The 60948-nt window shown below is 46.1% G+C and overlaps 1 protein-coding gene across 1 annotated transcript; it reads left to right on the top strand.

The window, feature by feature from the left end:
- LOC102172428 (apolipoprotein L3) lies at positions 35105-60528 on the top strand. Its single transcript, XM_013976767.2, has 4 exons — positions 35105-35218; positions 49450-49558; positions 54866-54992; positions 57489-60528. Exons 2-4 carry the CDS (start codon positions 49528-49530, stop codon positions 58297-58299), a joined length of 969 nt encoding a protein of 322 aa, XP_013832221.1. The 5' UTR covers positions 35105-35218; positions 49450-49527; the 3' UTR covers positions 58300-60528.

Consider the following 60948-nt stretch of genomic DNA (forward strand, 5'->3'; position numbering starts at 1 on the left):
CAGCAGCATCTTGCCCACCCACATGGGCACCCATGGGCTTCCATCCACTCAAAAGAAGGAAGACCCCTTGCAGGGGAGGTGAATCCCACAGGCTGGCTTCTCTGCTCCTGTAGAGGCAAGGATGCTCTAGAAGATGTTCAGAGAAGTGGTCAGAAGCGGGGCCCACATATAACAGTAAAAAAAAAATAATAATAATAATAAAAGGTAATGTTACCATAAATATATTTCATCGGGCCTTGTTGAGTCTGTGAAAGGCCATGAGTTCATAATAATAATCAAATGAGAGGACTTTGGATAAAGTGTGGCCAAAAAGGGAGACATAAAGTTTAAAAACTGCACTCGTGGTAATGCAGGAGATGAAAAATGCAAGAGACGTGGGTTCAGTTCCCAAGTCGGGAAGATCCCCTGGAGAAGGAAATGGCAACCCACTCCAGTATTCTTGCCTAGGAAATCCCATGGAGAGGAGCCTGGTGGGCTACAGTTCATGGGGCTACAAAGAGTTGGACAGGACTGAGCTGGTATCTTTCTTTCTTTTCTTTTCATGGTGTAAAGAAGCATGAGTATAATAGGAAATATTTTGTTATGAAATAAATTTAATAAGAAGAGCAGTCTTGAAGTCTGTGGGGATATTCCCTTCTATTTATTTACACGGATGTTTATTAAAGAAGCCCTGACATCCCAAAGCTGGCCTGGTATCACAACAGGGTGATGTTCTTTTCCTCTTGGATGTAAAGGCTCTCACAGAACTCCAGCTTCACACAGGGTCACCCTGAGAGCAGGAGTGAAGGAGACAGCAAACACCCATCACTGTGCCCCCACCAAGAAAACACCCCCTCCCTGGGCTGAAAAGCAGGACTGCTCCTTCTTTACCAATTGCACCTTTATCCTCACTCTGGTCCCCAATTCCACAGATGGGGTTGCTGAGACACACTGGTAGAACTGACCCCAGTTCTCGGCAGCACCCAGCCTAGAGTTGCCCCATATCGTTAGAGCCTCCCCCACATCTGCTCCCCTAAGCCCCATCCTAGAATCTTTCTATCATCTCCTCTCTGTGACGCCCGGGATTGTCCCTCAGGAAGAGTAACCATCACCCTGTGCCACTAGCTTGTGTGCCTGGTGGCAGAGGCTAGAGGCACTGCCCTTGTGGATGGGAGAGTATTCACAGAGGTAGGCCTTCCTCCAAGCAGGTGGGAGAAGAGAACTGGCTGCTCCCCTGCCTCCTTCTCTGCCTCAAAGCTGCAGGACCCCAGGAGCCGGGGCAGCCAATTGAAATCATGAAACAAGAGAAGGAAAATTCAAGCCAGAAAGAAGAGGCAGGCTCCAGCAGAAGGGCCAGCTCCTGGATGATGCCAAAGAACTGTAAATGTATCATGACCCTTGACTTATCCTTCTGTCCTTCCCTCCCTTTCGTGAACTGGTCCTGACCCTTGTCTTGGGCCTCAGCTGGGTGTGGATGTTGGATGGTGCTCCCTTCTGCTGGATTTCTATTGTGAGTGCCTTCCTCTGTTAGCCTCCAGATCACTTCCTGGAAAGGCTGTTTCTGGGAAAAGGGAGTACTGTGGGGAAGCCTGTCCCCACCCAACTGCTTGGCCAGATACAGAGCCCTTATCTTCCCATGGGCAGACAGAGATTCTACCAAACATCTCCCTCCACATGGTACAGCTCATACTCTATGGGCAGGGATGGGAGGGGTAAAGGCAGTGTCAAATTCAAAGTCCTTAGCCCATCGCCAGGCCCTCCCGATGCTCCTACTCCTGTCTTCTGCACCCTCCTGACTCCATGGGGCCTGGTCGAGGGGCCTGGAGGACGCCCAGCTGCCTGGACTCTGATTTCTCCCAGCGTCCAGGCCTTCGCTCAGGCTGCCCCTCTCCCTGCAAGGCCTTTCCCCACCTGCCTCACCAGGTGAAATGTTACCTGTAATTAGAGTTTCCCCTCCTCTCCCTGCTGTCTCCCCCAGTTCCTGTCCAGTCTCCCCTGGAATCTTGCACTTTCCTGGTTGCAGGTCTGTTTGTGTGGAGTTTCTGCAGCTTCCAGCACTGGGCAGGGGCCCTGTCTCTTCTCTGCTGCTCCTCCAGCTCCATGGCCTCCGGGGCTCCCTCCACCCTCCCGGGCACAGCCTGGCTAGAATATGAGGTGTGGGACCCGTTACTGGGACATGAAGCAACCAGCTTTGTGAAAACACAGCACCACACCTGCGGTGGAGTACTTAGATTTGTTTTCCTTGTCTGTCTTGATAAAAGTTCTTTCTGATAGACAGTGTCATCACAGTTCTGAGTGTTTCCATCTGTGGGCATCCTGCACTTTCCAGAGATCACCCTCTGCCAGTAAACTGCAATATGAGACCTACATTGTCTATGCTCTATATCATCTTGGTTTAGGAAAGTTTCTGTAGGAACATAGACACACCTGCCTCCACATCCAGGCTCTGCCCCTGCTTCACCTGTGCCTCGGGCCATGGCCTCACCTCCCTGAGCTTTCATTTCCCTTCTTCTGTAATGAAGATCACCCTTTTCTCAGATAGTGGTCCTGAGGATGGGGAGATGGGCGGGGTCCTACCCACCCCCTGCTTACCCAGGAGGCTTCCTCTGGCTAAGTGTGAACAAGATCCAGCTGTTCTCAGCTCTGCAGATGCAGCTGCCTTCTGTGTGTCCCTGCAATAAACCACGCACACCTTCTGGTCCCAGATATATTCGGAGAATCAAAAGGGAAGTAAACCCTCACTTGTGAGTGGCTCAAGTTACCAACACTCTACCCATCAGGCCCCTCCCAGACCTATTTCCACCCTCCTGCTGCCCCCATAGAGAAACCACCCCAGCCCCGACCTCCCATGTCCTTCTGATGCAGCCCACCCTGCCTCGGCTCCTTGAAGGAGACCTGCCACCAACACACTGAGAGTCCCTTGGCCAACTACTCCCCCACCCCATGGCCGTCTTTCCACCCACTCAGCCCTCCCCGCCCACCCACTCACCAGTCTGCTTGCTTTATTCACTCTCATGCCACCAGCACATGGCATGTTCCAGAACACACCAGCTCCTCACCACATCCTGGTCATATTGCTGCTGCCAAGGGTCACATCCACGTGGCTTCTAGTGTTTGTTCATGCAGGTCCTTCTGCCGGGACACCAGCTGCATTGAACGTGGAGAAATCATCCTCACCCTGTAAAGCCAAAGTCTGGCATCACCTCCTCTGAGAAGCCCTCCAGGACCTCCCCTGCAGAGTCCCATGTACCTGCTCTGCTCCTTTGGTACCTGGGACAGGGGCCCAAGGCCACCCCTCAGCCACTCTCTTCATGCCTGCCCCCACTCTTTCGATCAATTCGCTCAGACTGAGCCCTGCTGACAAGGATGACACCAGTGCCTTCAGGTCCAGCAACTTGCCTGAGGAGGCCCAGCCTTGGTGGTCAAGGCCATTTGGATGGATGCTAAGTTTGTGGGAAGGGCTGAGAACACGCTACTCTTTTCTACCCTGGCTTATTTCTACTTGACCATAGATCTATTTCTCTCCAAATGGAGGACTTTTACAAGAAGGTTAGTGACCTTGCAACTCAGAAAAGTTACAACAGAAAACCAGTGTTATTTCCTGTTTGGTTCCTGATCAAAAAGCCAAAGTGTATGGAAGGCTGAGAGTGTACAGACTGTGTGCAGGCTCTGCCCACACCATTCTTGTTTTAATCACATCAGCTCTAGGAAGCATCAGCTCCATTTTTCAGATAAAGAAACAAGGAAAGGTCTCACAGCCTAAGAGTCGTGCAGCTAGACTCCTGGTGGACCTAAGTGGTGCCACCATAAGTCCTGGTGGACTGCTGGTGCCCAAGCAGAAGGGGCAGCAGAGAGCCTGGACCTTCCATGGAGGCCCGCCCACTCTTCCATCAGGGCTGTTTCATCCTAAATGCCCCGGTCATCATGGTCACCTCCTGTCAGCTTTTGAGGGAGAGACAGAGGAGTGATGGGTGTTATCCCACAAGGACCACTCACTACATTTCGGTCTTACAATCACTCTGGAAATTAGGCCAGGAATCTGATTTGATTTTGCTGATAAGGCAGCCAAGGGGAGAGGTGAGGCGGGAGCTTTCTTCCTGCAACTCAGTGGAAGAGCCAAGATTCAAACCAAGGTTGTCATTTGCCTACTGTAAAGTCCACTCTTTGTTTAAAGTTGCTTTTTGTTTTTCATCCTTTTCTCTTTCCAGTAAACTCTCTCCTACTGATTCTTCTCTCTTCCACTAGCTAGAGTTTATCTTTTTTACTTCCCTGTCTAGGGAAGTTTTACTTTCCATAAAAGCACTGCCAGATGCAGACCTCAGCTAATCCACATGCTGTGTCCAGTTGTCATGAAATTCCTCTGTGAGAAGGCAGAATGGATGCTGGACATTCGTGGACTCAATAACACAAGCTCATGGGAGAGCAACCATGGGAGCTGCAGACTCAAATCAAAGTGAGGATTCAGCAAGACCTCAATCCAGGGACATGAGCTGAGACCACCCATTTGGAGACCCTAAAGAGTCAGTGACTATAAACTTGGGCTCCACTTGACCCCAGCATCCCAGGAGAAGTCCCTCAGGATGGCTACAGAGACCCGCTTGCCTGTCATTGTCCCCTTTTATAGGATCAGTGGGAGTGGGTAGGAAGCTTCAGGTTGAGCATGTGACTACAGAGGCTTTAGAGTCATCCAAGCAGAGGGGATACCTGAGGTCATCTGTTACCTGAGGTCATGCTGACAGCACAGATGACCTCAGGGGAACTGGTCTTGGCCACTCGCTGCCAGGCTGCCTTTGTCACCATAGCAAGGATGTGGAAGCAAGAAAAATAATATAAGAATAATGTGGTTTATATGTAAAGTGGAATATCATTCACTTTAAAAAGGAAGATTTTTTTCTTTTATTTTAAAAGGAAGACTGTGGCTTTGTAGTAGAGCCTGAAGTCAGGCAAGTTGATTCCTCCAGTTCCATTCTTCTTTCTCAAGATTGCTTTGGCTACTTGAGGTTTTTTTGTATTTCCATACAAATCTTGAAATTATTTGTTCTAGTTCTGTGAAAAATACTGCTGGTAGCTTGATAGGGATTGCATTGAATCTGTAGATTGCTTTGGGTAGTATACTCATTTGCACTATATTGATTCTTCCAATCCATGAACATGGTATATTTCTCCATCTATTAGTGTCCTCTTTGATTTCTTTCATGAGTGTTTTATAGTTTTCGATATATAGGTCTTTAGTTTCTTTAGGTAGGTATATTCCTAAGTATTTTATTCTTTTTGTTGCAATGGTGAATGGAATTGTTTCCTTAATTTCTTTTTCTACTTTCTCATTATTAGCATATAGGAATGCAAGAGATTTCTGAGTGTTGACTTTATATCCTGCAACTTTACTATATTCATTGATTAACTTGCCTGACTTCAGGCTCTACTAGAAAGCCACAGTCATTAAGACAGTATGGTACTGGCACAGAGACAGAAATATAGATCAATGGAACAAAATAGAAAGCCCAGAGATAAATCCACACACCTATGGACACCTTATCTTTGACAAATGAGGCAAGAATATACAATGGAGTAAAGACAATCTCTTTAACAAGTGGTGCTGGGAAAACTGGTCAACCACTTGTAAAAGAATGAAACTAGATCACTTTCTAACACCACACACAAAAATAAACTCAAAATGGATTAAAGATCTAAAGGTAAGACCAAAAACTATAAAACTCCTAGAAGAGAACATAGGCAAAACACTCTCTGACATAAATCATAGCAGGATCCTCTATGATCCACCTCCCAGAATATTGGAAATAAAAACAAAAATAAACAAATGGGATCTAATTAAAATTAAAAGCTTCTGCACAACAAAGGAAACTATAAGTAAGGTGAAAAGACAGCCTTCTGAATGGGAGAAAACAATAGCAGATGAAGCAACTGACAAACAGCTAATCTCAAAAATATACAAGCAACTTATGCAGCTCAAGTCCAGAAAAATAAACGACCCAATCAAAAAATGGGCCAAAGAACTAAATAGGCATTTCTCCAAAGAAGACATATGGATGGCTAACAAACACATGAAAAGATGCTCAACATCACTCATTATCAGAGAAATGCAAATCAAGACCACAATGAGGTACCATTTCACACCAGTCAGAATGGCTGCAATCCAAAAGTTTACAAGCAATAAATGCTGGAGAGGATGTGGAGAAAAGGGAACCCTCTTACACTGTTGGTGGGAATGCAAACTAGTACAGCCACTATGGAAAACAGTGTGGAGATTCCTTAAAAAATTGCGAATAGAGCTGCCTTATGACCCAGCAATCCCACTGCTGGGCATACACACCAAGGAAACCAGAATTGAAAGAGACACATGTACCCCAATGTTCATCGCAGCACTGTTAATAATAGCCAGGACATGGAAACAACCTAGATGTCCATCAGCAGATGAATGGATAAGAAAGCTGTGGTACATATACACAATGGAGTATTACTCAGCCGTTAAAAAGAATACATTTGAATCAGTTCTAATGAGGTGGATGAAACTGGAGCCGATTATACAGAGTGAAGTAAGCCAGAAAGAAAAACACCAATACAGTATACTGACACATATATATGGAATTTAGAAAGATGGTAATGATGACCCTGTTTGCGAGGCAGCAAAAAAGACACAGATGTGTAGAGTGGACTTTTGGACTCTGAGGGAGAGGGAGAGGGTGGGATGATTTGGGAGAATGGCACTGAAACATGTATACTATCATGTAAGAAATGAAGTGCCAGTCTATGTTTGATACAGGATACAGGATGCTTGGGGCTGGTGCATGGGAATGATCCAGAGAGATGATATGGGGTGGGAGGTGGGAGGGGGATTCAGGATTGGGAGCTTGTATACACCCGTGATGGATTCATGTCGATGTATGGCAAAACCAATACAGTATTGTAAAGTAAAATAAAGTAAAAATAAAATTTAAAAAAAAAAAAAAAAAGAAAATTCTGACACATGCTCTAGCCTGGATGTGCCTTGAAGACATTATGCTCAGTGAAATAAACCAGTCACAAATGACTTACTGTATTTTCTGTTTTAATTAGGTAGGCAGTGTAGTCAGATTGATACAGACAGAAAGTAGGATGGTTGCCAGGGGTAGTGGGAGGGGGGAGTGGGGCGTTATGGTCTAATGAAGTTTCAGGTTTTTAGGATGAAAGAATATGGAGATGGATGGTGGTGATGGCTGCACAACGTTTGAATGTATTTGATACCACTCACCTGTACACTTGAAAATGGTTAAGTCGTAAATTTTACGTGGTATATATTTTGCCACAGGAAGTAAACAAGAAAGAAAAAAAATCTCATTACAAGGGACAAATACTATATGTTTCCACTCACATGAGGTCCTGAGAGGAGCAAGTTCACGAAGACCAGGGGTAGAGTGGTACTTGCCAGGGATGGAGGGTAGAGAGGATGAGGTATTAGTATATAATTGGGACAGAGTTTCATTTTTGATGTAAAACATTCTGTGGATGGTGATGCTAGTTGTACAGCTATGTAGGTGTCCTTAATACCACTGAATTGAACACTTAAGAAATGGCTAAAATGGTAAGTCTGATGACTTTTTAAATTAATTAAAAATTGTTAAAAAGCTGAAACTTTGTGGAAAAACATAGCAGCACCTGAACCCTTTCTAGTCTGCAAAACACTTTCACACACATCATTGTGGAAGCTACCACAACCTTGTGATGAAAATAGTTATTATTCCCGTATCACCCAGGAAAACTAAGGTTCAGACTTGCCCTCCAAATGGGGAAATTGGGCTGGTCTTTCTGCCTCTTGTTGGGTCTATTTTCTGGACTATGTCATTTCCTTAGAGGAGAAGAAATCCTTAAACCCTCCAGTAGTCTAAAAATGTAATTTTCTTCCATAAATGATCCCTATTAGCTTGAGATGAGTCATAAACATCAAATACTGCTTGGTCTATGAAGTGAGTCCAGAGACCCTAATCCCAAGTGGGCATAGGGAGTCTGGCTGGCCCCACAGGGCCTCACTGTGACTGGTGCCAAGTGCTAACTCACTCCTGCAACACTCCACCTCAGGGAGAAAGCTGCCTGAACTCTTCCATCACAGGGTCTCTGAGCCCCTTTCTGCTGTGTGCATGTCTCCCTGTCTTCTGTGAGTGACGAGAGGATTTGCCATCATGCAGCCCTCCTGGAATTCATCTCCTCTACCTTTATGCTGTGACTTGGTGTCCTTGCTCATGGAAAGAGTGAGTAGCCTGCAGAGTCACTGATAGGATGAGTGAGAGAAGGCAGGGACTGGGCTTGGCGAACAGTTGGTGCTCAGTCAACAGGAACAGCTGTTTTCTGGGCTCACCATGTCGACATCACCTCCTTTCCTCTTTCAAAGCCCCAGCAAGTTGTCTGCCATTCTCGTCATTCCTGTGCATGGTTGAGAAAGCAAACGTAGAGGATTCATTCATTTCCCAAGGTCACAAAGCTGGCCTCACCTCCTTTTCTTTTACCCACTGATCCTTGCCTCCAAAATTCAGCTCTTGAATCAGAGACTTAAAAAAAAAACCAAACAAACAGTAAGTATAGACTCATAGACAAAACCACACAGTTGCAAAAATACTACAGAGAGGTCCCGTGTGTCTTGCACCCACTTTTCCTACAGTGGTGATAACTTATGTAGCTACAGTCACTATCAGAATACAACTAACTAGACTACAGACCTCCTTGAATTTCACCAATTGCTGCATGCTCTTGTTGTTATGTTTTGGGGCATCTTATCATATGTGCAGATTCCCCATTTAACCAACATGACAATTGACATACAGAGTGTTCTGTCACTAGAAACTCTCTGTGCTGGGCCTTTCAGGTCACCCTTCCTGGGTCTTCCCTAACTCTTGGCAAAACCACTGGTCTGTTCTCCATCCCTAAAATTTTGGCATTTTAAGAATACTTTATAAGTGGACTTAGGCAGTGTGTAACACTTTAAGACTGACCTTTTAAAACATTCACTCAACAAAACTGTCCTTGTGACCCATCCAACTGGCTGCGAGTATCAGTAGTTCATTGCTTTTTGTGGGTAGGTGATCCTAGACCCATAAGAAAGGATCTTGGAGGCCTCTCCCAACTCATCCACTCTGCCGGGATCCCCTCGAGAGTCCCTGAATGTGCTTCACCTTCAGGAACCAGCTGCTCCAAGCATGACCCCTGTCACTTGTCACTTTGCTTTCTGCAGGAAGAGATTTGGTCATGGCTTCCTCCTCTCTACCCTGTCCTCTCTCCATCTGACCCTCCTGAAAGGTTGTTGCTGAGCCATGAAAGACACTGGGATTCTTGGCCTCCAGAGGAGAGGAATTCAAGCTGAGGCCAGTGGCAAGGCTTGATCACTCAGAGCTTTTGTGTAATAAAGATTAATTAAAGTATAAAAGAGATAGAGAAAGCTTCCAACATAGACATCAGAAGGGGGCAGAAGTAGTACCCTCCTGCTAGTCTTTAGTAGAAAGTTATATACCTACTAGCAGGCTGCTAATTAGAGAAAGGAAATGTCTCAAAACTCAGAGACTGGCACCAGACCCCTCACCTACAACACGCATTTTGAGATAACATTGGTACAAGGTGAGTTTTCCTGGACCATAAAACAATTAACATGAATCTTGAAGAAAGGCAGTTTTCCAAGCAAAGACATAGTCTCATTAACATAGCTTAAGAGAACATTTGCATGAGTAAAACATACTGGTTTGTAATGTCATTTCTGAGTCTTAGGCAAACCAGAACTGGAGCCGATTTGAAGAAAGACAGAATCTAGGGTAAATACATAGTTCATTAACATAGTTTAAGAGAAACATTTCCATGAGAAAAATGCACTGGTTAGTTCAAGGTTTGAGAAAAGTTAAGTTCAGGTAGAACCAGGCATCGTCATGGCAACACAGAATTTTAAAAGAAACCTCCTTTTAAATTTGTGCAGAGAAGGGAAAAAATCTGACCCTTGTAGTTTAAAGAACGTCTGACACTTGCAGCCTATTTCCTCCATTTGGAGACCCCTAGCCTTCCTGGCTGTTACCCTCTCACTCCCTGTCCCTTCTCAGGATGTGCTCTTCTGAATCTCTTCCCCTATCATCTCCACAGCTTTCTAAAATGTAACATTAAAAAAAATTGAGATATAAGTCCCATAACATACAATCACAATTGAAAAGTAGTTTTTAGTATATTCACTATGTGTATAAATATCACCACTACATAATTCCAGAACCTTTCCATCACCCCAGAAAGCATGCCCATACTTATTACAAGTTAATCCTAGTTCCTCCTGCCACCTTGCCTTGGGAAGGCTGAGGGATGGGAGTTTGTAGGGACTGGTTCTTAATCTTGTTTGATATTGTGGCTAGGCTGGGCCAGTCTGGAAACTGAGTCTTGGAAGACTGAAGAGGTCACTGATTCACAGGCCACAGTGTTGGAATCTCCAGGAGATGGGAGGGCTCAGACATGGGACCTGGGAGAAGTCAATGTCACAGCCACTGATGATCCAAGCAATGGTCAATTCACAGGGTCTGAACAGAGAGACAGAGTTCTGAAAGGATGAGAAGACTCTAAGCCTAGAGGAGGGATGAAGCCTAGGCAAGGTCTTGTATTGGTTGGGATGGGGATGCTGAGCTGCTGTGACGAAGGGCTCACAAAATATATTGGTATTATCAACAAACAATGTAGATTTTTTTCATTTCAAATATGAAAATCCAAGTTGCTAGGTATTTGGGAGGTAGGTGGAAGGTAGGTTGACTGTTATTGCTCTGCCATCATTCCCAGGGGGTTGTACATGGAAGCTGGTTCTCATCACACATTCCAGCCCAAAGGAAGGACAAAAGGGGACACGGAGCACAGGAATTTTCCTTCATCAATGTGTCCTAGAAGATCCACACATCATTCCCCTCGCCTTTGATTAGTCAGAATTTAGCAGTGAGGTTACATGGAGCTACAGGAGAGTCTGGGCTGCCACGAACCCACCTAAAATTCAGTGTCTTCTCTGTAAAAAATAAGGACACTAAAAATGGTTAAAATGGCCAATTTTATGTTATGTATATTTTACTACATTAAGAAAAAGTTTTAAGCTTTTTTATTTTTTTAAAAAGGGGGGAAGGATGAAAATTTGGGGACAATTATTAGACTCTTCTACAACCACCAATGAAGAAAAAGCATGGCATTTTTGTGGGAAAAAAACTACAAGATATTACCTGGTCACTGTTCAAAAATTATTCAAAAAGCACAGAATAAGTGTCACCTTTTTTGCTGATCTCTCTAGATTAATCTCTATTTAATATTTTAAAAACCTTCTGGGAAACAAAATTTTTTTATTTGCCCAGCAGTCAGATAGTAAAGCTCAGTGGCCTGCCGCCACCTCGTCCTCTGTCTCTAAACGCCCATTGTCGCCATATACAGGGGAGACGCTGTGACGCAGCGTCAGATGTGACCTCTCCCAATCTCTTACAATTCTTTAATCTCAGTGGAGCCCCTCTGAGCACCTCACCATCGCCCCAAGGGGACCACAGCCAGAAAATGATCATAGACATTTCTGGATTTTGTATTCACAACCACAATCTGAAAGTAAGATTTGGAATTACTTGGAAGAATAAGCATCAGGGTGGAATTAAGAATGAGGAGGTGTCTAATGCCAGCAGTCAGAGACCAGTGGGAAAGTCAACAGCTCAGTGGAGGCAAGTGAAGAGGTGAGCACTTGCTGGGACCAGGGTGGACGGTCCACCTCAGGGGCCAGCAGCGAGGAGGGATGAGCATGGGGAACGAGAGAGGCTGGACAAGGAGGGGTATTAGCATGCTTTAGGCTCCAAAGACACATGTGGATGGCCGGAGAGGGAGCAAGGACCCCTCTCTTCCAAAAGGGAGTCTGCAATCAGTGGCCCTTGGCTTTCATGCTCATGTGTGGTGGGCGGTCAGGCAGCCCTGGGGACTGCTCCCTCCCCCTTGGTGGGCAGACATGGGCACCCTCCAGCACTGCTCCTGCACAAGGTGAACAGCCAATCCACAGGACCTTAAGGGGGAGAACTGATATTTGTGGGTCCTATAGTGGGTTAATTGGTGGCCCCCTGAAAAGTATGTCCATGACGTAATCTTTGCAACTGTGTATGGGACCTTATGTGGAAAAGGGTCTTTGAAAATCCTTTAAGTGAAACATCTTGTAATGAGATCATTGCAGCTTATCTGGATGGATCCTAAATCAACTAGCATCCCCGTAAGATACACACAGAGACAACAGAGAGTAGGGGGAGAAGGCAATGAAAAGACAGAAGCAGGATGCAGGGATGCAACCACAAGTCAGGGAACGCTGCAGCCACCACCAGCTGGGAGAGGCAGGGAAGGCCCCCCAGGACTCCTACTGAAGTGGGGCCTGCTGACAGGAGGCAGCACTCCAGACTCCAGCACTGGCTCCCCCCACCTCTCCCATCACCTCCTGCTGCTCCCTGCCGAGGGCCTGAATGTGCACCTGCTTGGAGGCTGGACGGGTCAGCTGCTGGAAGCCTGGCAAGCGTTCTGTCTAGAAGCTTGCAGCTCGCTTGAGCAACCATGAGATGTTAGTGGTGTCCCCAGAAAGAAAAGGGGCCTTATGTGGAAAAGGGTCTTTGAAAATCCTTTAAGTGAAACATCTTGTAATGAGATCATTGCAGCTTATCTGGGTATGTGTGTTGAGGGTACACAGTCTGTTCGGCAATTTGTAGGAGGCAGAGGGGATGGAGGAGGTCAGACCCTTTCTCCTGTGCGTTGGCCATCTTGAGGTTGCCCCTGGGTGCTGTGCTGAGGCTGATGGGGAAAGGGTTCTTTCTGAGATACAAGGAATCCAGGTTTATCACCACCCTGTCTCTCAGGGCCTGTTCAGTGCCAGGCTCTGAGGGGACACTGGGACCTGAGAGGGGAAGGACAGGTGACCAAGTGGGGAGACCCAGGGCTTTGTCTTCCTGTGCTCTCTGGGGCCTCAGTTCAGGACTGTGGGAGATGAGTGGTCCTGCGCAGGGGAGGCCGGCCCGGATGGAGGAAGTAAGAAGGGCTTTCTGCACTGTCTGTGTTATGATCTTGGTTTTGCAATATTAAGATTAAAAAAAAGCCAAACTGTAGGCATGTCAATATAACAGGAGGGGCATGACCTTAGATCTTTGTGTTTAGGCAGGCAGAGACCAAACCTAGAAACTTTGGGATTTTAAAATTCGCATTCCTAGGACTTTCCTGGAAGTCCCATGGTTAAGACTCTACACTTCCACTGAGGATATTGTGGGTTTCATCCCTGGTCAGGGAACTGAGATCCCACATGCCAGGAGGCCCAGCTGAAACAAAAAATAAAGAAAAAAACTAAAAAAAAGAATAAAATGTACAATTTGATCAGTTTAAAAAATATATAATAAAATCACATTCCCCACCTATATACTCATATCTTAAGGTCTGGACTTGGCCTCCACTCTGCCCACAGAGAGCTATGTGACCCTGGGCAAGTCACCTCCCAGGGAATTGTTTGTTCTGATTTCTTGTTTTTAAAAGCTGATTTCAGTCCTCCCGTGTGGGTTTGTAGCCTCCTCAACACACATAGGAGTTTGTAGCTCCTATGTGTGTTGAGGATGTTCACCCGTATCTACTGTAAATATTGCAAACACTATCTCCAGGTCTCTTGTATTCTGATCTGGTTTATGGTGTCCTTTGCAATTTTCAGTTTTTAAGAGGTTCAGTGGTTTCCGGGATTTGTGTCCTGGTGGGAAAAGTTTCCTCAACTCAGCAGTATTTTTCCAGTATGTTTTCATTTTGTCCAGTACGTTTGTAGCTAGCTTTTTTTTTTTTTTTTTCCTTTCAGGTTTACATTTAGGTCACTTCGGGATTCAGGATTGATTATAATTTTTTTGTTTCTTCTTCCTAATTTTCTTCTACATCCTGCCTTCCCCCTCCCTCCTTTGCTTCTCCTCTCTTGCTCTCCCTACCTACCTACCTGTCTCTTTCTTCTCCTTAAAGCAGGGCATGTTTAACAGGCACCTACTGCAGTCAGAAAGGAGCACACTCTTCTCTAGTGAGGCTTCGCATCTGGCCATACAGTTGGGCGGGGAAAAGTTTCTCCAGGCTCCTCTCTTCCCCCTACCAACAGCCTTTCCAGGAAGCGATCAATCAGAGGCTAACAGAGGAGGACACTCCAGATAGTAATCCAGCAGCAGAAGCACTGTCCAGCATCCACAGGCAGCTGAGGCCCCAACAAGGGTCAGGACCAGGACAAGAATGGGAGGGAAGGACGGAAGGATGAGGTCAAGGGTGCAGCCACATTTACAAGTGTTTGGCAGGATCCAAGTGCAGTCTCTTCTGCTGATACCCTCCTCCTCTCTCTGCCTTGGCACTCAGTCCTCGTGTTTCATGATTTCAGTTGGCCACCTGGCTCCCGGGCTCATAAAGCTTCCAGGCAGAGAAGGAGGCAGGGGACCAGCCAACTCTCCTCTCCCACGTGCTTCAGGGCCTGCCTGTATGAATTCTCTTCCACCCACATGTCAGTGCCTCCAGTCTCTGCCACCAGACACATTTCCTAGCAAACAAGCCGAGGGTTAGGTTACTCTTCCTGAGGGAGAACCCTGGGCATCACAAGGAAGCTGTAGAAAGGAAGATTCTAGGATGGGGCTCAGGTGAGGCGATTTGTGGGAGGCTCTAAGGAAACAGGGCCACTCTAGGTTGAGTGCTGCAGAGAATGGCTGCAGTGGGGGCGCGGCGGGAGTCAATGAGAGTTTCAGTAGCTCCGTGTATGGAGACCAGAGTGAGGGTAAACGTGTGATTGGTAAAGAAGGAGCTGTGTTGCTTTTCAGCCAAGGGAGGAGGTGTGGTGTTGGTGGGGCACAGTGATGGGTCTCTGCTGTCTCCTTTGCTCCTGCTCTCAGGGTGACCCTGTGTGAGGCTGGAGTTCTTTGAGAGCCTTTACATTCAACAGGAGTAGAGCAGCACCCTGCTGTGACGACAAGCCAGTCTTGGGGTGTCAGGTATTTTTCTTGTTTTATTTCTCAAAACTTTATAAATGCTCACGTGAATAAACAGAAGGGAAAATAGCCATAGAATGCAAGACTCCTCTTCTTATTAAATTCAATTAAGAATTAAATACTTCCCATTATACTAATTCTTATTTGCAACTACTATGTTATATCTAACTTTGGTGGTGTATAATATATATAACTTTTATTTTCTATTGAGTACCGTTGATTAACAGTATTGTTGGCTTCAGGTGTACAGTGATTCAGTTATACACATATACATATCTATTCTTTTTCAAATTCTACTCCCGTTTAGGCTACTGGAGAACACTGAGCAGAGTCGTGTGTGCTATGCAGTAGGTCCGTGATGGCTATCTAGTCTACATTTAGCAGTGTGTACACGTGAATCCTTTTTGGATATATTTTTTCTAAAACATTCTGATTTTAATATTATTATGGACTAATGTCCTTTAACAGACTCAGCCTGGTCCAATTAATAATATTTATTTTCCATTATGATTCTGTGTGGGTGCCCCTGGTAACCACTGCTCTGAGCATCTTCAAGAGCATCCTTGCCTTTGCAGGAGCAGAGATGCCAGCCTATGGAGTTCACCTCCCCTTGCAAGGGGTCTTCCTTCCTCTGAGTGGACGGAAGCCCATGGGTGCACATGTGGGTGGGCAAGATGCTGCTGGACAGTGTGTCTCTTTAAGGTCACAGTTCACTCTGATTATTCTGGTTTCTGTGTGTTATCACCCCTATGTTTGTAGAGAACTTGGTTTCATCAACATGAACATGTCTCCTAAACTGACAGTTGTCACAGCAGCAGTTAGCCGTCTTATTTGCACTTCATCTGGTTGCTCCCACCATTTTAAGGCGGTGGCACCAGACACAACCCCATTCTTGTGGATTACTAACTACTATAAAGTTATTTCTGCTGTCTTAAACTTTAAAAAATCCGAGTGCTAAGTGCGTATTGTTAAAATAAATCAATTTCTACAGAGAATTCTGCTCATTTCTTTCCAAGGAACAGCTTCTTTCTTTAGATAATTAATGTCTTTAGATGATATTCTTATCTTGGGGGACAGAATAGTGTGAGAGTGTTTGCTCTGGAGATAGGAGCCTGGACTCGAATTCTGGCTGTGGCACTAGCTGGGCACTTTGAGTAATTACTTAACTTCTCTGAGCTTCAGTTTCCTTTCTTAAAGGGTCATTGTGAGAACTAAAAGTAAGTGAAAGCCTACCAAGCACTTGGAATGTTGCTTGGTGCAAAAAGGGGAGTCATCAACCACAATAGCTAATAAGTGCTAGGTATTGCATTTTTCTTTCTCTTGATTTAAAATTTTTGATATTTAATTACTTACCAGGAAAGAATTTCAGTTATGTTAATCCATTTTCTCATACCTTTCCCCATCTTCTCATAATATCATTATATTACTAAATTTATATCCTATATTAGAAATCTTTGTAGTTATAAGCACTTTATTTAAACTTTTATTTCTGGGGTCCTCAGGTACAGCCAGTGTTTCCTGACTACCCTCTGGTGGAAGAACTTTGAAAATGGAAAATTTTTGAAAACTCAAATCCACGTCTCAATAAGATTAGAAAGATATTTTATTCATAAAGTGAGAATAAGATGCATGGAAAAGGGAGACAAATAATGAAAACAAACAAGAAAAGGAAATATTAATCCTTTCCTTCCTTCAGGGCTTCATCTCCCAACTTCTGGCAGTGTACTTTAATTTTCATATTGATCGACAACAAATCCATTAGTTCTCATGTTTAAATGCTCTGCTTTGGGAATATTCTGGCAGTCCAATGGTTAAGACTCCACTTTTACTGCCATGGACCAGGGTTTGATATCTGGTCATGCAGTGCATCCAAATATATATATGCTGCTGCTGCTGCTGCTGCTGCGTCGCTTCAGTCGTGTCCGACTCTGTGTGACCCCATAGATGGCAGCCTACCAGGCTCCTCTGTCCCTGGGATATTCCGGGCAAGAGTACTGGAGTGGGTTGCCATTGCCTTCTCCGAAATATATATGTGTGTGTGTGTGTGTGTGTGTGTGTGTGTGTGTGTGTGTGTGTGTAAATGCTCAGTTTTGTTTAAAAAGTTAAAAATCAAACAAGAGTGTTAACATTTTTTATCTCCAATATTTCCTCCATTTCTTTCAAACTATTCCTCATATGATATCGTGTCCCCTGTTCCCACAGATTCTGAACTTCTATCCCATTCTGGACTGGTTTCTCTGTAGGTCTGCTTCATGCCCAGCTAAGGTCCTTGGATTCCCTTCTCTCTGGTTGATGTTCCTGATTCCTGGATCCACATATTTCAAGGTTATGTCTTATCTCACTCCATAAAAACACACACACCTTTTTTTCCCCTGCAGCTCATTCCCAAATAACTTTCTCAGAAACAACTATGATGGTAACCTTTCTATTCCCCATTTAGCTCCATTTCTTCAGTCATTTGTTCGTTCAATTTTCTGCAAGCTTTCTTTGATTTTCTTTTCCATCCTTTCTTTACAGTTAGTTTGTAAACACTTTATTAATTTCCAAGATCTATTTTTGTTTGTTTCATTATTTATTTCCCTTTCCCAGGCATCTTGTTCTCATTTTATGAATAAAATATCTTTCTAATCTTCTTGAGACATGGGTTTGAGTTTTCAAATTTTTTCAATTTTCAAAAGTCTCTGTTTTGTGATTCTCTGGTGGTCCAGTGGCTAAGACTCCATGCTCCCAATGCAGGTGGCCTGGGTTCCATCCCTTGTTAGGGAACTAGATTCCACAAGCTCAACAAAGAGTTCATACGCTACAGCTAAAATATCCCACTGCCACAACTAAGATCCAGCTTGGCCAAATAAATAAATAAATAATTTTTTAGAATTATCTGTTTCTTCTGACGTCATTTTTATGTTTTTTTTCCAGGTTATCATATTTCTCATATGTCTGATCCTGGATTGCCCATTCAAATTAAGATGGAGAAGGGTTGACGGGAGCATTTTTGTAAAGTGATTGGATGAGGACCTGTGATTTCCATAAAACAGAAGTTTTTTTCTGGTGTCTTTCCATTCTGATTTCCCCACTTTGTTGCAGACGTCAGGCTGCTGTGAATATGGGGTGCACCATGGGATTGGTGAGCTTGTCCCCTGACCTCCCCTCTGGCTCCCTCTCATCTTGGTCCCTCTCTGGGGCTCTGCCCAGCAGACGATTTTTCTCGTCTCTACTCACTCTTGCTGTTTCTGTCCCTCTACTCTTCTCTATTCAGCTGTCACTTCTCCATTCACTCAGTCCTCAAATACGTGTTGAAGACTCTAGGCTCCTATTGCCACCATTAAGGCTTTTTTTTTTCTCTTAAATTAGCCACAGAGTAAGGCAGAGTATGGGTTCTTGAGCCCAAGAGTGGGTTGGAACCCAGTCTATGTTGAACAAGGTTTCTGACCTTGGGCAAATCACAAAGCATCTATGCTTCAGCTTCCTTAGTATAAACAGGGATATGTGGGTACAGACTTCCAGCTTATTAGCATCATAAATATGCTTTATAATTTGTGAACTCTTAGAGCAAATACCAGTGCAGAACAAAGTCAGAAACACAAACCACTCTCATCAATAGTTGTTATTGTAACTATAAGGACCTTTACTATCATTTCAGCCAGGTTTCAGTAGGGGTAGTTAATAAACGCTTTTTAAAATTCTTAAAATAGTACATAAACATAAGCAACATTTGCTTTCTTTCGTTATCTCCCAGCACAAGATAGTCACAACCAGAATCAAAAGAGATTCTATCAATATAAAGATCTGCTACTGAAACAGCTGAGAACTGGCAAGACTGAAAGCCTGGACACACCACATATCATGAGTGTGAATGTAAATTGGTGTGGTTTCTTTCCAAAGCAGTACGGCTCTAAGTAGAAAAGAATTTTAGATGTTGATCCACTCAGACACAATTATTCTACTTCTGAAATAAGGAAGCGGTCAAATGCATGCAAAGTTTTCCGCAAGAAGGGTGTTCTTTGTATTCTGTTTACATAAATAATTAGAAAGAGCCCCAAATTAAACAGTCAGGGGAGGACAGCAGAGAAGACAGAGCACCATTCAGATCCTCAGCCACCCAGGGCGGGGCTGAGGGATGGGGTGGGGCCGGTGGGACTCCAGGTCCTTGTGGGATAAGGACTCTTACAGAAACAAGGAGGACATGGGCTGTGGGAGCTGAAGCCCCAGGAACTTTATCAAAGCACAGACTTGAGCACAGGCAGCAAGACATCCTTTTAGAATGAATGAGAAGAGTTATTTACTGAAAAACATATGTCCACAAGTATATATTTTTGTATATTAAAGGGCACAGAGCATAGTCATCACAAACCTGGGATTTGGATCAGAAAGACTTGGGTTGAAGTCCAGACTCTGGAATCAGTGTGAAAACTTGGGCTGACCTAAGTTTAGGTGAGTTTCAGGAGACTGCACGTTGTAGATGCTAGATCAATATCTCCTATTACCAGTCAGTGACACAAGTGTTCCCAGTCTCAGTTTCCAGAGTATTCCTTCCTGTTTGTTCTTTCTCTGGTTTTATTGCTCCTATAACTTTGCAGATGACTGTCTCCTGTCTAATTACCTTCTCCTTGTGCCCCAACAGGAGATCAGGACTCTGATTTGGCCTGGAGGGAACTGGTGGGGGATGAGTAACTTTCCTTGACTAGTGGCCAGCAGAGCCCAGGAGACAGAGAACCACGCTGGGTTAAGTCCCTGGTGGCACTGGTGGCCATCCCAGGGGAATCCACCAGAGATCTCGCCCCTCACTGCACCGTACAGTCACTGCTCACTCATGATCGAGCCAACTGTCTGCTTTTTCTTCCCCGAGGGTGAAGCCACACCTCCTTCCAGCCTGACACAGACAAGGAGCTGAAGGGACATCTCTGAGACCCCCTGCTGCCACCATGAGCTCAGAAGACCTGGGGACTACTCTGGTAGTCAGCAGTCTCTTATCTGGCTGGTTCCTACTTGTGACCCAGAACTGAGGTGGTGCCAACTGCCTGAATTAACCTAGAGAAGAATCAAGAACCAAGAAGGGACTGGATAAGCATCCTCGGGGCCCCCAGAAGAGTCAGGGGATTCCCCCACCCAGGGATCCATCCAGGACCTTCCAGGACCTCTACTCAGGGAGCCAAGTCTAAGGTATTCACTTTCTCACCCTGTTGTCCTGTAAGTGACTCAGGAGTGAAGCCAGGACAGCCATCGGGAGGGGGACAGCAGAGGGAGTCCCCGAGGCCAGGTGGGGTGTGGAGAGGAAGTTCCGCAGCATCCCTGGAGCTTCTCCTGTCCTCTTCCTTTGTCCAAGCTTCCTCCTGCTCCCAGATCCTGGAGTGTAACCACAGAGGCCATTTCCTCCAGTTCTCTCTCTGCCTCCAGCCCAACCACCCTGCAGGCGTCAGCAGACTCTGAACTGAACCCCAGTCTGGCTTTTGCCACCTGTCACCTATGTGATGTGGAGTGCCTTACCTGACCTCACCTGTAAAATTGGAAAAGTATTTCCCTATGTGGTGATGAGGATCAAATATAGTGTGTGTCCATGGCCTGGGCCACACAGTAGGTCTTGCCAAGTGTGGTACTACCCCCTCTACCTGGAATGTATTCATTTAGGTGGAAACCTCTCCCCTCCTCCTGAATCCCCCCTTTCCTGTTCTGTGTTTAGACACCTGCCAAGTGCTCTCATATATAAGCACCTGCTTATCAGGTGTGATACCTCAGGCAGGTACTGACTCTATTGATCTCAAAGGCTTCCCTGCAGACACCCAAGTGCTCAGTTATCCCCCCATCCACCCCCACCCCAATCAATCAATACACAGATTTAGTGTTTTGTATTCCCTCCACGTGAGCGCTGTATTCCTTTCTCCCTTAGTGACACAGGAAAAAGAGAAAAATTAAAAGTCTTCATGCTGCAGGACAGAGAGAGGAAGAGAGATTTTGTTTTTCTTCTAATAAGGGCACTGATCTTACTGGATTAAGGCCATACACTTATGGATGGTGTCATATCATTATAATTACCACCTTAAAGTCCCTATCTTCATATAGTCATTGCAAGGGTGGAGGAGCATTCAGGGCTTCATCTTATGAATTTGGGAGGACGAACAGTCCACCCAAAGCCCCAGATGAATCCATCATCAGTACCTAAGATGACTACTGCTCAGGAGGATGAACTTTAACCACTTTAAACTCAGTACCATTTACCTTCCATCATGATTTCCTCTGATCTTTTAATTTTTCTGTCTAGAAGGCAAAAACTTTTTTAAGGATGTCATTGAACATTTCCGGAAAGAGTGAGCAAGGAAGAACTGCATTTCCTACTCACTAAAGAGAAACCCTGAGAGAGTTTTGTGGCTGAGGCTTATTTGTCCAAGTAACCCACACAGGTGTGTCAAGAACTTCACCTAAGTCACCCAGATCCCCCAAAGAAGATCTCACCCAGGCTAGCTTCCTCCTGGCAGGCACATCTCCTCCAGGGAGCATCCTATGAATGGGGTTGAGGATGTTTCAGCTCAAGAATGCATGAGGAATATTTCCTCCATGTCATTTGCTGGCAGTATATAACCTCAGGTTGAGAAGAGATAGAAACCTTCAAGAAGAGCAGGTTATATGACCTGGGCAAGTTACTGAACTACTCTCTGCTTTAGTTTCTTTATCTGTTCAGTTTTATTGTGAGGACGCTGAGATCATGCATGCAAAGTGTTTCATATGATAGCCGGTATAGATACTCAACTAATGTTAAATTTTAAAGGCTTGTTGGAAAGACACAGGGGTCAAGAGCCTTCTTCCTGGAGATGAGAACCAAGAAGGATATCCTTTGGGACAAGTCAGGAAATGCTAACACCAGCATCACTTTGTGTTGCTGGGGATTCTGACTAGAGTGCTTTCATTCCCCATCTTAGGAACTGTACCAACCCTGCAGGATCCTGCTGGCCCATATGGCAGAGAGGCTGCAGAGGAACTGGGTGGAGCTGGTGGGATCCTGGCTCTAGCCCTGCCCAGCTCTGGGGCTCTGGGCTTATGTCTTGAAGCCCCAGTCTGTCCTGTGTTCAATGGGAACAGCAATTCAATTTGATGGATTGTGGTTATGGCCTCAGAGTGAACTGAAGGGTCAGAGGTGGGGAACCAAGTGCAAAGATCTCATCCAAAGGCCCAGGGAGGCCTGGACCAGGATCAGACCCAGGGTCAGGGTGGAGCAGAGGGTCCAGGTTGGAGGACGAGTAGGCAGGCTTGGGCAGCAGGACCAGGACTGGAGTGAGGAGAGTGGGCCCCGAGGACACAGAGCTGAAGGGGCTGTGACGCTAACAGAGGTTCCAGGAGTGGGAGGCGGGATATTTCTTTCTTCCCTATGGGATCCCCTCACGCTGGGCTAGAAGGCCCTGGGTGATCATGTCCTCCACATCCTGCCTGGGACCTGGCTTCTCACTCCATCTGGGACCCTCTTCTAGTCTACGTGGAGTGGCCCTGACAGTGGGAAGGCCGTATGGCTCGGTGAGCCCTCCAGGGTCACAGTGAGTGGCTGTGATTGTGTGTCATTTGAGGGATTCTGAGGAGCATCACGCATCCCCACCCAAGAGGAGAGCACTTCCTCCACCCGCTGTGCCAGTGCCGGTCTCTTCAGGCTCAGCCGTTCAGATGGGCGTTTCCTCAAGTCTCTTGAATCTTTAGAGGATCCACAAAGTTGCACACAGCCTTGGGGTGCAGACTGGTGAAGCTGTCACAGGTAAAGTGTGAGTTAGGCTGGTGATATCCAAGATGTCAAGGTGCTGAGTCAGGAGTACAGAGGTGGGCTGGAGCGTCCAAGAGGAACCAGGGCTCCCAGCACAGCTCCTGCTTCCCTGTCAACTGGGGCCAGTGATGGACCCAGTGATCTTCCTCTGGGAAGGTCAAGGAAATCAGGCTTGGGGGAGAGCAGATGCCAGGCAAAATGATCATTCGGGGTCCTTTTAGCTCTGAGTTTTGATATTTTTAAACATTCCAAGTACAGAGTGTTAGCCAATCTGAAAACTCTGGGGGCACAATTCCCAGGACTGTCCTTACATTTGACACCAATGGCAAATTTGGGAGATTCCCACAACTTACCTCAAGTTTAAGAACTCCCTCAAGGGATGCACAGACTCACTGAAAGCTGTCATGATCCCAGTTACAGTTTATTACATGGAGGGATGCAGTTTCCCATCAGCCACGGGGCAGAGTTTGGGCAGGTTTCACACACGAAGCTTCCATTGTCCCCAGGACACGTTAATGTCCTGGATTCAGTGTGCGGCAGGGCACACAGAACACTGCCCTCCAAGGACACTCACCCTGTTTAAAAAATTATCCTGACCTGTGGTCTCCAGCCCCTCCTGGAGGTCAGCCTAATGCCCTAGAGTCCAGCTTCTCCAGAGGTCACAGAACTGATACCATGTGACCCAGAGGCTACTCATCACCTTGTCAGACTGTCCAATGGCCCAGGCAACAAGGATACTTGTATCAGCCAGAATATTCTAGGGGCTTAGGAACCACTTCCCAGTAGTCAAGGGCAAAATAATGTTGACTCCTCACTACGCTCTCAGGCCCCTGAGTGACAGTTTTTCTGCTCTAATCCCACTTGCCTTTGTTTTACCTGTGGAGTTCCCACTCCTCACACACTTTAGAAGTGATGGTGTTGATCTGCCTGTGAGATGTCTTTATCAAATACTTCTCTTAAGAGTATCCTAAGGTGACTTTTGCTGCTTTATTCCAGGATTGAATATGTACATGGAGCATCTACAATGCCCAAATATGTGTTTAATGTTGAAAAAATGTTTGCATTTGTAAAATTCTTTCCTGGTGATTTATAATAAAATCTGCAGCTTATGCAGAATAATTCTTGCTGAACCTATTTTACAGACTAACAGTCTTTCTTAATACCTTGACATTCACTGTTACAGGGAAGAGGCAGATACCCTACGTAAATATCTGAACAAGCTGCACAGAAACTTGGCCGTGGGGGACTAAGGCTCCAACGAGGCCAGCTGGACAGAAAGAGGTTTTTGGAGACGTTTCCTCAGGTGAAACAGAAATTTGAGGAGGGCATAAAAAAGCTCCGGGCACTGGCAGACAAGGTTGACAAAGTGCAGAGGGGCTGTACCGTCTCCAAGGCGGCAGCCGCCCCTGCTGGCTCTGGGTCTTGCTTCCTGAGCACCCTTGGCCTGGCTCTGGTACCCATGTCAGCGGGGGCCAGTCTGACACTGTGTTGGTGGGGCAGGGCTGGGAGAAGTGGCTGCTGTGACTGGTGTGTCCACCATCATGTTGCAAAGTAAAAGCAGGTCATCAGCAGAAACTGAAGCCAGTGGCCTTGTGTCAACTGGCATCAATGAAAAGGAGGTGACTTTGGGGCTTCTACATAAGATCACACCCCAGATTGTTTCCTCTACAAAGAAGCTCTACCAAGCTATGAAAGGCCTTGGGAAGAATGTCCAAAACATCAAGCTGGCCAAAGCTGACCCTCAGTTAGCAGCCAGTTCTCAGTGCTTCATGACCACTACTCAAGTCTCAGTCCAAATTGGCAAAGTCAGGAAAGCTTTGGGAAGCATAGCTCTTGCAATGTCCAAAGGAGCCCAGATGGTGCGTGCAGTCACTGTAGATGTCTTCCATTTGACGGGTGTGTCCTTCCTGGTAAACGAGGCAAAGCACTTGCCTGAGCGGGCAAAGACAGAGTCAGTTGAAAAGCTGAGGCAGCAGGTGCAGGTCCTGGAGAAAAATTTGGAAGAGTTCACCCGCACCTATGAGAGCCTGCGACAGGGCCTGACACCCCCACCCCAGGACAGTGCAGGGACCAGGCACACGTGTGAGGTGAAGGTTCAGAGTACCTTGTTAGAAGGAAAAGGAGGGGGAGACAACACTGACGGAGCTGGGTGTTAGGAATCTGGCATTTTTGCAGCTGAGCACAACAGGGGAGGAATGCATACAGGTGGAAGACGGGAGAGAGAAGGAAGGAGCCTGGAGCCTGGACTAAGGGAAGAGAGTGACCGGAGGGGAGATACCACTTATTTTGGACTAAAGAACACACTGGGGGCAGAACAGAGAGGCAAGGGATGTTGGTGATTACGAGTGAAATGACACAGAACATACAAGACACACAAGAGACAGACAGGACACCACTCTGGCCAGAGGAATAGAACTGCGCAAGCAAGCTTGCGGTATATTTTATATAGCTTCCCTGGGCAGAATTCCAGATTGTATCAAGAAGCCTTCTCAGTATAGCGCATGTGCATAATTGTTATCGTACAGCAAAAGGGAGTGAAATTCCGGCCTACTGCAGAATCTGTCCAGAGCCCTTATCACAAGAAGGGAATGTTCCCTTATTTGCAAGGGACCATTAATCTCAAGGCTGTGTCCATCTCCTTGGCAGAACATCCTGTTTGCAAGCAGCACATCTCCACTTTCCCTATTGTGGCCGCATTAACCCTTCAAGGGAACTAGCAATGAGAGGCCAGGAATATGAAAGGGTTTAAAACGAGAGAAAATCAAAGAGTTACGATTACTGAGGTCCAGGAGAAGCATCTGAGGCTCCTCCATCGCCCTCCCCAGGGTTTGCTGTCCCAGCAAGAAGAGTCTCCCCCTGGTGGTGGTCTCTAGCCCTCCTTCTCCAGCATCACCTTCGATCCCAGCAGGTTTATCTTAATTAGGCAGTGTCTTCGTTCTTTCTTTTTTTTTCTAATTGAAGTACAGTTGATTTACAATATTCTGTTACTTTCACATGTACAGTAAAGTGATTCCGTTTGACATGTACCTGTACATGTGTTCATGTGGGCTTCGCAGGTGGCTTAGTAGTGAAGAGTCTGCATACCAATGCAGGAGAGGTGGGTTTGCTCCCCGAGGAGAAACATCAATAACCTGAACTATGCAGATGACACCACCCTAACGGCAGAGATTGAAGAGGAACTAAAGAGCCTCTTGATGAGGTGAAAAAGAAGAGTGAAAAAGCTGGCTTAAAACTCAACATTCAAAACACTAAGATCATGGCATCTGGTCCCATCACTTCATAGCAAATAGATGGGGAAAAAAGTAGAAATAGAGACAGACTTTATTTTCTTGGGCTCCACAATCACTGCATATGGTGACTGCAGCCATGAAATTGAAAGAAGCTTGCTCCTTGGAAGAAAAGCTATGACAAACTTAGACAGCATATTAAAAAGCAGAGACATCACTTGGCTGACAATGGTCTATATAGTCAAAACCATGGCTTTTCCACTGGTCACATAAGGATGTGAGAGTTTAACCATAATGAAAGCTGAGTGCCAAAGAATTGATGCTTTTAAACTGTGGTGCTGAAGAAGACTCTTGAAAATCCTCTGGACAGCAAGGAGATCAAACCAGTCAATCCTAAAGGAAACCAACCCTGAATACTCATTGGAAGGACTGATACTGAAGCTAAAGTTCCAATACTTTGGCCACTTGATGGGCCAACACATTGGGAAAGACCCTAACACTGGGAAAGTGAGGAGGAGAAGGGTGCAGCAGAGGAGGAGATGGTTGGATGACATCTTGGAGTCAATGGACATGGGTTTGAGCAAACTCCAGGACACAGAGATGGACAGGGAAGCCTGGCGTGCTGCAGTCCATGGGGTTGCAAAGAGTCAGACACAACTGAGCAACTGAACAACAACAAATGACCCATCAGCCCCACTACTGGGCATATACCCTGAGAAAACTGTAATCAAAAAATACACATATATGCTAAGGTACATAGCAGCACTATTTACAATAGCCAGAACATTGAAGCAACTTTGATGTCCATTGACAGATGAATGGATCAAGAAGATATGGTACATTTATACAATGGAATATTACTCAGCCATAAAAAGAGTGAATTTGAGTTAGTTCTAGTAAGGTGGATGAACCTAGGACCTGTTATACTTAGTGAAGTAAGTCAGAAAGAGAAAAACAAATATAATATATTAATGCTTATATATATGAAACCTAAAAAATAATGGTATTGAGGAACCTAGTTACTGGGAGGGAATGGAGACACAGATGTAAAGAATGGACTTGTGGACACAGTGGAGGAGGGAGAAAGTGGGAGGAATGAGACAATAGTGTCCGCCTGTGTCCAATATCAGGTATAAGATGGACAGCTGCTGGGAAGTTGTGGTGTAGCTCGGGGAGCCCAGTCTGGCACTCTGTGTTGACCTAAAGGGATAGGATGGGGGGAGGGGATGTATGTTTAATTATGGTGGTTTGCATTGTTGAATGGCAGAAAACAACACAACATTGTAAAAAATATTTTTTATATATTCAAATAAATTTTTAAAAAGGAAAAAAATAAAGTGAGTGGGTGGGAGGGGTGACTATGCTAGAATTTCCCACCAAGAAAGCACCTGCCCACCACTGTCCCTCTTTTAGGGATGACACCCAGAGCCAGCTGTGTCCAGAGGACCCCAAGCTCCAGGCAGTTGGCGTCCTTGAGTCCTAGCATCTCCTGTGGAGTCAGGGACTACAAGACCGGGCGGGGCGGGGGGGGCAGCTGCACATTTGTCCCCTGAGCCCTGTGTGTCTGTGCTCAGGGGCATCTATTTCAGCCTGAACTCTGAGTGCTGAGGGACGGAACGTGAGTGTGCAGTATTTGGCCAAATGGACATTTGCAGGACATGAGCTGCTGCTGCTGCTGTTTGCAGGACAAGTTCTGCTGCCAAGCAAAAGCCCCGAGGTTGTGGCTGGCACAAGGGTGGGCAACTGCAGTCGACAGATGGACTTGCTGACTACTGTCTGGAGTATTTTTGCAACTGTGCTTTTTTGTCTTATGAGTCTGCAATTGCTTATTTTGAGATGTCTCTGATTCAAGAGCTGAATGATGGTGGTGAGAATCAGTGGGTAAAAGAAGGGGAGGCGGTGAGTCCAGCTTTGTGACTTTGGGCAAAAATGATTCAGTGACTGAGTCCTCTAAGTCTGCTTTCTCATCCTTGCACAGGAATGAAGAGAATAGCAGGCAATCCAATGGGGCTTTGGAAAAAAAGAGAAGGTAATGCAGACACCTGGAGCCCAGAAAGTAGCGCTTCTTGTTGACTGAGCACTACTGTATGCCAAGCCTTGTCTCTACTTGTCTTATTCATACACTCAGTGATGCTGGAAGCTACACACTCTTTCTATGAATAAGGAAACCAAGTCACAGCAAAAACCTGGGGGAGGTGAATTCCAGGAGGTCTGCGTGATCGCAAATTCTCTCCCCACTCACATACAAGGTGGAGACATGGACACAGCAGAATGGGGCCCAGAGTCTCTGTGGGCAGAGATTGTGGGAAGAGTTTAGGCAGCTTTCCCCCGAGGCTGGGGCTGTTCCAGGAGTGAACTGACACTCGGTGCCAGTTGCAGTGGGTCCCCATGGACCTGGAGCATATCTACTCCCTATGGCTACTAGGGACTCGGGCCGCCAGACTCACCTCATATGCCAGATAAATTGGACAAGTTTAGTGATATTTAATGTTTGTGACTCAGATCAAGCTGACAGGGAGGATTTACAGAAGAAAATAATATTTTTTGCATATCTGAAGATTTAAGAATTTCTCTTCTGCTGGGGAAATAGCATAGTCCAGCAAAGATACCAAAATGAGATTCAGAGAAACCAGTCAGCTTCCCCTGATGGCTCAGTTGGTAAAGAATCCACCTGCAATGCAGGAGACCCTGGTTCAATTTCTGGGTCGGGAAGATCTGCTGGAGAATAGATAGGCTACTCACTCCAGTATTCTTGGGTTGCCCTGGTGGCTCAGATGGTAAAGAATCTGCCCACAATGAGGGAGACCTGGGCTCGATCCCTGGGTCGGGAAGATCCCCTGGAGAAGGGAAAGCCTACCCACTCCAGTATTCTGGCCTGGAGAATTCCATGGACTGTATAGTCCATGGGGTCACAAAGAGTCAGACATGACTGAGTGACTTTCACTCACTTCATTTCAGCCTGCTTCCCCACTTTGGGTCAAGTCTGAACCTTAGTTTTCTCTTGTGACACAGGACTAATAAATGCTTCCACCACTGGGTGTTGTACCATACATCGTTATGTGTGTGAAAATGTTTTGCAAATTGTAAAGGGTTGAGGTGCTGTTGTATTTTTCCACAAATGTTGGGCTTTTCAAGGATTTTTTTTTAAGTTTGATTATGATAAAATGTACATAACACCAAATTTACCATTTTAGCCATTTTAAAGTATACAGCTCGGCAACTAGTCCCACGACCCCTCCACAGAACATATTACATTTTGCAGAATGGAAACACTGCCCCCATTAAACATTAACCCCCTCTTTCCCCTTCCCACAACTCCTGGAAGTTATCTTACTAATTTTCTCTTTGGACCTTCTTACTCTTAGTGACCTCATATAAGCAGATTCATACTGTGCTTATCATTGTGTGACTGCCTCATTTCACTTAGTGTAATGTCCTCAAATTTCATCATGCTGTAGCGTATGTCAGAATTTCCTTCTTTTTCAGTGTGACTAAAATTCCATTGTATGTATTTGAAAGTGAAAGCCGCCCATTATTGTCCGACTCTTTGTGACGCCATGGACTATTCAGTCCGTGGAATTCTCCAGGCCAGAATACTGGAGTGGGAAGGCTTTTTCTCCCGGGGACCTTCCCATAGTATGTATATATGGCGTCTTTTCTTGTCTATTCACCCACTGATGGACGCTCCGGGTGCTTCTCCCTTTTGGTCACTGTGAGTAGTGCTGCTATGAACAGGAGTGTATAAATATCTCTTCCAGAGTCGTTTTCAGTTCTCTTGCTGAAGTTGCTGGATCATAGGCTAATACCAAATTTAATTTTTTAAGGCACCATCACACTGTTTTCCACAGTGGCTAGATGGTACTTTTTAAGACCATATCTTAGCACAACAGTGACAGCAGACAAGAATTCCCTTGGTCTCCTGATTGCCAGGAGGACAGAAGTGGCTGGTGCCCTCTGGCACATGTCCCAGGATGTCTGGTGTGGTTTTTGGGGCTCCCGCTCCACCCCCACCCACTACTCCTCACCCCTCTTGTTTTGCAATCTGCTGAACTTGACTCTGCTTCCTCTCTCCAGGTAAAGCTTGTTTGCAATATCTTTAGAACCTAGTAGTGTACCTTTCAGCTTCAAACCTCTAATCCAAATCAATTACTCAATTACCTGTCTTTTAGGGTTCAAAATCTTTTTTTAACTAGTGAGAAAAATTAGGAAGAAAGGAGTTTACAGAAAGAAAAAAAAAAAAGACAAGATTCAAACCAAATCTGACATTGGACATTTAACACTTGCAAACACCACACCCAGGCCCAAGCCCTCCTGACGCTCCAACTCCTATCTTCCTCACCCTCCCGCTTTCTCGGGCCTGATCCAGGGGCCTGGAGGACTACTTGCTTTATATTCTTGGGCTCCAAAATCACCACAGCAATCTCTTTTTAGCAAAGCAAAGACTGGGTCTCAGCCTGGAACCCTTGAGCAAGAACTCTGACGGGCAGCTGCTTCCACTAGGAAGATTGAAGGCAAAAGGAAAAGGTTGCAATAGAGGATGAGATAGTTAAATTACATCATTGATTCAATGGACATGAACTTGAGCAAACTCCAGGAAATAGCGAAGGACAGAGAATCCTGGTCTGCTGCAGTTCATGGCATTGCAAAGAGTCGGGCACCACTGAAGGACTGAAAACAACTGTTCACCTGGGGAGGCAGGTGGAGAAATGCAATGCAGGGGAGGGGCAGCCAGAGCAAAGGCCCGAAGATTGTGGATAGTGACTGCAGCCATGAAATTAACAGATGCTTTGGTGCGGTCACCACAATGATCTGAAGGGGGTCTTTGGCAATCATGTGGGAGCACGAAACTGAGGGGAAGAGGAGGGCTGACTGTGAGCCTAGCGGAAGCTGCCGCCCATCAGAGCTCTTGCCCAAGAGTTAAAGAGATTGCTGCGGTGATTTTGGAGCCCAAGAATATAAAGCAAGAAGTCCTCCAGGCCCCTGAATCAGGCCCAGGATCTTTTCCAATGAGTCAGCTCTTCGCATCAGGTGGCCAAAGTTATGGAGCTTCAACTTCAGCATCAGTTCACTGGAGTGAATATTCAGGACTGACTTCCTTAAGAATTGACTGATTTGATTTCCTTGCTGTCCAAGGGACTCTCAAGCACCACAGTTTGATAGCATTGATTCTTCGGCGCTAAGCCTTATCTCTCACTGTTAGGCAGGGTGGTCGGTTCAATGAGGTGCATAACAGCGCCGGGGACCTGAGTCATGTTTCCTGTTTTCTTGAAGAACATTCCTTAACCAAATAAGGAAAATCTTCTATATGCGATAGCATAAGGAAGGCGTTGCATGAGCTCATTCTGCCTGTCCAATCAGGTATCGCCAAGTACCCTGTAACTGAGACAAAGAACTGACTGTATATAAACCGCCATACTGCTTTGTTCGAGGCTCTCGTCTGATTCCGCTACGTCAGATGAGGCTTGAGCCCTAGCACACTAGAAATAAAAATTCCCTTCTTGCCTTTGCATTACCACGGTGGACTTGTTCACTCTCTTGGTTGGTTTGGAGATATGGGCTCAGTGCATAACACTCACATCCATACATAAATACTGGAAAAACCATAGCTTTGACTATATGAACATTTGTTAGCAAAGTGTTAAATGTCCAATGTCAAATTTGGTATGAATCTTGGCTCCTCTCTCAACTTCCTTCCTTTCAGCTGTTTTATCTGCAAAATCAGATCAGGTTCCTGGCCTGCATTACGGGAGGGAGCCACAATGCCCCAGGGTCATGTCCTGGAATGAAGCAGCCCTGATGAAAGGTCAGGTTGACCTCCATGGGGGTCCAGGCCCACTCCAGCCCCTTCTTTTTGAGGCAAAACAGGAAAGTAATGGCCGTCCACCTGCATGGTTTATAAGGTATGGACATTTTCAACCCAGTTTCTTTAACTGCAACATGAAGCCAACAATTCCTAGAGCTGATGTGAGACTTAAATAGGAAATGTGTGTACAGTGCCAGCGCAGACCCTGACACACTCAACCCTCTGTTTATGGTGGCTCTTTGCTTGGGAACCAGACAGCACACAGGACTGACTTTCTGTTTTAGGGTTTTCTGTGAGATCTGTTATCAAGGAAAAATAAGCCAAGGCCTAAAAGAACAGCACGCAGTCAGCCTATCCCACAAGCTCCTGCACTGAACCAAATGTCATTAACCACCAAGGATTTGAGCCTCAGGTGAGTCACAGGGGCCTGAAGGTACTGGTTCTGATGACCCTGATATAAGGGACAAGCCTGGAGATATCTGATCAAAACAAGTGGAAGGACATGGACACAGTGGCTGAGAGGTGGACTTAGGTCCCTCTCCCAGGTACCATGGGAGCAGAGCCTGGAATGGTGGTCTATGCATGGGAGGGTCCTGGAGGGCTTCTCAGAGGAGGTGATGCCAGAGTTGGGCTTTACAGGATGAGTGTGACTTTTCAGCTGGTAGGGCCAGGTGTTTCTGGCAGAAAGACCTCTGTGAGAAAATGTCTAGAGCTGGCATGGATGTGGCACTCAGCAGCAGCAGTATGACCAGTACACAATGAGCAGCTGGTGTGTTTGGGGACTGTGCCATGTGCTGGTGGCACAAAGGTGAATGAGGCAGGCAGGAGGTGAGTAAGGATGAGAGCAGAGGGCAAAGGGGCCTGGAAAGGCATTCATGGGGTAGGGAAGTGATTTGCCAAGGGCCTCACAGTGTGTTGGTGACAGGTCTATGTTCAGGGAGTGTTGAGGTCCTTTAATGGACTGGAACCTGGTGGTCTGGAGTTGATGATAAGAAAGTAAAGGAGAGAGAAAGAGGTTGATATTCCTTGGTTTACTCAGAAAGCCAATAAAGTCCCTGACACAGGACTTGCTCTGTTCACGAAGGCCTCAGGTGCCCTCTCGAGGGGGTGAAGGTGCAGAGTGCCTTCTCAAGAGGGTCTTACAACCCCGGGCAGGAAAGTGAACCCAGAAAGCTTCTGCACTCCAGAAATTAGCCTGAAAAAGAGAGAGAGAGAGAGAGAGAGAGAGAGAGAAAGACAAGGGGACCAAAACTCTGATGGAGCAAAGGTGTTTTAATCAACATGGTGTGGGCATATATACTGTCTTACAAGGTAGTTATTCTGAGCAAAGATAAAGATTAAAATTCCAGACTTACAAAACATAGGCAATCCATATAAAAGAGAGAGAGTTGTAAACAGTCACTTTTACCATATGGTTCATAAGAAGGAAGAGGGTACTTATCACTGTATTGAAAAACTAACGAAGGAAATGCCTGGATCCCTCAGAACCAAGAGAGGGTCTTGCCTGTCTTCTTAATTCCTAAATATTCAGGAATTGATAAGGAACAGAGGATTCTTTGACAGATCCAAAACAGCACACAGGAAGCCTCCTGTTAAATGCTTCCTGACAATTCCCCCTATTTTATTATATTTGTAAAATGAAATTTGATTTGTTTCCAGTTGTAGGCACTATGATTAAAATGAATCAAGAGTAGCACAAAATTGAAGCAAGTCTGGCCATGGGACCTTCTTCCCAGGGTCGTTGGAGATTTACTGGTAACCGCAAATTACATCCAGATCGAAGAATCGAAAGAGAATCATTTCTTAAAGAGAGAGAGGAGTTAAGATAAGTATATAGTTTGCAATTAATACAAGTTACAGAACGTAAAGGGTTATTAAATTGTAAATTTCCTATGGCTATAACAAAAGGAAGTGGGACATAGGCCTGTATAAATTATGACTGATTATAGCAAAAGAAATAGATACTATGACCACAATTGGTCCCTGTGAAATGTCCAGTCCAAGTTCCAGGTTATTCGGTGCTCGCTGCAAGTTTCTAAATGTCCCTGTTCAGGCGCCACTTGTTGAGGTCCTTTAATGGACCGGAACCTGGTGGTCTGGGGTCGACGATAAGAAAGTAAAGGAGGGAGAACGAGGCTGATATTCCTTAGCTTACACATAAAGCCAATAAAGTCCCTGACACGGCACTTGCTCTGTTCATGAAGGCCTCAGATGCCCTCTCGAGGGGGTGAGGGTGCAGAGTGCCTTCTCAAGAGGGTCCTAGAACCCTGGGCAGGAAAGGGAACCGAGAGAGCTTCTGCACTCCAGAAATTAGCCTGAAAAAGAAAGAGAGTGAGAGAGAGAGAGAGAGAGAAAAACACGGGGACCAAAGCTCTGATGGAGCAAAGGTGTTTTAATCAACATGGTGTCGGCATATATACTGTCTTCAGTTCAGTTCAGTTCAGTTCAGTCGCTTAGTCATGTTCGGCTCTTTGTGACCCCATGAATCACAGCACGCCAGGCCTCCCTGTCCATCACCAACTCCCAGAGTTCACTCAGACTCACATCCAGTGAGTCAGTGATGCCATCCAGCCGTCTCATCCTCGGTTGTCCCCTTCTCCTCCTGCCCCCAATCCCTCCCAGCATCAGAGTCTTTTCCAATGAGTCAATTCTTCGCATGAGGTGGCCAAAGTACTGGAGTTTCAGCTCTAGCATCATTCTCTCCAAAGAAATCCCAGGACTGATCTCCTTCAGAATGGACTGGTTGGATCTCCTTGCAGTCCAAGGGACTCTCATGAGTCTTCTCCAGCACCACAGTTCAAAAGCATCAATGCTCAGCCTTCTTCACAGTCCAACTCTCACATCCATACATAACCATGGGAAAAACCATAGCCTTGACTAGACGGACCTTAGTCGACAAAGTAATGTCTCTGCTTTTGAATATACTATCTTACAAGGTAGTTATTCTGAGCAAAGATAAAGATTAAAATTCCAGACTTACAAAACATAGGTGATCCGTATTAAAGAGAGAGTTGTAAACAATCACTTTTACCATATGGTTCATAAGAAGGAAGAGGGTACTTATCACTGTATTGAAAAATATTGAATATTCAGGAATTAATAAGGAACAGAAAGTCCTGACAGATCCAAAATAGCACACAGGAAGCCTCCTGTTAAATGCTTCATGACAAAGGAGCCCAAAACAGGATGTGCTGAGCCAGGAAGGATCTGGCATGTCAGGGCTAGGCTTATTTCTCAAAGGGGACCAGCAGGAGGGCTGGTCCCTGGTCCCTAATCCCTGGAGGGATTAGGCCATGGTGGGGTGTGGTGGGCAGGATGTTTGTTTGATGTGAGTGACAGATGTGAGGGTGTTCACTTCCCCCTTTTCTTCTCTGGGTATATCTGGGCCCAGGGAGTGTGTGTGGTTATTGCAGAGACACACAGAAGGCAGCTGCATCTGCAGAGGAGCGAACAACTGGATCTTGTTCACACTCAGCCAGAGGAAGTTTCCTGGGTAAGCAGGTGGCATAGGATCCCCACCCATCTCCCCATCCTCAGGATGAATGTCTGAGAAAAGGATGATTGACACTAATTGACAGAAGGAAACAAAGCTCAGAGAGGTGAGGCCATGGCCCGAGGCAGCAGGTTAAGCAGGGGCAGAGCATGGATGTGGAGGCAGGTGTATCTGAGGGCTTCCTCCCACCTTGGGGCTCCTAAACAGAGCAGAGGGAGGGTGGCACCTGCTCAGGTGGGCTCAGCTCAAGATGTGGACTCCTGAGACGTAAGCACTGACCCCAGAAGGAAGGTGTATATTCCGGGTACTCAGCCCTTTAGGCATTTGGAGAAAGTAGAGGGGGTGGAGGAGGATGAGAGAGTCACACCCTCTCTTTCTGTGGCCTCCTTGAAGCTACCCTCAGGGTGCTGTGCTGATGCTGATGCGGAGAAAAGGGTTTCTTCTGAGAGGCAAGGAATGACGGTTCATTCACCCACCCTGTCTCTGAAGAGGGGCACGAAACCAAGCAGAGGGGTGCAGGGCTCTGCCTTCCTACACTTGCTGGATCCTCTGCTCAGGATGTGGTTTTGAGTGATAGGAGGTCCTATGTGGGGAAGACAACCCAGATGGAGTGTTTCCAAGCCAATTCGGGTGCTCTCAGCCATGCACCTTCAAGCCAACCTACTGACACTGGGTTGTGGTAAAGGAAACTGCAACATTTATTGCAGGGCATCAAGCAAGGAGTCCTGTCAGTTCATTTCAGTTCAGCAGCTCAGTTGCGTCCGACCCTTTGTGACCCCATGGACTGCAGCATGCTAGTCTTCCCTGTCCATCAGCAACTCCCAGAGCTTGCTCAAATGCATGTCCATGGAGTCGGTGATGCCATCCAATCATCTCATCCTCTGCCATCCCCTTCTCCTCTTGCCTTCAATCTTTCCCAACATCAGGGTCTTTTCAAATGTGTCAGTTCTTCTCATTAGGTGGCCGAAGTATTGGAGCTTCAGCTTCGGCATTAGTCCTTCCTATGAATATTCAGGACTGATTTCCTTTAGGATTGACTGGTTTGATCTCTTTCCAAGGGATTCTCAAGAGTCTTCTCCAGCACCACAGTTTGAAATTATCAATTCTTTGGAGCTCAGCTTTCTTTATGGTCCAACTCTCACATCCATACATGACTACTGGAAAAACCATAGCTTTGACTAGATGGACAATTGTCACCAGAGTAATGTGTCTGCTTTTTAATGTGCTGTCTAGGTTTGTCATAGCTTCTCTTCCAAGGAGCAAGCTCCTTTTAATTTCATGGCTGCAGTCACCATCTACAGTGATTTTGGAGCCCAAGAAAATAAACTCTGTCACTGTTTCCATTGTTTCCCCATCTATTTTCCATGAACTGCTGGCGAATAGATTGGACTGGGTGCCATGATCTTAGTTTTTTGAATGTTGAGTTTTCAGCCAGCTTTTTAACTCACCTCTTTCACTTTCATCAAGAGGCTCTCTAGTTCTTCTTCTCTTTCTGCCATAAGGGTGGTGTCATCTGCATATCTGAGGTTATTGATATTTTTCCTGGCAATCTTAATTACAGTTTGTGCTTCATCCAGCTCAGCATTTCACATGACGTACTCTACATATAAGTTAAATAAGCAGGGTGACAATATACAGTCTTGACGTATTCCCTTCCCAATTTGGAATCAGTCTGTTGTTCCATGTCCAGTTCAAACTGTTGCTTCTTGACCTGCATACAGATTTCCTAGGAAGCAGTTAATATGGTCTGGTATTCCCATCTCTTTAAGAATTTTCCACAGGAGTCCTGGTAGCTAGTGCTTAAAGGGCCCAAATTCCTGAATATCTTCCCCAAAAAGATTTTCAGAAACAGGGTAAGGGAGAGCATTGTGAGTGTGTGATCAGCTCATGGATATTTTTTTGATGAGTAAGTGATGAGGTAACCAGGATCAACATCATCAATCTTCTGGTTTCAACTGGTCTGGGGTCTACATCCTTGCAGTTAACATGCAGTAAACTTCTTCCACCTGGTGGTGCTTTTGGTATCTGTAAGACAGCTCAAATGACATGATTCAGAATATTATCCATAGCTTTTGAGAAGGAAATAAAAGTTCTTGGATTTGTTTAATGGCTAAACAATTATTATTTTGTCTTGCTAACTCTTTTGTTTTGTTTGTTTCTACATTTTCTCATTTCTCTGAATTAACCTATTCTTTGGAACTTGGGGGAGGCCTAGGATGCTAACATGCTTTTATGAAAATAAGGTAGGCAGAGGACATAGGGTGGAGGAGAGTTCTGTCCTGGGAAGGTCTCTTTGGGTCCTGCTTGGTCACATCCCTCTGTCCCCTGCCCCCTTTTTCAATACTTCTCAATTGTGAGGAGGAACAGGAATGGAACAGGAAAGGGAATAAAATTTTGGAAATAGAAGTTAATTATAAACCTGCCAGAGGAACTCATTTTTAGTTTCCACTCTCTTCTCACCTTTCCCCAAATTTTGAGGTAATAAAGCAAGGACCGCTTTGGCTGCTTCCTGCTGAAATGCGGTGTGGTCCTGCCTCAATTTGGGGAATGGACACAGTGTTGGAAATAGTCCCTAGACCCAAGCTTAGCACCAATATTTTGTATCATAAAAACAAAACACATTTCTCTTTGATTGCTTTGTTATAGCACCTGAACAAATATTTGAAAATTAGTAGGTACGGTACTGAACTGACCTGAGGTAAGGTAAGGATAATGCTGAAAATGCCCTATTTGTTATTTTCTGAATATATTCTACTATTTTAGATGTCAAACAGGAAAGTAATTTTTCAGTATTTTCTCTTTATGCGCCTTCTAGTAACCAAGTAACATCTTCAGTTCAGTTCAGTTCAGTTCAGTCAGTCAGTCACGTCCAATTCTTTGCAATCCCACGAAGCACAGCACGCCAGGAATCCCTGTCCATCACCAATTCCCAGAGTTCACCCAAACTCATGTGCATCAAGTCGGTGATGCCATCCAGCTATCTCATCCTTTGTTGTCCCCTTCTCCTCCTGCCCCCAATCCCTCCCAGCATCAGGGTCTTTTCCAATGAGTTAACTCTTTGGATGAGGTGGCCAAAATATTGGAGTTTCAGCCTCAGCATCAGTCCTTCCAATGAACACCCAGGACTGGTTTCCTTTAGAATGGGCTGGTTGGATCTCCTTACAATCCAAGGGACTCTCAAGAGTCTTCTCCAACACCACAATTCAAAAGCATCAATTCTTCGGTGCTCAGCTTTCTTCACAGTCCAACTCTCACATCCATATACATGACCACTGGAAAAACCATATAGTCTAAATTTTGGTTTTAACTTTTTCGGGGGTATTAATCAAATATAACAGGAGCTATTGGCCACTCCACATGTCTCTTTTTCAAAAATATAAATACAATTTAAAGCAATTTTATTATCTTATACTGGTGCTGCTGCTGCTAAGTCACTTCGGTCGTGTCCGACTCTGTGTGATCCCATAGACGGCAGCCCACCAGGCTCCCCTATCCCTGGGATTCTCCAGGCAAGAACACTGGAGTGGGTTGCCATTTCCTTCTCCAATGCATGAAAGTGAAAAGTGAAAGTGAAGTCGTTCAGTCGTGTCCGACCCTCAGCGAACCCCTGGACCGCAGCCTGCCAGGCTCCTCCGTCCATGGGATTTTCCAGGCAGGAGTACTGGAATGGGGTGCCATTGCCTTCTCCCCATCTTATACTATTCTGGCTAAATAATCTAGTGTCTTCTTCTTGGGGGCAGTAGCTTGAGATATTTCATTTGCCATTCAGTTCAGTTCAGTTCAGTTTAGTTGCTTGGTCGTGTCTGACTCTTTGCAACCCCATGAATCGCAGCACGCCAGGCCTCCCTTGTCCATCACCAACACCCAGAGTTCACTCAAACTCACATCCATCAAGTCAGTGATGCCATCCAGCCATCTCATCCTCTGTCGTCTCCTTCTCCTCCTGCCTCCAAATCCCTCCCAGCATCAGGGTCTTTTCCAATGAGTGAACTCTTCGCATGAGGTGGCCAAAGTACTGGAGTTTCAGCTTCGGCATCATTCCCTCCAAAGAAATCCCAGGACTGATCTCCTTCAGAATGGACTGGCTGGATGTCCTTGCAGTCCAAGGGACTCTCAAGAGTCTTCTCCAACACCACAGTTCAGAAGCATCAATTCTTCAGTGCTCAGCTTTCTTCACAGTCCAACTCTCACATCCATACATGACCACTGGAAAAAAACATAGCCTTGACTAGACAGACCTTTGTTGGCAAAGCCATTACCATTCCTAAAGTAAGAGAAAGTTTTTATAATTACAAGATGAGATCTTGACGCTGTCAGGTTGCAGTTGGCAGCTGCTAGCAGATATTGTTTTCAGAACAGATGGTGGTATCTTTAAATCTGTTACAGTTTAGGAACCTCAAGTTCTTAGTAATAATACGTCTAAAACCATGTCCACAATGGCCATTAGCTCCATTTTCCATGTCTGAACCAGTTACTCCATTTTAACTTTTAAATATATTTTTTTATTTTAATGGTTTAAGAATATAACAATGTATGTTTAATAGGTCATAAGCATGCTGTTTTGTTTAGCCTAAGGTTTAAATTAAATTCTGTATAAGCCAGAAAGTTTTTCCCATACTTAAGTATGTGAACATTTTCCCCATCATTTTGCCCTGTTGATTGCAAAATTTTCCATAGAAAGCACTGATAATCAATATATTTGTTCCTCGTTACCAGAGTGGTTGCTGCCTTCCATGAGTCCATCATATTCCTTGGTGCTAGGCCTACTTTTTATTTATATGTATATATTTGCTTAATTATCCATGTTTGGGAAAAATTAATCAGACATAGGAAACAAGTACAGAAGTATGCTGATGGGGAAGTACTATACTTAATATTGATGACTCTAAAGATGTGTCTATTAATTAACAAACTTAAACCACAAACTTTAACTTTAGTACCAGAGATTAATTTAATCCTGAATATTGTTCAGGTCACAAAAACCTAAAATTCATTTGCATTAATTTCTATTGTATTTAAAAATGTTTGATTTGCATGCTTTTACTTTTCTTTACCAGTTAAACAGAGCTGTATGAACAGAGTATAAACAGCATAAACAGGCAGCAGCTTGAGATATTTCATTTGCCATTCAGTTCAGTTCAGTTCAATCACTCCGTCGTGTCTGACTCCGTGCGACCCCATGAATCGCAACACGCCAGGCCTCCCTGTCCATCACCACCTCCCAGAGTTCACTCAAACTCTTGTCCATCGAGTCGGTGATGCCGTCCAGCCATCTCATCCTCTGTTGTCCCCTTCTCCTCCTGTCCTCAATCTTCCCCAGCATCAGGGTCTTTTCAAATGAGTCAGCTCTTCGGATAAGGTGGTCAAAGTATTGGAGTTTCAACTTCAGCATCAGTCTTTCCAATGAACACCCAAGACTGATCTCCTTTAGGATGGACTGGTTGGATCTCCTTGCTGTCCAAGGGACTCTCAAGAGTCTTCTTCAACACTACAGTTCAAAAGCATCAATTCTTCGGAGCTCAGCTTTCTTTATAGGCCAACTCTTACATCCATACATGACTACTGGAAAAACCATAGCCTTGACAAATGGAACTTTGTTGACAAAGTGATGTCTCTGTTTTTTAATATGCTATCTAGGTTAGTCAAAACTTTCCTTCCAAGGAGTAAGCGTCTTTTAATTCCATGGCTGCAATCACCATCTGCAGTGATTTTGGAGCCCCCCAAAATAAAGTCTGACACTGTTTTCACTGTTTCCCTATGTATTTCCCATGAAGTGATGGGACCGGATGCCATGATCTTCTTTTTCTGAATGTTGAGCTTTAAGCCAACTTTTTCTCTCTCCTCTTTCACTTTCATCAAGAGGATCTTTAGTTCTTCACTTTCTGCTATAAGGGTGGTGTCTTCTGCATATCTGAGGTTATTGATATTTCTCCTGGCAATCTTGATTCTAGCTTGTGCTTCCTCCAGCCCAGCGTTTCTCATGATGTACTCTGCATACAAGTTAAGTAAGCAGGGTGACAATATACAGCCTTGATGTACTCCTTTTCCTATTTGGAAGCAGTCTGTTGTTCCATGTCCAGTTCTAACTGTTGCTTCCTGGCCTGCATACAGATTTCTCAAGAGGCAGGTTAGGTGGTCTGGTATTCCCATCTCTTGAAGAATTTCCCACAGTTTCTTGTGATCCACACAGTCAAAGGTTTTGGCATAGTCAATAAAGCAGAAATAGATGTTTTTCTGGAACTCTCTTGCTTTTTCAGTGATTCAGCAGATGTTGGCAATTTGATCACTGGTTTCTCTGCCTTTTCTAAAACCTGCTTGAACATCTGGAAGTTCACAGTTCACATACTGTTGAAGCCTGGCTTGGAGAATTTTGAGCATTGCTTTACTAGTGTGTGAGATGAGTGCAATTGTGTGGTAATTTGAGGGTTCTTTGGCATTGCCTTTCTTTGGGATTGGAATGAAAACTGACCTTTTCTAGTCCGGTGCCCACTGCTAAGTTTTCCAAATGTGCTGGCATATTGAGTGCAGCACTTTCACAGCATCATCTTTCAGGATTTGAAATAGCTCCAGTGGAATTCCATCACCTCCACCAGCTTTGTTTGTAGTGATGCTTCCTAAAGCCCACTTGAGTTCACATTCTAGGATGCCTGGCTCTAGGTGAGTGATCATACCATTGTGATTATCTGGATTGTGAAGATCTTTTCTGTCCAGTTCTTCTGTGTACGCTTGCCACCTCTTCTTCATATCTTCTGCTTCTGTAAGGTCCATACAATTTCTGTCCTTTATTGAGCCCATCTTTGCATGAAATATTCCCTTGGTATCTCTAATTTTCATGAAGATATCTCTAGTTTTTCCCATTCTGTTGTTTTCCTCTATTTCTTTGCACTGATCAGTGAGGAAAGCTTTCTTTTTTTAATTTATTTATTTTAATTGGAGGCTAATTACTTTACAATATTGTATTGAGGAAGTCTTTCTTACCTCTCCTTGCTATTCTTTGGAACTCTGCATTCAAATGCTTTTATCTTTCCTTTTCTCCTTTGCTTTTCGCTTCTCTCCTTTTCACATCTATTTGTAAGGCCTCCCCAGACAGCCATTTTGCTTTTTTGCATTTCTTTTTCTTGGGGATGGTCTTGATCCCTGTCTCCTGTACAATGTCACAAACCTCTGTCTATAGTTCATTAGGCACTCTATCAGATCTACACCCTTAAATCTATTTTTCACTTCCACTGTATAATCATAAGGGATTTGATTTAGGTTATAGCTGAATGGTCTAGCGGTTTTCCCTACTTTCTTCAATATAAGTCTGAATTTGGCAATAAGGAATTTATGATCTGAGGCACAGTCAGCTCCTGGTCTTGTTTTTGTTGACTGTATAGAGCTTCTCCATCTTTGGCTGCAAAGAATATAATCAATCTGATTTCAGTGTTGACCATCTGGTGATGTCCTGTGTAGAGTCTTCTCTTGTGTTGTTGAAAGAGGGTGTTTGCTATGACCAGTGTGTTCTCTTCGCAAAACTCTATTAGCCTTTGCCCTGCTTCATTCTGTACTCCAAGGCCAAATTTGCCTGTTACTCCAGGTGTTTCTTGATTTCTTACTTTTGCTTTTCAGTCCCCTACAATGAAAAGGACATCTTTTCTGGTGTTAATTCTCTAAGGTCTTGGAACACAAAGTGATGTTGTTATCAGAATTTTCTGACATATCCCAAAAGAAGTCCAGCTTGGTTCTTATCTTTAGGGAAAATAACTTTGATCCCATCTCTTCACAACAAGTTTTTTTTAAGTTAGCATTAATTGAGCACCTGCTCTGTGTCAGCCATCATGTGAAGCACTTTGCATGCATGATCTCAGTTTTCTCCACAATAAAATTGAACAGATGAAGAAACTAAGGCCAAAAGTAGTTCAGTAACTTGTCCAAGGTCACATAACCTGCCCCTTCCTTATGGGTTTCAACTCTTCTCAACCTGAGGCTGTTTACTGCCAGCAAATGACATGGAAGAAACATTCTTGATGGGATCTTGAGAAGGAAGAACCTCGATCCTAACCTTAGGATCCTGCCTGGAGGAGGTGTGTCTGCCAGGAGGAAGCTAGCCTGGGGAGGTCTTCCCAAGGGATCTGGGTAAAATTCCTGGCACACTTGTGTGGTTTACCTGGACAGTTTGGCCTCAGCCACAAAACTCTCCAGGCATTGTCTGCAGTGAGCAGGAACGGCAGTTCTTCCCTGTTTACTCTCTCTGGGAAATACTCAGTGACGACGTCAGTAAAGTTTTGGCTCTCTACACAGAAAAAAAAGGAAAAAGATTCCAAGAAATTATGGTGGAACATAAATGGTATTGAGTTTAAAGTGGCTCAGCAGTAAAGAATCTGCCTGCAATTCAGGAGACACATAAGACGTGGGTTCCATCCCTGGGTAGGAGTATCCCCTGGAGGAGGAACTGGCAGCCCACTGCCGTATTCTTGACTGGAGAATCCATGGAAAGAAGAGCCTGGCAGGCTACAGTCCATGAGGTTGCAAAGTTTGGACACGACTGAGTGACTGAGCAAACAAGAGCACACACAAACTGGCTCAAGTTCACCTTCCTGAGCAAAAGCAACTGGGGTACTGTTCATGGATTCACCTGGGGTTACAGGTAGTCCGTTCCCCTGCCCCTAATTCATAAGTTGAAATCCTGATGCCTCCTTCCCCCTGCAATGACTGTATTAGGAGATAAGGCCTTTAAGGCAGTAATTAGGTAAAAAGAAACCATATGTGCAGAGTCCTAATCCAGTAAGATTGGTGCCCTTATTAGAAGAGTCATTGGATTTCTTTCTCTCTCTACCCCCCCCCCCCCCCGAGCAGGAAGGCTTCTAAATTTTTCTCTTTTCCCTGCATCACTAAGGGAGAAAGGAAACTTGAACTTGCCTGGAGGGAACCCGCACAAGTAACTCTGTATTGATTGGTTGGGGGGCAGGTGGGTGGGGGAAACAATGGAGCACCTGGGTGTCCTCAGGCGTGCTTGAGGTCCATAGGACCAGTATCTTCCTAAGGCAGTCACACCTGGTAAGCAGGTGCTTATATATGGGAGCACTGGGAAAACGCCGTAACACAGCATGGGGCAGGGGGGATGCTAAAGAGAGGGAGATGTTTCCACCTGAAACTAACACATTCCAGGTAGAGGGGACAGCAGCCCACTGGGCAGGACCTACTGTGCGGCAGGCACTGGCCCAGGCCACGGACACGCGTGGTATCCACCCTCATGAACACATAGGGAAACACTATTTCCATTTTACAGGTGAGGTCAGTTAAGGAGCTCCAGGTCACACAGGTGGGATGCGGCAAAGGCCAGTCTGGGCTTTAGCCCAGGGTCCGCTGACCCTCGCAGAGCAGCTGGGTGCACAGCAGGGCAAGAGCTGGAGGAAGCAGCCTCTGTGGTGATGCCCCAGGGCCTGCGAGCAAGAGGAGGCTGAGACCAAGGGAGAGGGCAGCAGAAGCTCCGGATGCTGGGAGGCCACCTCCCCTGCCCCTCCTGGCCTTGGGGACTCCCCCTGCTGCCCCCTCCTGGTCCTGCCCGCACTTCTGAGTCAGTTGCTAATGACAGTGGGAGAGGAAGTGGGCGCCTTAACTGATGCTCTCTTGAGAGAACAAACCCTATTTCCTCTTAGGTTCCCCGGAAAAGAGTCCCCATGGGCAGAGGAAACAGGGTTGGCCCTCTCTGGTAGACTTTCCTGAGTCACTAAGACTCTGGACTTCCTATAAAAGTCCTCCCAAATAGGCCTATTGTCAGGTGGAAATAAGCTGGGGTAGAAAAGAGCAGTGTGCTCTCAGCCCTTCCTGTGGACCCTGCATCCATCCAAATGGCCTGATCACCCACGCTGGGCCACTGGGACCAAAGTCACTGGTGTCATTGTTGCCTTCATGGACAAGACTACAGACATCACCAACTCAATGGACAAGAGTTTGAGCCAGCTCCAGGAGTTGGTGATGGACAGGGAAGCCAGGCTTGCTGCAACCCATGGGACTGCAAAGAGTTAGACACACGACTGAGTGACTGAACGGAACTGAACTGAGACTACGAGGGTTGTAGGTGACATGCCCAGAATGGCTAAGCGGTGGGCTTAGGGCCCTCTCCCAGGGACCACGGGAGCAGCGCAGGGGCTTTCCCGGGGGTTTCTCAGATGAAGTGTTGCCAGGATTGGGCGTTGAAAGATGAGCATAACTTTGCCACGTGGTAGGAGCAGGTGTTTCTGGAAGAAAGATCTGAGGGAGGAAGTGCCTAGAACCTGCATGAGTGTGCCCCTCAGCAGCCCGAGTATGACCAGTATGCAGTGAGCAGCTGGTATCTTCTGGGACTGTGCCAAGTGCTGGCAGTGCGAAGGTGAGTAAGGCAGGCAGGCTGGAGAGTGAGGGTGGATGGAGCGGGTGGAGGGGCTGGAAAGAAGGCCATGGAGCAGACGAAGTACTATTGGCAAAGGACCTCACAGTCTGGATTCAGTCGGCTGATATGGGTTTGTAGCTTCTCTGTGTGTTGGAGACATTCACCTTTATCTTCTCTAAGTATTGCAGACATTGTCTCCAGATCTCTTGTATTTTGATTTGGTTTACAGAGTCCTTAGCAATTTCTAATTTTTAAGAGGTCATTGGTTTCTGGGATTTGTGTCTTGGTGAGACAGTTTTCTCCAGTATGTTTTCATTTCTTCCAGTATGTTTGTAGATTTTTTTTCTTTCTGGTTTACCTTTAGATCCCTTTAGGGTTCACTAATGGATTAGAGCTTTTTGTTTCTCTTCTTCCTCCTTTTATCTGCCTTCTACCTTCTCCCTCTTTCCTTTTCTCTCCTCCTCCTCTCCTGCTCTCCCAGACTCCCTACCTTCCTTCCTGCATGTCTGCTGCTTTATCTCCTTAAAGCAGGATTTACTTAACAGGTACCTACTGCAATCAAAAAGGAATACACTGTTTTTTCCTGCCTTTAAAGGACCCTCCAGTGCAGTAAGGCATTATTCAGATTTTAGAAGGACCCCATGTCTTTCCACAATTCTCTCTTCCTCTTTCTTCTGCTGTAAAAATATCATGGCTAGAGTAAGGAGACATGAGGAAATACAGGTGTTTCCTGCCACCTGAAAGTATAGTATTCCTACAAAAGCTTTCCTAAACCAAGATGGCCTAGTGTGAAGAAGATATAGGCCTCACTTCACAGTTTACTGGAGAGGCTGACCTTTTGGAAAGCAAGGGACTCCCATAAAAGGAAATGCTCAGAAACCTGATGGCACTCTGTGTCAGAAAGAGCTTTTATCAAAACAGAAAAGGAAAAGAAATGGAATCACCCAACTGCAGGTAAAAGTGGTGTGCTGCTGTGTTTTCACGAAGCTGGTTGCCTCATGTCCCAGTAACGGGTCCCACACCTCGTATTCTAGCCAGGCTGTGCCCAGGAGGGTGGAGGGAGCCCCGGAGGCCCTGGAGCTGGAGGAGCAGCAGAGAAGAGACAGGGCCCCTGCCCAGTGCTGGGAGCTGCAGAAACTCCACACAAACAGACCTGCAACCAGGAAAGTGCAAGATTCCAGGGGAGACTGGAGAGGAACTGGGGGAGACAGCAGGGCGGGGAGGCTTTGGAGAGGGAACTCTAAATACAGGTAACGTTTCACCTGGTGAGGCAGGTGGGACAAGGCCTTGAAGGGGGAGGGGCAGCCTGAGCAAAGGCCTGGAGGCCGGGGGGAATCAGAGTCCAGGCAGCTGGGAGTCAACCAGGCCCCGTGGAGTCAGGAGGGTGCGGAAGATAGGAGTAGGAGCATCAGGAGGGCCTGGTGATGGTCTAAGGACCCTGCACTTGATCCTGCCCTAACCTCTCCTTTCCCTGCCCAAGGCGGATAACTTGCAGCCACATGGACAAGACATTTGGTGAGAATCTCTGCCCACATGGAGGGGAGGCCTCTGCATCTGGCCATATAGTTGGGCGGGGAGTCTTTTCAGGGCTCTCCTCTCTCCCACTGATAGGCTTTTCGGGGAGTAACCAATCAGAGGCTAACAGAGGAGGATGCCCTGGATATTAATGCAGCAGCAGAAGCACTGTCCAGCATCCACACCCAGCTGAGGCCCCAGACAAGGGTCAGGACCAGGACAAGAAGGGCAGGGAAGGACAGAAGGACGAGGTGGAGGGTCCAAATGCATTTTCAAGTGTTTGGCATCATCCAGGATCAGCCCTTTCTGCCCACGCTCTCCTCCACTCTCTGCCTTGTCTCTTGGTCCTTGTGTTTCCCAATTTCAATTGGCTTCCCTGGCTCCTGGGGTCCTACAGTTTCGAGGCAGAGAAGGAGGCAGGGGACCAGCCAGCTCTCCTCTCCCACATGCCTGGAGATGGGCCTGTCTGTGTAAATTCTCTCCCATCCACACAGTCAGTGGCCACAGCCTCGTCACCAGGCATACTCCCTAGTTATCAAGCTGATGGTTACTATTCTTGAGGGAAACCCTGGGCATTGCAGAGGGAAGGTGATAGAAAGAAAGATTCTAGGATCTGGCCTCGGGTTAGGGGTTTGGGGGAACACTAAGGAAGTTGGGCCACTCTAGACTGGGTGCTGTAGAGAATGGCAGGGGCAGTTTTACCCATGATTGTCTCAGTAACTCCATCTACTGAGAGGGGAGACCAGAGCAAGGATAAAGGTGCAACAGGTAAATAAAAAGCAGTCATAATTTTCATCCGAGGGAGTGAGGGTGAAGACTCTGGGTTCCTGTCACTGCCATCTCTGCTCTTTATTTATTATTGTTGTTAGCAGCAAAGTGACAAGAAGCCGGGCATGGGATCTTGAGCCCAGAGAGTGGGGTGGGATCCGGTTCTCCATGAACAAGGTTTCTGACTTTGGGCAAATCACAGAACATCTATGCTCCAGCTTCCTTAGCTGCAAACAAGGATACAGTGGTACACACCTCCTGGTTATCAGAACAATATGGATTATAATTTACAAAGTCTTAGAGTAAGTACCAGTGCAGAGCAAAATCAGAAATACAAGCCACTCTCACAAGTAGCTGTTACTGTAACTATAAGGACTTTAACTATCATTTCAGTCAGGTCTCAGCAAGAATACTAAATAAGTACTCTTTTGCCTTCTTAAAATACTACCTCAGTGTAATTACCATGCTTTCTTTTCTCATCTCCCAACACAAGATAGTCACAACCCGAATCAAAAGAAGTTCTCTCTATATAAAGATCTGCTATTTAAAAAAATAACAGAGATAAGACAAAGGATGAACACCATCACATATGATATGTGTGAATGTAAATGTGTACAGTTTCTTTGCATAACAAAGTAGCTTAAGTAAGAAAAAATGTTAGGTGTTGATACCCTTGGATCCAGTCATTCTACTTCTAGAAACAGCTTAATGAAAGAATCTTAAATGGAGGCAAAGTTTTATGCAAGAAAAGTGTTCTTTGCACTACTATTTACACAAAGAATTAAAAACAGCCTGATGTCCAACAATCAGGAGTGGACAGCAAAGATGACACCAATCAGGGCCTCAGCTGACCAGGGCAGGGCTGCAGGGATTGGAGTGCGGCTGGTGGGACTCCAGAAAAAAGATTTGTGGGATAAAGGCTATTGCAGAAGTGAGGAAGATGTGTGCCGTGGGAGCTATAGCACCGGGGACTTTATCAAGGCAGAGACTCGAGCACAGAGTGCATGACAACATTTTGCGATAAAAAGAGTCATTTTCCAATTAACCTGTATCCACAAAGAGACATTTTTGTACATTAAAGCAAGTAGAGCATAGTCATCACAAACCTGGGATTTGGATCAGAAAGACTTGGGTTCAAGGCTGGGCTCCAGCAGATATGTGAAAACTTGGACTGACCTAAGTTTAGGTGGGTTTCAGGAGCCTGCACGTCATAGACAGTGGATCAATATCACCTATAACCAATTAGTAACACAAGTGTTCCCAGCCTCATGTAATTTCCAGAGTATCCCTTCCTACCTGTTCTGCTGTCTCTGGTGTTATTGCTCCTGTAACTTCGCAGATGGCTCTCTCCTGTCTGATTATCCTCTCTTGTACTCCAGCAGGAGAGCAGAGCTCTGGCTGTGGAGGACGGCGGGAGGATGAGTGACTTTCCTTAACAGGTGCTCTGCAGAGCCCAGGGGACAGAACCACGCGGGGCTAAGTCCCCGCTGGCACTGGCGGCCGTTCCAGGGGAAACCACCCGGGACCTCGCCCCTCGCTGCCCCCTCAGCCACCGCTCACGCGTGATCAAGCCCACAACTGTTTTCTCTTCCCCAAGGGTGAAACGTCACCTTCTTCCAGCCTGACACAGACCGGTGAGCTGAAGGGACATCTCTGAGACCCTGCTGCTGCCACCATGAGCTCAGAAGATCCCAAGGACTGCTCAGGTAGTCAGCCACCTCGTCTCTAGCAGGTTCCTACTTGTGACCCAGAATTGAGGGTGGTGGCTCCAGGCCCAATTAACCTGCCGAGTAATCAAGAACTGAGAAAGGCGTGGATAAGCATCCCCCAGAGAGGCAAGGGGAAGTCCCCTAACACTTGGCGGTCTGTCCCCACAGCCTCTTTCCTGGTCCTCTCCTCAGGGAGCCACAGACAAGATGCTAACTTCCTCCCCCTGCCTCCTGACCCCCAGCTATAGACTCAGAAGTGAGGCCAGGACAGCCCATGGAGGGGGCGGGCACAGCAGAGCTAGTCCCCAAGGCCAGGCGGGACAGGGAGAGGAGGTCCCCTGGAGCTTCTCCTGCCCTCTCCCTTGGTGCAAGCCTCCTTCTGCTCCCAGACCCTGGGGTGTCAACACAGAGGCTGTTTCCTCCACCTCTCGCCCTGCTGCCCACCCAGCTGCTCTGTGAGGGTCAGTGGACTCTAAACTGAACCCCAATCTGGCCTTTGCTGGCTCCCACAGCTGTGTGACCTGGAGCACCTTACCTGACCGAACCTGTAAGATGAGAGGAATATTTCCCTATGTTGTGATGAGGACCAAATATAATGTGTGTCCGTGGCCTGAGCCAAGGCCTGCCACATAGTAGGGCCTGCCTAGTGCCGTGCTGTCCCCTCTACGTGGAATGTGTTAGTTCCAAGTAGAAACCTCTCCCCTTCTCTAGACTCCCCTCTCCCCTTCTCTAGAATCCCCTCTCTCCAGTGCTGTGCTAGGGCACCTGCCCAGTGGTCCCATATATAAACACCTGATTACCAGGTGACTGCCTCAGGCAGGAACTAGTTCTATTGTTCTCAAATGCCCATGCAGACACCCAGTTCAGTTCAGTTGCTCAGTCGTGTCCTACTCTTTGTGACCCCATGAATCGCAGCATGCCAGGCCTCCCTGTCCATCACCAACTCCTGGAGTTCATCCAAACTCATGTCCATCGAGTCGGTGATGCCATCCAGCCATCTCTTCCTGGCATTCCCCTTCTCCTCCTGCTCCCAATCCCTCCCAGCATCAGAGTCTTTTCTAGTGAGTCAACTCTTCACATGAGGTAGCCAAAGTATTGGAGTTTCAACTTAGCATCAGTCCTTCCAAAGAACCGCCAGGACTGATCTTTAGTGTGGACTGGTTGGATCTCCCTGCAGAACAAGGGACTCTCGAGAGTCTTCTCCAACACCACAGTTCAAAAGCATCAATTCTTGGCGCTCAGCTTTCTTCACAGTTCAACTCTCACATCCATACATGACTACTGGAAAAACCATAACCTTGACTAGACAGAACTTTGTTGGCAAAATAATGTCTCTGCTTTTGAATATGCTGTCTAGGTTGGTCATAACTTTCCTTCCAAGGAGGAGACGTCTTTTAATTTTATGGCTACCATTACCATCTACAGTGATTTTGGAGCCTCCCAAAATAAATTCTGACACTGTTTCCACTGTTTCTCCATCTATTTCACATGAAGAGATGGGACCAGATGCCATGATCTTTGTTTTCTGAATGTTGAGCTTTAAGTCAGCTTTTACACTCTCCACTTTTACTTTCATCAAGAGGCTTTTTAGTTCCTCTTCACTTTCTGTCATAAGGATGGTGTCATCTGCATATCTGAGGTTATTGATATTTCTCCCAGCAATCTTGATTCTAGCTTGTGCTTCTTCCAGTCCAGTGTTTCTCATGATGTACTCTGCATAGAAGTTATGTAAGCAGGGTGACAATATATAGCCTTGATGTACTCCTTTTCCTATTTGGAACCAGTCTGTTGTTCCATGTCCAGTTCTAACTGTTTCTTCCTGACCTGCATATAGGTTTCTCAAGAGGCAGGTCAGGTGATCTGGTGTTCCCATCTCTTTCAGAATTTTCCACAGTTTCTTGTGATCCACACAGTCAACAGCTTTGGCATAGTCAATAGAGCAGAAATAGATGTTTTTCTGGAACTCTCTTGTTTTTCGATGATCCAGCGGATATTAGCAATTTGATCTCTGGTTCCTCTGCCTTTTCTAAAACCAGCTTGAACATCTGGAAGTTCATGGTTCACATATTGTTGAAGCCTGGCTTGGAGAATTTTGAGCATTACTTTACTAGTGTGTGAGATGAGTGCAACTGTGCCGTAGATTGAGCGTTCTTTGGCATTGACTTTCTTTGGGATTGGAATGGAAACTGACCTTTTCCAGTCCTGTGCCCACTGCTGAGTTTTCCATATGTGCTGGCATATTAAGTGCAGCACTTTCACAGCATCATCTTTCAGGATTTGAAATAGCTCCACTGGAATTCCATCCCCTCCACTAGCTTTGTTCATAGTGATGCTTTCTAAGGCCCACTTGACTTCACATTCCAGGATGTCTGGCTCTAGGTGAGTGATCACACCATCCTGATTATCTGGATCATGAAGATCTTTTTTGTACAGTTCTTCTGAGTATTCCTGCCATGTCTTCCTGATATCTTTTGCTTCTGTTCAGTCCATACCATTTCTGTCCTTTATCGAGCCCATCTTTGCATAAAGTGTTCCCTTGGTATCTCTAATTTTCTCAAAGAGATCTCTAGTCTTTCCCACTCTGCTGTTTTCCTCTATTTCTTTGCATTGATCACTGAGGAAGGCTTTCTTACCTCTCCTTGCTATTCTTTGGAACTCTGCATTCAGATGCTTATATCTTTCCTTTTCTCCTTTGCTTTTCACTTCTCTTCTTTTCACAACTATTTGTAAGGCCTCCTCAGACAGTCATTTTGCTTTTTTGCATTTCTTTTCCATGGGGAAGGTCTTGATCCCTGTCTCCTGTACAATGTCACAAACCTCCATCCATAGTTCATCAGGCACTCTATCAGATCTAGTCCCTTAAATCTTTTTCTCACTTCCACTGTATAATCATAGGGATTTGCTTAGGTGGTTTAGATGCTAAAGCATCTGCCACAATGCGGGAGACCCGGGTTCAATCCCTGGGTCGGGAAGATCTCCTGGAGAAGGAAATGGCAACCTACTCCAGTATTCTTGCCTGGAGGATCCCATGGACAGAGAAGCCTGGTAGGCTACAGTCCATGGGGTCGCAAAGAGTCGGACTTGACTGAGCGATTTCACTTCACTTCTGAATGGTCTAGTGGTTTTCCCTACTTTCTTCAATTTAAGTCTGAATTTGGCAATAAGGAGTTCATGATCTGAGCCACAGTCAGCTCCTGGTCTTGTTTTGCTGACTGTATAGAGCTTCTCATTCTTCAGCTACAAAGAATATACTCAGTCTGATTTCAGTGTTGACCGTCTGGTGATGTCCATGTGTAGAGTCTTCTCTTGTGTTGTTGAAAGGAGTGTTTGCTATGGCCAGTGCATTCTCTTGGCAAAGCTCTATTAGCCTTACCCTGTTTCATTGTGTACCTCAACACCAAATGTGCCTGGTACTCCAGGGGTTTCTTGACTTCCTGCTTTTGCATTCCAGTCCCCTATAATGAAAAGGACATCGTTTTTGGGTGTTAGTTCTAAAAGGTCTTGTAGGTCTTCACAGAACTGTTCAACTTCAGCTTCTTCCACGTTACTGGTTGGGGCATTCACTTGGATAACTGTGATATTGAATGGTTTGCCTTGGAAACAAACAGAGATTATTCTGTCATTTTTGAGACTGCATCCAAGGACTGCATTTCAGACTCTTTTGTTGACTATGATGGCTACTCCATTTCTTCTGAGGGATTCTTGCCCGCAGTAGTAGCTATAATGGTCATCTGAGTTAAATTCACCCATTCCAGCCCATTTTAGTTCGCTGATTCCTAGAATGTCGACGTTCACTCTACCATCTCCTGTTTGACCACTTCCAATTTGCCTTGATTCATGGACCTAACATTCCAGGTTCCTATGCAATATTACTCTTTACAGCATCGCACCTTGCATTTATCACCAACCACATCCACAGCTGGGTATTGTTTTTGCTTTGGCTCCATCCCTTCATTCTTTCTGGAGTTATTTCTCCACTGATCTCCAGTAGCATATTGGGCACCTGCCAACCTGGGGAGTTCCTCTTTCAGCATCCTATGAGTTTGCCTTTTCATACTGTTCATGGTGTTCTCAAGGCAAGAATACTGAAGTGGTTTGCCATTCCCTTCTCCAGTGGACCACCACATTCTGTCAGACCCCTTTACCATGACCTCTCCACCATGACCTCTCCGTCTTGAGTGGCCCCACTCGGCATGGCTTAGTTTCACTAAGTTAGACAAGGCTGTCTTCAGTGTGATCAGATTGGCTATTTTTCTGTGATTATGGTTTCAGTCTGTCTGTTCTCTGATGACCTCTTGCAACACCTACCGTCTTACTTGGGTTTTCTTACTTTGGACATGGGGTATCTCTTCACGGCTGCTCCAGCAAAGCGCAGCCGCTGCTCCTTACTTGGGCGAGTTGCCCCTCCTGATCTTGAATGTGGAGTAGCTCCTCTCAGCCACTCTTCCTGCACTGTCTGTCGCAGCCACCGCACTTCCGGAGTGGGTAGCCTTTCCCTTCTCCAGGGGATCTTCCCAACCCAGGGATCGAACCCAGGTCTCCCGCATTGCAGGTGGATTCTTTACCAGCTGAGCCACAAGGGAAGCCCTAAGTAAGTGTTACTTGCTCAGTCGTGCCCGACTCTTTGTGACCCCATGGACTGCAGCCCACCAGGTTCCTCTGTCCATGAGATTTTCCAGGCAAGGATACTGGAGTGGGTTGCCAGTTCCTTCTCCAGGGAATCTTCCCAACCCAGGGATCTTCCCAACCCAGGGATCGAACTCGGGTCTCCTGTAATACAGGCAGATTCTTTACCAACTGAGCTACAAGGGAAGCCCACAGAAACCCAGGTGCTCAGTTATTTCCTCCACCCACAGCACCCTAAGCAGTCAACACACAGATCTAGTGCTGTGGGTTCCCTCCATGTGAGCCCTGAGTTCACTTCGCCCTTAGTGATGCATGAGAAAAAGGAAACCTAAGAACACTTAGTACTTCAGGGAAGAGAGAGGAAGAGATCTGACGTCTCTTCATTTAATAAGGACACTGGTATTACTGAATTAAGGCCCACACTGAAGGCCTCATTTCACCTAATTACTGCCTTGAAGCCCCCTATCTTCTAATACAGTCATTGCAGAGTGGGTGGGTCTGGGCATTAACTTATGAATTGGGGCTGGTGCTTAAAGTCCACCTGAGACCCCAGAGAAATCCATCAACAGCGTGCCAGATGAATGCTGCTCAGAAAGGTGAACTTTAACCACTAATACTCGATATCGTTTACATCACACCATGGTTTATTCGAATCTTCAATTTTTAATTTCTGTCTAGAGAGCCAAACCTTTGTTGAGGATGCCATTGACTATTTCCAGAAGAGTGTGAGCTGGGAACACCTGCAATTCTTGCTCACAGAAGACAAACCCTGGGAAAATTTTGTGACCAAGGCCAATTTGTCCAGGTAACAATGCAGGTACACCAGGAATGTCACCAACATGCCCCCACTGGCTAGTTTCCTCCAGGCAAGATCCTATGGTTGGGGTCGAGGATGTTCCTCCTCAAGATCCTATGTGGAATGTTTCCTCCATGTTATTTGTTGGCATTGAATGACGTTGGGTAGAGAAGAGACGAAACCTGTAAGGAAGGGCAGGTCATATGACCTTGGACAAATTACTGAACTACTCTCTGCTTCATCCTCTGTTCAGTATATAGTGAGGACTCTGAGAAAATGCATGCAAGCGCTTTTCATGATTGCTAACACAGGGTAGGTGCTCAATCAAAGTTAATTTTAAAATAAGCTTGTTGGGAAGAATCAGGGACCTTCTCCCTGGAGATGAGAACCAAGAAGGACTTCCTTTGGGTCAAGTTGGAAAATCCTGACCCAAACATCATTTTGTGTTCCTGGGATTCTGACTAAAACTCTTTGACTCCCCATCTTAGGAATTATAGCAACACTGCAGGTTCCTGCTGGCCAATAAGGCAGAGAGGCTGGAAGGGAACTGTTTAGAGCTGGTGGGATCCTGGATCTAGCCCTGCCCAACTCTGGGCCTGTGGGTTTAAGACTTTGAGTCTCAGATTTGTTATGCGTTATGTGTCCAGTGGGAATAGCAATTCAGTCTATGGATTGTAGTGATGGCCTCAGAGTGAACTGCAAAGTCAGAGGTGGGGAACCAAGTGTAATCATCTCATCCAAAGGCCCAGAGAGACCTGCACCAGGGTCAGACCTAGGGGTCAGGGTGGAGCAGAGGGTCCAGGTTGGAGGACTAGTAGGCAGGCTTGGGCAGCAGGGCCAGGACTACATTGAGGAGAGGAGGCCCCGAGGACACAGGACTGAAGGTGCTGTGACCCTAGCAGAGGTCCTTGGAGTGGGAGAGGGGGACATTTCTTCCCTCCCTGATGGGATCCCCTCAAGCTGGGCTAGAGGGCCCTTGGTGACCATGTCCTCCACACCCTGCCTGGGACCTGGATTCTCACTCCATCTGGGACCCTCTTCTAATCCACCTGAAGCCGCCCTGACAGTGGGAAGGCTGTGTGGCTCAGGGAACCTCCAGGGTCCTTGTGAGTAGCTGCGATTGGGTGTCATTTGAGGGATTCTGAGGAGCCTCGCGCGTCCCCACCCAAGAGGAAGACACTTCCTCCACCCGCTGTGCAAGTGCCGGTCTCTTCAGGCTCAGCCATTCAGATGGGCATTTCCTCAAGTCTCTTGAACCTTTAGAGGTTCCATAAGGTTGCACACAGCCTTGAGGTGCAGGCTCATGAGGCTGTCACAAATTAACATGTGACCCCTGAGAGGACAGGGGTGCTGGGTGCTGGCTCAGGAGTCAGTGAGGTGGGCTGGAGGGCCCACGGGAACAGGGCGCACAGCTCATCTCCTGCTTCCCAGTCAATATGGGCAGTGGCAGGCCCAGTGTCCTCCTGCAGAGAAGGCCAGGGTATCAGGCTTGGGTGAGAGCAGATGCCAGGCAAAATGATTGTTAAGGGTCCTTCTAGCTGAGTTTCGATTTAAAAAAAAAAAAAATTCTAGATGCACAGTTAGCCCATCTGAAAAGTATGAGGGCACAGTCCCAGGACTGCCCTTACATTTTCCATCAAGGGCAAATTTGGGGGATCCCACAACCACCCTCAGATTTTAGAACTCCATAGAAGATGCACAGAGTCACTTAAAGCATCAGGATCCCAGTTATGGTTTATTACAGGGAAGGATGCAGTTTCCCACCAGCCACAGGGTCTGGGCAGGTTTCACACATGAAGCTTTCATTGTCCCCAGGATGCATTACTGTCCTGGATTCAGTGGGGCAGGACACATGGAGCACTGCCCGCCAGGGACGCTCACCCTATTTAACAGCACATTACCCTGACCTCTCATCTCCAGCCCCTCCCAGAGGTCAGACTAATGCCCTAGCGTCCAGCTCCTCCAGAGGTTAGAACTGATACCACGGGACCCAGAGGCCCACCACATGTCAACTTGTCAGACTGTCCAGTGGCCAAAGTCCCAGGCAGACGAGGACATTCCTATCAGCCTGAATATTCTTGGGGCCTAGGAACCACATCCTAGCAGCCAAGAGCAAAGAAAAAGAGGACTCCTCACTATACACTAAAGTCCCTGAATGAAGGGTTTTCTGCTCTAATCCCAATTCCCTGTTTATCTGTGAAGTTCCCATTTTACACACATTCTGGAAGTGATGGTATTGGTCTGCCTTTGAGGTGTCTTTATCAAATATCTCTCTTAAGTTAAAGGTCTCCTAAGCTGACCTTTGCTTATTTATTCCATGATTGAATAAGTACATGAAGCACTAACAATATCCAAATGAGGGTTTACGGTTGGAAAAATTTTTACATTGGTAAAATATTGTAATTTACAATAAAATTTCTGTGGTTTATGCAGGATAGAGCTTGTTAGGCCTGTTTCATAGACAAGCAAACTGTCTTTCTAAGACTTTAATGTTCACTGTTACAGGGAAGAGGCAGATGGACTCCGTGAATATCTGATCAAGGTGCAAACTATCTTGACCGGGGAGGACCAAGACAGGCTCCTGCAAAAATACCAGCAGGAAAAGGAGAGGTTTTTGAAGGAGTTTCCTCAGGTAAAACAGGAGCTGAAGGAAAGCATAAGAAAGCTCCGTGAGCTCGCAGACAGTGTTGACAAGGTGCACAGGGACTGCACCATCTCCAATGTGGTGGCCTCCTCCACTGGTATTGCGTCTGGTGCCCTGAGCATCCTTGGCCTGGTTCTGGCACCCTTTACAGCAGGCCTCAGTCTGGGACTCTCAGCCGCTGGAATAGGGCTGGGAGCAGCAGCTGCTGTGACAGGTTTGTCCACCATGGTGGTGGAAACTGTAAACACGTCATCAGCAGAAACCCAGGCCAGTTCCCTTAACACAGACAAAGTAAAATGCTGTCTAAATGATCTCTACCAAGTTAAAGACTTGCGGAGGCATATTCATGCCATCAGGGAGGCCAGACGCAACCCTCAATTAGTAGCGACTGCTCAGTCCTACATAGAAACCTGGGGGCTCTCTGGCCCACCTCCCCAAGAGGTGAGCACACATTTCGGAGGCACACCTCTGGCAGTGAATAGAACAGCCCGCATCGGGAGAGGAGTCTTCTCAGGTATATTCATAGGGCTGGACGTGTACTCCCTGGTGAAAGACGCACAGGACTTGCAGGAGGGGGCAAAGACAGCATCAGCTGAGAACATGAGGCAGAAAGCCCAGGAGCTGGAGAAGAAGTTGGAGGAGCTCACCTGGATCTATGAGAGTCTGCAATAGGGCCCGGCTGGGCCACCCCTAGAGCAATGCGGGGAGCAGAGACCTGTGCAGGGTCAAGAGGAGAAACCACGTATTTCGGACTGAAGAAGACACTGAGGGAAGAATAAGGAGAGAAAGGGAGACTAGCATTGAGAGGCCAGGAGTAGGGGAGCTTTGAAAATGGGAGAAAGCGAGAGAGTTAGGATTGTAGAGATCCAGCACAAGTAGCAGGGGCTCCTCTATTGCCCTCCCCAGGGTCTGACATTCCAGCAGGAAGGGTTTCCCCCTGGTGAGGGTCTCTGGCCCTACTTCTCCAGCATCAACTCACATTTGAACTCAGTAGGGAGTGACTTGTTTGTTTCCATGTTTTATTAAAGTATAGTTGATTTACAATATTGTATTAGCTTCAGGTGAATAGCAAAGTGATTCCATTATACATGTATCTATCTACAGATTTATCCTTTTGAAATGTTTTATACGTTCTTCAGTTCTGTTCAGTTAGTCGTTCAGTCTTTGCGACCCCATGGACTGCAGCACGCCAGGCCTCCCTGTCCAACACCAACTCCCAGAGTTTACCCAAACTCATGTCCATTGAGTTGGTGATGCCATCCAACCAGCTCATCCTCTGTCATCCCCTTCTCCTTCCATTTTCAATCTTTCCCAGCATCGGGGTCTTTTCAAATGAGTCAGCTCTTCACATCCAGTGGCCAAAGTATTGAAGTTTCAGCTACAGCATCAGTCCTTCCAATGAAAATTCCCAACTGATTTCCTTTAGGATGGACTGGTTGGATCTCCTTGCTGTCCAAGGGACTCTCAAGAGTCTTCTCCAACACCACAGTTCAGAAGTATCGATTCTTCACCACTCAGCCTTCTTTATGGTCCAACTCTCACATCCAAACATGACTACTGGAAAAATCAAAGCTTTGACTACCGGGGACTTTGTCAGCAAAGTGATGTCTCTGATTTTTAATACGCTGTCTAGGTTGGTCATAACTTTTCTTCCAAGAAGCAAATGTCTTTTAATTTCATGGCTGCGGTCACCATCCACAGTGATTTTGGAGCCCGAGAAAATGAAGTCTGTCACTGCTTCCATCTTATCCCCATCAGGGAGGGCTGCATGATGCCAAATCTCCCCCCACTCATGGAAGACACAAAGATGGGGACACAGCAGAGTGGGTCCAAGAGTCTCTGTGAAGGAGGAGTTCAGGCAGCTCTCCCCCCAAGGTGGGGCTGTTGCAGAAGTGAGTTGACACTTGATGCCAGTCACAGAGGGTCCCCACTGGCCCCGCCAGAAGGAGAAGCCAGAAAGCTGGCCTCAGCTTTCTGTGGCCCCTAGGGACTCAGGCCTCTGAGCTCACTTCTTGGACAAGAGGTAATTGATGTTTATGACTCATCTCAAGCTCACAGGGAGCATTTATGGAAGGAAAGTACATTTTTTAGACTACTGGAAGGTTGAAGGAATTCTCTTCCTCTAAGGAAATGGCATGGTCCAGAAAACAGACCGACCTGCCAGTTTCCCCACTTGGGGGCAAGTCAGAGCCTTAGTTTTCCCAGGTGACATTGAGATAGTAAATGTTCCCATCACAGGCCTGGGGTAGCTTGCATGGTGTTGAGTGTGAAAGTGTTTTACAGACTGTAAAGTGTTCAGGTGCTGCTATGTTTGCCCACAAATGTTCAGCTTTTCAACAATTTGTTTTAATTTTTGAAAATCATCAAATTTACCATCTTACCCACTTTTAAGTGTACAGTTCAGTGGTATTAAGGAAACTCACATCATTGTACAACCAGCATCACCATCCAGCCACAGATTGTTTTACATCAAAAATGAAACTATGTCCCAATTATGTACTAATACCTCATTCTCCCTCCTCTCCAGCCCTGGCAAGCACCAGTGTACGCCTGATTTTTAAGAATTTGCCTCCTCTCAGGACCTCATATGAGTGGAATCATACAATATTTGTCCTTTGTGACGGGGTTTTTTCTCTTTCTTTTTTCCTTCCTGTGGTGAAACAAACACAACATAAAATTGACCACTTAAGCATTTTTAGTGCACAGGTGAGTGGCATCAAGTCCATTCATCTCTTGTGCAGCCATCACCACCATGCATCTCCATCTTCTTTCTTCCTGAAACCTGAGGCTCCACTGGACCGAACTCGCCTCCCCCTCCCACAGCCCCTGACAACCACCACCCTGCTTTCTGTCTTTATCCATTTGCCTACTCTGCAAACCTAATAAACAGAGAAAATGCAACAAGTTTTTGTGACTGTTTTATTTCACTGAACACCATGTCTTCAAGGTGCATCCAGGCTGTAGCATGTGTCTGAATTTTCCTCCTTTTAAAATAATTTTTAAAAAAGAACTTTCTTCCATTTTCATGTGAGTCATAGTCTGTGGTATGTATAGACAGAATTTTTCTTCTGTTATTTTCCTTTCTCCCACACTTTGGCTATTGTGATGAGAGCAGCCTGGCAGAGAGTGGCCGAGACCAGTTCCCCTGAGGTGTGTCAGCCTGGAGGGCATGCCCTGTGCTCTGTCAGCCTGGAGGGGATCCCCTGTGCTTTGTCAGCCCGGAGGGGATCCCATGTGCTGTCAGCCTGGAGGGGATCCCCTGTGCTCTGTCAGCCTGGTGCCCATCTCCATCAGCAACTCTGATGACTCTGAAGCCCTCAG

This window comes from Capra hircus, chromosome 5, assembly GCF_001704415.2.
Source record: "Capra hircus breed San Clemente chromosome 5, ASM170441v1, whole genome shotgun sequence".
Taxonomy (NCBI): Eukaryota; Metazoa; Chordata; class Mammalia; order Artiodactyla; family Bovidae; genus Capra; species Capra hircus.

Coding starts and splice junctions, on each gene's coding strand:
- LOC102172428 (XM_013976767.2), top strand. CDS start 49,528: ATGAGCTCAGAAGATCCCAAGGACTGCTCAG. Junction 49,559..54,865: donor AGATCCCAAGGACTGCTCAG/GTAGTCAGCCAC, acceptor ATTTCTGTCTAG/AGAGCCAAACCTTTGTTGAG. Junction 54,993..57,488: donor ACCAAGGCCAATTTGTCCAG/GTAACAATGCAG, acceptor TCACTGTTACAG/GGAAGAGGCAGATGGACTCC.